Here is a 72,089-nt window from a genome sequence, read left to right as displayed (position 1 = left end):
TAGATAAATATGAACAATAAATATGTGGAACTAGATGATCTTAAGGTCCTTTCCAACCCTAACTATTCTATGATTCTATGATTCTATGTATATCTATTTTTTCTCAAAAGAACTGGATCAAAATCTCATGGAAACAGCTGATTCAAATAAGCAGTCTGTTAACTATTCCCAAGCTATTACTTTTTAGCAAATCAGCAAAGGGACCTTAATATCATTCACTTCATTTTTGTCTTAAAACTCTGTCTAAAACTAAATTGGCTCATTAGTTTGAATTCTTCATTCACACATTGCTGGGAACATTCCTGCAGTGTTAGAGAGTCCTGAAGAGCTGGAGGCTCATAGGAAAGGTTTGTGCACAGCAGGCCTGCAGAGACAGATCCCGGATGTGAAACAGGGGTGAAAATCCACTAACTAAACACTGATCTGTGTTAAAACTAGAAAAGAATAGGCCAGAGCTCTCACACCTTTTTGTAAGTCTGAGGCACTTGAACCAAATGCAGAATGTAGATTTATTCTTTTAGATCTTGTTAAATTTCAGTACTTTCAGCTTGCAGAGATGATAGATTGCTTATCATGCAGTTTGTTGAACTATTTACAACAAGAAATATTAAACATTCTCATCTAAACGGGAAGTAGAAGGAAGTAATATTGTAAAGGGGAGCGTGAACTTAAAATTGAGAGGATTTCAGTAAGGTCATTGTGCAAGTACTCTGAACAATGGGATTATTGGGGAGGGGCTGGAGCAAAGCTAACATATCTAAATTCTTCATTCTTCTTCATTCTGGATTTTTGTTCAATGTGTTACATATATTCTAAAATACTTGGATTTATTCCATAATGATATGCAGTGAAATATGCGTTTCTTGAGCTAATTTTCCAGACGAAATGTATTTTTTTCTCACTAGTTAAACATACTTTAATGATTTTTCTCTTTTTTATTTATTTATTTGTTTTAAGTAGGACTAATATTGCTCAAGGACACTCATATATTCCACTTACCTATAATTATGCTATTCCCTCCAGGCCTCAGCAAGTTATTCATCCAGTTTTAGACTAGACTCAATGTAATTATGCTATGATGTGTTACAGGGGAGGAGACTGTTCACATGGGGGCCATTTCAAATGGAACTTGCCGTACAAGGGCTGTATTCTCCCCAAAGGTAGAAGAGAAAGTGTAGAATTCGTCCAAGCTGAAAAATTTCTGTGTCGTGAACTTGTCCAAGAAAGTGGTCAAATTCTACCCCACTGAACAGAACATGTCCTGACAAAGCTCAAAAATCCATGAGGCTTGATATCACATTTGAAAGTATAGTTTAGCTTTCATAAGAAACTTACATTGTTTGACAGATAAATAATTTCTGCCTTCTCTGATATATTGTAATAAAGCAAACATAGGGAACTTAGGATGTTTAGACAAGAAGGTACAGTTGTGATCTATTTTGAATTTCTTCATAGCACACAAAAAAAAGAGTTTCTGAAACATTTGTCCTTGAATTCTGTTACGGTTTTGACTGCAGTTTCATGGGGTACTGTCATTTCAGACATTTCCTGAAGGAAAGGCAAATTTGTCTTAAAATCAGAACCACAACTGGAAAAAAAGTTTGATAGAAAGGATGTTGCAATGGTGGGTACTACAAAGGAAATGTGAGGTTTTGGTCAGAAGCAGCAGCACCATGAATGGGGAGCTAAGAGGGGCTAATAAATGACAGCTAGTGAGAATATGTGCAATAACCCTAAATGCAGATAAACTTCTTCCTAGCCTGAGCTAAGAAATGGAAAGAAGCAGTAAAAAGCCTGCCTAAAGCAATTGTTATAAACTGATTTTTCTTCAATGTTTTGGCATATATCAGAATACAAATCCTTGGTGGAAAAAAAACAGTTTTAAGTGAAGGTTGATGTGAACGTGCCTGTTGAGTGTCCGGGTTGTTAGCTGCTGCACACAAGCAGTTTTGGATTTTCACACTTCCTGGTTTGCTACGTCATCATTCTGGGCAGGATCCAAAGGTCATGGAAATCAGCAGAAACATCTCATTGGTAGAAGGTAGATGGCTGAGCTTGTGGAACATAATCCATTGTCCAAAATTCCTCTTCATCTCAGTATCACCTCCTATTTCCTCTCCTTCAGACCCTCATACGTGACCTAGCACAACGTGACATCAGTCACATGGGAAAAAGTTCCTTTGTTTTAGCAAAATGCATATTAGATTTTAGCTGGCAGTTCTTGTACTCAGGTAAACAGTAAAGCCAGAAAATACTGTAATTTGAACCCAGAGGATATTAACCCTTGGATTTACATTCCCTGTTAAATTGGCTTTCTTTCAAATACCTTGTACTTGTTAAGTCAACAGGTTCCTACTTACGTCAAGAGCAATATCTAGTGTTGCAGGGAATTAAAATTCTTTGGGCTAATTAAAGACTTCTTTCACCCAATGTAGAGAGCTGCCATGGGTTAATAATTAAAAGCAGTGGTAAATAGATTCTCCTAAAGTGTCTGTCTCCTAGCAAATATTGCAAGAATTCATCATGGCTTAGCATGCTCATGACATGCCCCTCTCAGATTCTCTCTCATTCTCACTTCTTTATGCCAATCATATTTACAAAAGGAGTCTTTGCTTTTTTCCTTAACGTACATTTTGCTTGCCTTGTGCTGTTCAAACCAACTCAACTGATTCAGGAGAAGTGAACCAGAAACATGTAATTTAAATATTTTGGCTATCAGACTTTAGTGTAATGTGAAACCCATCGTATCTCATTCATCTGGTTTTCTGTACGGTCAAGTATAAAGCAGCAGTCACTCACAAGAAGCAAATAATCCTGTTATAAGAGGCACAATACCTGGGATGAAGGACCGTCTGAATCTCTTATTAAGATTCTTCATAAGAATTTCAACATTTAAAGGGTTTTGTTTCATAGATGTTGAACATATGTGTTTCTAAAAATTGAAAAGAATTTGTGTGAGTTCAAGAATTAGGTAACATGTTTAAATGCCTTCCCATTAAGCTGCTCGCTTGTGTTAGATTCCTTTCTGTCCTGGTAGAATTGCACTTTTAAGATCAAAATATCAGACAGAAGCCAATCTGTTCTCTTCCCCTGTTGTGGTGGAAGATGATGTGTGTATCTGAAGGACCTGGGGGCAGAGCATCCCCTGCCTGGTTCTGCTGACCTCCCTGCTCTGCAGGACGCAACAGGACAGACGACAACAGCTGGAGGGAGAAGAGAGGCACTATTAAAGCTGGCATGCTGGGGACACTGCTTTGGCAGTGGGAAGTGCTTGGTTCAGTGTTATGCCTATTTGCTACCCACCAAAGAATCACAGGTGAAATTCATGATGAACACTAGGCATCTTAAGGTGCCTGTGTAAATGAAACGCACTGTGTGCAATCTAGCACTTGTGTGCACTGCTTTTCTTAGTTCACTTAGGTTTGGGTTTTGATATTTTACAACAGGTGGTGCTTGAAGTTCCTTTGGAGCTTATGCCTTGTGTAACTGAAACAAGTTGTCCTTCCTCAACAGTGCTTGTATGAGAATGTGACATAGGTTGAATATTCTTGTCACTTTTCTTAGGAGAAAACCTCTCACTTCAAAATGTGTTTTGGACTGGTTGCTTACTAAAACACACAGGAAAAGCAAACACCTTTAGAAACAGTGGTTATTCTGGTATCGTTGTCCTCACTTTGCAGTTACACAGAGTTCAGAGGTGTCACGTCCCTTGAGTTCCTTAGAGGTGCTTTGACTATTTGATTCAAGACTTCCCGGTGCATGTCTGTATCATTGCATACAAGGGAAGTTCCAAAAATATCAGTACTGATATACAAATATTTTATATCTGGTCTAGGAAGTTCTGCTTTCTTTATATCCTCATACAAGTAGTAGTAAGTACATCCAAATTAGTTGACACTAGAACTAGAAACTGACACTGGAAATTCCCTTTGTGTGGGGGAAGGAGTCTGCAGACATAAGGAAGCTGCAAGTATTTTCCCTCCTTCATCAGATCCTGAAGAGTTACCGTCCTCTACTTTTAGGTATTGTTTAAACACACTGGCACAAAATGTCTTGTTTAGGTTTTCCCTTACTATGAATTCGTTGTGGTCTGAAGGTAATGGTGCATTTCAATCTAAAATCAAGGTGACAAACAAATGGACCACTGCTCAGAGTCTACACATATAAAGAAAATGTTACACTGCTTAATATACAGGCAAAAAAAAACCATTAGCATTCAGCAACATGCCTTGAAACCCTGCTCCTGTTGTGTAGTGACCATGAAACTGACTATTCTAAAACAGCGCTGCCTGATGGTCTGATCACTCTGATCACTGAAGGATAACCCAGGAAGGATTTCGATTACATGGCTTCAGGAAACAGTTTGTAAGACTAGCTTGCCAGAAACCGTTTCCCACCACTCCCCCTGGCCAAAAATGCTCACCACCCGTGTCTCCTATTATTCTATCTGTAGAAGCAAAATACTCAGATTTATTTCATATACTTAATATGGATGATAGTAATGGAAATGTTCTAACAGAGTAAAAGCGTCCTTGCTTTTGAACTACATCCAGTGGTATTTTATTGTACAGCCAATTCTGAAAAAGCCCAGCTGTGTCACTTTATAGATGTTTTGAATGATGTCATCATGTTATGTCTTCACAAAAAGTAAACAGTGACATTCTTAGAGCTTCATCATCTCTCTTCTGATCAGCACTTCTGAGACTCAAAAAATATATTCAAATATTATGTGCTAAAAGGAACATGTGCCTTCACAATGCAGGACCAGAAACTGATGTTCAGGTTGATTCCAAAGGAAATAGTTCAAGTAGAAGCAAATGCACTGGGGAATGAGAAAGGTCCAAGCAGAAAGCTATACTGGATATACCAGTATGGTAATGATGTGACAGCATCAAACTGCTATCATGCTAGAACAGGTAGTAGCTATATAGGGCTCATCTATGTACCATGTTTATTCATTTTTTCACACTTCACTTTATTAATGTGCAAATATATTTTGAACATATATTAATGTTTCTTTAAGATTTTGAAAGATGTGAGCTTATGTGTGTACAACTATGGCAATCACAGTAATAGTGCAGAAGTATGATACCATATTCAATTTGATGAATACATTTTCTATTTCTAAAATTGATATTTCAGTGAAGTGAAGTATTTAAGGTATTATCAAAAGAGGACACCTTTTTGCCGTGTTACCATTTTACATCTCTACAGCAATGGAATTAGTATTAGTTCTGTGGCCAGTGTGTAAGGATGACAAAACCCCAGCTCTCACATTCATAAAAATTGAAACCAAGAGGAGACAGAGAACTGCAGAATCATGTCAGGGATTCCACACTGAGACTGTTCATCTTTGTCACTCTCTGAGCAACCAACATTTCAGGGATCCACTTCTCTGGGCAATCTGTTCCAGTGCCTCACCAGTTCCATAGCAAGGTATTTCTTCCTTATAACAAATCTAAATCTACCCTTTTTAAGTATAAAGCCATTCCCCCTTGTCCTGTCACTACTTGCCCTTGTAAAACGTCCCTCTCCAGCTTTCTTGTAGGCACCTATAGGTACTGGAAGCTGCTCTAAGATCTTTCCAGAGCCTTCTCTTCTCCAGGCTGAACAATCCCAACTCTCTCAGCCTGTTCTGATAGGAGAGGTGCTCCAGCCCTCTGGTCATCTTCATGGCCTCCTCTGGACTTTCTCCAGTAGCTCCATGGACTTCTTATGCTGGGGACACCAGAACTGAATGCAGTACTCCAGGTGTTGTCTTACAAGAGCAGAGGGGAAGAATCACCTCCCTTGACCTGCTGGCCACACTTCTTTTTATGCAGCTCCTGCTAGTATAGTATCTAAGGTTAATCATGAAAATAAAATAAAATAAAATAAAAATTACACGGTGCTTATCATTGGTTTTTCTAAAGCCATGACATGTAAAAGGATGACCAGAAATGTCATACTGCTGTGGTTCAGGCTGAAGCTGACACACTTGTTCTGCTTTTTCATTTCTGTAATCTAACTGTAGACTTTGACTTACATGGGCTTCAACCTCTTTTTAATAAAAAAGAAAAAAATCTTCTATAGTCAGATCAATTCCTGGGAACTAGTTCAGGCCCCTCCAACTTGCAGGCAAATTCGTATTCCACCTGGCTTGTCTGAGTAAGGACTCAGACAAGCATTGAGGATACCTGTGAAGCACTGCTTCAAACTGTATGGTGGATGGGGAACTGGCTGCCAGGCTGCACCCAAAGGGCAGTGGTAAACAGTTCCTTTTCCAGCTGGTGACCTGGCACTAGTGGGCTCCCCAGGATCAATATTGGGCCCGACACTGTTTAATATCTTCCTAAATGATGTGGAGGATGGGATCAAGTTTACCTTGACAAAGTTTGCCAAACTGAGTGGGGAAGTGGAAAAGTATGCTTTGAAAAGTAAGGTTTTTCCAAGGGCACCTGACTGGGAAAATGATAAGGGGACTTCGGATATTTTGACTGGGAAATTGAGGTTTGTATAATCAGTTCCTTGTCTTTGAAATGAGGTAATATGACTGTCAAAACTTCAAGATGCTATGTCAACATGTGGCTTGAATGCTTAAGTCCTTGTGGTTTTATAGGCTTATCTACGTGCATTAAAGGATAGTATATACAAGACCAACGCCACACAAAATGACAACTTCAAGATGTATCTAGACAGTTGGCCCTAACTTGTAGTCTCTGCAGTTCAACCCATTGGATGCACTGACCCACTTTCCCTCGCATAGCAATTTTTGTTAAAATATTTGCATTTACTATTTGTGCCAGATGAACTTACTGCAACCAAATGTGTTTCATGGTAAACTAAGTGGTTTTGTTTAACTGCCCCCCTATTCAGTAGACCCAGAACAATCTTATTCCCTGATTTCTGGATTGTATCCAGAAGAATGTAATCTATAGAAATTAGGACACATCAGTTCAGTGGGTTTTAAGTGAAATTTAATGTGAGAAAAATAACAATCCTTTCTCTTCTACCCTCCCTAAAAACCCAGCAAGGAGGAAACAAATGAACTGTTCATTGAAATACGGTCCAGAAAATTCAATAGATGTGCAGCTGTGTTACATGAAACAGTGAAGTAAGCACTTTCTCCAATTAGGACCTAATCATGCAAAGCCCCAGTTCCCTACTGAGAATCCCAGGACTTCTTAAGTTAACCAACACTTAGTGAGGATGACAGACTTCTGTGGTCAAAGGAAAAGAGTTCTGGGTTGAATTTCCCAGTCTGAATCTTAGTCATGTTCCCAAATCAAATTTTCCAGCCCAGTTCCTCAACTCCAGATTCGACAAGAGTTACACAAATATGCCCAGACTAGAGATTTCTAAGTGACCTTGTTATGGAAATGATCTGTCTACAAACCTGCAGTGTACTTAGATTTGATTATTACATTGCTAATGAATGTGCTCATTCTTCACAGACTTATTGAAGATGCAGTTACAAACTATGTTTGCTTCCAAATGGTTTACTTTGACTCATCTCAGTTTGTCAAGTGAGATTTGTCACACTGCTCATAGTGCATGGGTTGTGCTTCCTGACTTAACAGTGAAGCTTTTGAATGACACAGTGATCAAATTATATTGAGTTTTGTGTTCAAAGATGATACACAAGTGTAATTATGTGTAGGATCTGATAAGAACTTTGTTGAACTCAAAGATAATGATGAGAGATACTCTTTCGTGTTCTCTGCTTCACAGACCATTTCACATAAAGTCGCATTTTATTAGTTTTATTCTTCAGATATGTATGCTTGTTTGCATGTGAATTCAGGTAATCTTTTACAAAATGAACAGCAATTAAATAGTCACTGGGTACTTACTGATTTGCATTGAGTAAAAGGAGGAATCAAGCAGCTGTTTAGAAATGCTAATTAAAATTTAAAACAATGCCTTTTGCCAAATTTATAACATTGAAGTGGAAATTACCATTTTAACTCTAAACATGTAATTTCTTACTTATGACAAAAAATCTGCAGGGTCACTAATCTTCAAATTCTCTGTCTTCTTGTTAAGCCTACTGACAAAGCAACATGGAAATTTCTTTATTCCCACTCTTCATATTCTTCAATGAAATGAGTAACAGAGAGTGAGCCCTTGATCTTGTGTGGTTTGATGTTACACCTCTATTCTTAGCAGTTCATCCTCACTTTCTTCTCCTAGAAGCTTATTTTAGTTGTTCATGGACAAAGTCTGTGATCCTTACAAGATATACAAACTCAAAAATTGCTAGAATGTTTATATTTACCCAATGGTCCTGTTGGCTATTGTAGTATTCTTCCATTTTTATTCTTCAAAACACATTTTTCTTCTCTGTATTCTGACCCCAGACATTTAACATTATGCCAGTTAGATTTACATGTCTTCATAGGTTTTTTTTGTTTGTTTGTTTTCTTTTGTGGCTACATAAGTGGAGTTGGCAGATGAGCATGAATCAGTTAGATAGGGAACTTCCCCCTGCCCAGTTGCTACATCAGCGTCTACAAGCTCATGAGTAAGGTGCTCCTCTAATGTTAGCTGGTCACATGTACTTTCTCAATTGGCAAGAATGACAAACACCATAGGAAGTGATCTATCCTATCCTAAAATAGGCAATATGCTTCAGTCACCTGAAACAAACGGTAGACAATGTTAAGTCATGTGTCATACCTTCCTCTGTAATGGGGAGGATCAATTTCTGATCCTTATTTCAGAACTTATTCCAAGATTGAGACACCTTTCAGCTGCTACTACTGAGGCCACACTTTGAGAGGAGGAGGACAAGCTGGGTACAATTGTTTAACCAAGAGATTGCTTTATGTGCTAAGTGGGAGGAGACCTAGAAGAGCTAGCCAAAGAAATGATTAAGTGAGAGACCTTATGCACCTCGAACACCAGAGAGGCACCTAGCTGCTGAATATAGTCAACACTGAGATGTTTATGGACATACATAGAAGTCAACCTTTAGTTAGGGTGTGGGTTTCACTTAGACATCTACACTGTCTATAGTTAGAATAACTATTGAATCTCTTTTTGTGGTTAATGGGAAGAAAGAGGCACCTCCCACTTGCCTGCTCAACTTGGTGTAAGAAAGTCTTTCTGCATCCATTCCCACAGACACCATTATTTTCCTATAGCCTTTCTGTGCCTCCAGGAACAATCAGATATTGAAATACCAGGATGAAAGGTAGCAAAAAGATTCCACAATATTCTTTGCAGACAGAATCAGCTATTCCCTAAAACTCTGGGGAATATATTAGCTCTGGACCAGCATAGGACTGAACCAGGCCTGGTCTTCATGCATGTAATGATGAGAGGCAAACCTCTTTGCTTGCTCACTTTGCTCCAAAATGTCTTCATCTGACCTTCAACAAATTGCAAATATTGCTTTAGTCCTTTTTTCTTTTAGGAAGTCCCTTGCATCTCAAAAATGGCAACATGAAGATGTTTGAGTCATAGAACCATAAAATCATGTATGTTGGAAAAGATCTTTAAGATCATCAAGTCCAGCCATTAACCTAGCACTGCTAAGTCCACCACTAAATCCTATCCCTAAATGCCACATCTACACAACTTTTAAATACCTCCAGGGACTGTGACCACTGCTTCCATGGTCAGCCTGTTCCAGTGCGTGACAACCCTTTTGGTGAAGAATTTTTCCTAATATCCAGTCTAAACATGCCCTGGCACAACTTGAGGCCATTTCCTTTTGTCCTTGTTACTTGGGAGACATCATCAGCCACTTCGCTACGATCTCCTTTCAGGTAGCTGTAGAGGGCAATGAGGTCTCCCCGAGCTTCCTTTTCTCCAGGCAAAACAACCCCAGTTCCCTCAGTTGTTCCTCATAAGACTTGTTCTTCAGATCCTTCATCAGCTTTTTTTGCCCTTCTCTGGACCAGCTCCAGCACATCAATATTTTTCTTGTAATGAGGGGCTTTCAAGCCACTCTTCCCCAAACCTCTAGCTTGGGTAATTTAGTAGCTTACTGATCTGATGTTTTTGATCTCATCCCCGTTCACTAGAAACTGCTATTAGATGCCATTTCACCAACCTTCCTCCAGCTCACATTAGTCTCTTCCTTTTTTCAGCTCACTATTAATCCTTTCTCTTACACGCTTCCTAGGAGCTCTTAGGAATTTCCACATTGGCCACAGGCTCCTTAACAAATATGCATTCTCCTCATGTTTCCCATTCTCTGTATCATGCCTATTCTGATAGCCTAATTATTGACATTGCTAATAAGCAATGGAGTAAATAGAAAGGTAGAAGGTGTGGTGATTTAGTATGCCTTCAACTGCAATGTTCTGTTGCGGTTAGAACATGTCATCATGGAAATGAAAATTAACAGTAGTAGTCACATTGTTAAATTGAGCTAGCACCTGAATTTTTACAGTTTTGATTTCTTTCTAATAATGGAGGAAAGCACAACTGAAATTCTTAAATTATGCATTTTATTTCAATCATTTTTCTTTGACATGAAATTTTGAAAACTTTTGCATTACTTGATAGTTTCTATGCTGCAGGGGTTATAAAGCATGTGAAAGAATCCATGTACCTTCATATGTTGCAGACAGTTTAAGTTTCAATACGGTACATTGAAGGTCACTCTTAACAGAGTTTATGATTCAAACAGTAGACAGATCATGTATGTTTATTTAAAGTCTCAGATAAGAAGAAAAAAATTTACATCCTTTTTCTTGTGTCTGATTTGAAAACAGATGAATTTGAAAACTTTCAGTGGTTGCTGGAAGCCATAGAATGAACTATATAAAGATCAGAGAAGCACAGGTTAATTTGCTTTCCTTCTTTAAAATCTTTATCAGATACAAATGGAACATTATTTAGAATTGAAGAGGTATTCTGCAGACTTCTCCTGGCTTTAGGATTCTGGGTTCAGGGGAAAGTCCAAGGCAGAAGAAGGAAATCACTTCTCTCATAAAGCATGCTTAGGTAGAGATTACTTTTTTCTTCCTCACCGCTGATATGAATTAATCAGAAAGTCCTGTTTCTGCTGAAATTACAAAATTTGTTCTTGTTTCCCAAAATGAATATGGTACAGTATTTATGTTCCCATTTCTGAAGAACACAGCACTTCTCACAAACTCCTGACAAGATTGAATGTTAGGTTAGTTTTACCTGAGGACCTGGATTGGTCATTCCTAGATGATATAAAATGAATAAAATTATGAGCATATTTGTCCAAACACTAAAGGCATTTGCCAGTTAAAGGCCTATTGTATATTGCTTTGCCTTGTACTGTCCAAGCACCTGCGGCTGGCTGTCATGGACCTTGAATCTCATCTAGTAAGGTGCTATCATATGTTTCTTAAAGTCAGGAGTAGCTTTGCTGGAGATTTTCAATGGGGCCAGGATTTCAACACAAGGTGGATGTAATTCCTCATAAGATCTACTAAGAAAGAAGAAAAAGATTTCTTGACTACACATTTCCTGTTGACGATGCACAGCAGCCAGGAAGGGTGGACAGTATCTCTCATGCTAATGTTAAATAAAGTGTGTTCTGTTTGCAGCTTGAGGTGCTATGCAGAGGATCTATGGTGTTGAGGATTTTGAGAAGAAACTGCATTCATTGAATTAGTCATTTTTGTCTATTAAAGGTTATTTTCTTTCTGTGGTGGGTTTTATTATTCTGGTCACTTCCACTTGTTTTATTTCAGCTCCAGTGGGACTGCATGAAATTTACAGCGCCATAAAGAAAGGAAGAATCAGGACAGCTTTTAAAAGGAAGATCCATATTTTTGAAAATCCTGCATGCTTATTTAGCTTTGCAAACTAAAGCATTTTCAGGGAAAACAGTAAGGCTGTTGTGAGGAAATATTTTTTTTCTGTGTATGAACATTTCCAGAACTGAAGTCTCAGGAAGAACACTCCTCTACTTGGGAGTGCATCTATAAAGTGGTATGCAACAGGAGATATTTGCTGGGTTTGGTGCCCTTTATAGTTTCCTCAAACTTCATGTTTTCTTTCGGAGTTAAACACTTGGGTTCAGAAACATTAGCTTTGTATTTGTGTTCCCTCCACCCCTTAACTCATATTTGAATTTCTGCATTAAACCAGATGATGCTGTTGGCAGGGAGCCCTGTTGGGTAATGTAAAATGTGCTTCAAAACACTGAGTACAGAACTGCAAATTGTAGCTTATATCTTTCAGTGTCATTCATTCATGCACATCCTCAAGGGAAAGTGGTGGCACAGGTATTTTGTGTTTTGGTATGTGAGTGCTTCAGATGTGCTTGGATTTTGAACAGGGAAGTCAGAGTAGTCAAACTCTTGCACAGCAAAGAAGTGCAAGTTAACATCTTTAAAGAACCATGCAGTTAATGAATAAGAGAGACAGAAGTTTCCAAAGCTGAAGTAAGAGTGTGTCACAGAGAAGTGGAACATGCCTACAGTCAGAAAGAAATATGAAGCAATAGCTAGGGAATTTTTGTTTTGATAGGGGGTGTCTTTTTGAATAAAATGTGATCAAGGTTTGTTCTAACCAGGCTCAAGAACCAGAGTTCCCCCTTTTTCACACTACAAATAAGAAGATTTCTTTTTCACTCCCATCACAGTGTATGTCAACTTCAAATGCAGGTACAAACACATGAGCCAGTTGTCTCCATGACCATCAAAAGCCCTCATAAGCTCTGAAGGTATATATAAAAACAAGCTTTCCTTTATGCAGTATGCTCACTATACTCTTGAATCAGTGGAATAATACACCAAGTTATCTGCAGTATATGCTTAGGAAGTACTGAATGGAAAAATCAGTAAGTTTACAGAGCAAGGACAAAAGTATGCCCTCCCCTTAAATCATAGAATCATAGAATCGTAGAATCATAGAATCGTAGAATCATAGAATCGTAGAATCGTAGAATCATAGGATCACAGAATGGTTTGGGTTGGAAAGGACCTAAAGATCATCAAGTTCCAACCCCCCTGCCATGGGCAGGGACACCTCACACTAAACCATGCCACCTAAGGCTCCGTCCAACCTGGTCTTGAACGCTGCCAGGGATGGAGCATTCACAACCTCCCTGGGCAACCCATTCCAGTGCCTCACCACCTTCACAGGAAAGAATTTCCTCCTTATAGCTACCCTAACCTTCACCTGTTTAAGTTTAAACTCATTACCCCTTGTCCTATCACTACAGGCCCTGATGCAGAGTCCCTCCCCAGCATCCCTGCAGGGCCCCTTCAAATACTGGAAGGCTGCTATGAGGTCTCCATGCAGCTTCCCTCCTCCAGGCTGAACAGCCCCAACTTTCTCAGCCTGTCTTCATACAGGAGGTGCTCCAGTCCCCTGATCATCCTTGTGGCCCTTCTCTGGACTTGTTCCAACAGTTCCATGTCCTTCTTATGTTGAGGACACCAGAACTGCACACAATACTCCAAGTGAGGTCTCACAAGAGCAGAGTAGAGGGGCAGGATCACCTCCTTCGACCTGCTGGTCATGCTCCTTTTGATGCAGCCCAGGATACGGTTGGCTTTCTGGGCTGCAAGCACACACTGCAGCCGGCTCATGTTCATTTTCTCATCAACCAACACCCCCAAGTCCTTCTCCACAGGGCTGCTCTGAATCTCTTCTCTGCCCAACCTGTAGCTGTGCCTGGGATTGCTCCAACCCAGGTGTAGGACCTTGCACTTGGCACGGTTAAACTTCATGAGGCTGGCATCAGCCCACTTCACAAGTGTGTCAGGGTCCCTCTGGATGGCATTCCTTCCCTCCAGCGTATCAAGCAAACCACACAGCTTGGTGTCATTGGCAAACTTGCTGAGGGTGCACTCAATCCCACTGTCCATGTCACTGACAAGGATGTTGAGCAGGATTAGTCCCAACACTGACCCCTGAGGGACACCTGAGGTAACACTTGTTACCCCTCTCCAGTTGGACATTGAGCCATTGACCACAAATCTTTGTGTGTGGCCATCCAGCCAGTTCTTTATCCACTGAGTGGTTCATCCATCAAATGTATGTCTCTCCAGTTCAGAGACAAGGATGTTGTGCGGGACAGCGTTGAATGCTTAGCACAAGTCCGGGTAGATGGATGTCAGCTGCTTTGTCCAGCAAAAGAAGTTTTTCTGTCTTATAAGTGAAGTCACTCCATATGTGACAATCACACAGTGCTCTCTTCATTTTCTCTGAGTTATACGACTTTGTACTATGCAAGAATAACAAAAGAGCCATTATACATCCCCAGTGGTGTTCAAGGCTGGGTTGGACAGAGCCTTAAGTGACATGGTTTAGTGTGAGGTGTCCCTGACCAAGGCAGGGGGTTGGAACTAGATGATCTTAAGGTCCTTTCCAACCCTAACTTTTCTGTGATTCTATGATTAGAAACCACAGGGTATGATGAACTTCAAAACAAGGGAAATACATGAATAATGGGTTTATTATGCAGTATTTTTTTTTATTACATAAGCATGTAACAACATGCTTCAAATTACTTTAAATTATATGGGGGAGCACGGCTCTGCAATCCTAGCATTTAAGTAAGTCTGATGTCTCAGGGTGAAAACTCTGACCCCTTGAAGCATTCTCTCAGAAGAGAAAATCAAGAACAAAAAGTACTTTTTTCAATAAGCAAAAGAAGAGTATCTTGCTGAACATATTTAGTGGTAGATAAGTCCTTTTTTCACACTGAAACTAGGAAACATTCTTATTTATAGACAGCTGACCTAATACTGCAAAAGATTTTCACTGATGATGTGATGAAATAAGCTTGTTGTCAATTTTATAAATCATGAATATTAAAAACCCCAACCCTTCTCTGTGCATAGTCACAAACCAAAATATCAGGGAAAGATGTAATCCTGTTGTGCAAGTCTAAATCTTTTGAAAACTTTAATTTGATTAAAAAAATTTGGCATGAAAATAATTGGAAAATAATAGCATCTGGATGGCCCAGATATAATATGTAATGATAAAATTCTCAAAATTACACGGAAAATCCCAACAAGAAAAATTACATAACAAGAAGAGATAGCCTCTACTCTCCTAATTAATTTTTAATTAGAAAATTACCATTGCTGATAGAACATCAGTGCATATCTCTTTCTAGATTTATTACAATGCAGTTAGCTCACAAGTGTCTTGGAATATTTACAAGTCCATGCAAAAATATTTAACTACAAGAATTACTTGATATACAAGATATAAACTGTTAACTTACAAGTCCACAAATAAAATTGTTTTCTACTGTTACAATGGTGTCAGTTAGAAGCTCTATTTTAATAATTTATAACACACATTTTCTGTATAATTATTTAGTTATTTTTGTGGTTTAAAATGTTTTTACTCAATAGCCTAGAATATGTGCAAAAATCAAAGCAATCAGTTCCTTAGTGAGTATGATCCCAGAAGTAATTTTATTTCCTCCTCTCCTTTCTTTATCCACAAGGCCAAAATCTGATTAAATGTCCTGTTTTCCTTGTATGAGAGGGTTCTGATCCAGTGGAGAAATGGTGGCACGATTTTCCATTTGCCTAGGTAAATACTAGGTGTATTGCTGAAAAAATCAGACTCTTAATCCAGGATTTTGATGACATGGACAATTCATCTGTTAAAATGGCACCTGCATTTCTTATCTTGGGAAAAGTAACCTGCCTTCATCTGAGTCATTCTTTTGTGAACACTGTTGCAAAGAGCTACTGTGTTTTCTCAAGCTTTGTGGCTTGAACAAGCCTCTTAAATTTATTACAACTATTTCCTTGTGTGTACATGCTGACTTTCAGGATTGCTCGGTAATGTCTGCTATATTCAATAACAGCAATAAATATTAAATTTTATTAACAAGTTTGGCGAATCTTGCTTGCACTTTTTAGCTTAAAGTGCTAGATGATGAAAAAAGTTTTGTTTTTCACTGATGCAGTAGAAAATAAAGGGATGTGTATGCAGGACTCTCATTTGGATGTGCAAAACTGGAGGCTATATGTAGTAGCCCCACACAGGGACAGATTTGTGCTAGTTTTGGATCCTAGTCTTTTTGCCACTTGGCTTTGCTCTGAAGTAGACAGAAAGGAAGATCCATTCAAAAGAAGTAGGACAGAAGACTAAAAACATTCAATCTATTGCAGATATCTGAAATGAAATATATTTGTCTTTTGCACAGGTTCCACAGGGGAACTTATGGGGGGAGGGATAACAGCTTTATGGCCCACTTACACCTTGGTCTCAGGCTCTTCTGGGTGTTAGAATGGCTTTTTCTGTCATATAAGTAAATGGAATAGAAGCAGAGCAGCTCTTGCTTAAATTGCTTTGGGTGCAAGTGTTTTACACTTTTGCAGTTTCTCTATAAGGCGGATCCATTAGGCAGCCTATCAATAGTCATCTAAAGAGTCCTGCCTGGAACAGTTTCTGGTCAAGAAAATTTGTAATTGTCATATAAAGGCACAAAGGAAGGAATAAAAGTTACATATGTTTAAATATATATTTTTTTTTATTTTAGTGCAAACAACTGTGATAACATGATGACATCAAAAAGCAGACTTCATGAATATCTGTACTTTAAACTATGCTTCCCCACTGTTTTAATGAGTGATATGCAAATCTTTTATCACTGTTTTCAACCAAATAATTGTGTAGTTACTGTGTCAGGCCTCATTTGTAAGACCATGTTTCAAACTAAAACAGAAAAGTGGCGATTAGCTTCTGCTCTGTCATCACATTTTCCTTGATGAAAACAGATTGTGTTGATGAAAGGTCAGACTGAAGATGCTGTAGACTGAACTCCAATAATTAGGCACTGGGAGGGTGTGAATATTTGCTGCTCTGCTCATCTGTCTTGCATAGGACCACTTAAACCACAAAAGTAGTTTTTTTTTCATAGAGCTGCTCTTTCTGGAATAATTTTGCTGGTTCTATCAGGAAAGGGTCTGACTAGTCATAGCTTCTGTAACGATTTCCCCTATATCACACTGTTCTCTGGAAATGCAGGTCTTTAGGAAGTGGTCTGAAAGGGGTTCTCATTGAATTTCATTAGAAATATATTCTGGGTCCAGGAGTTTCTAAGGTGAGACTGAAGCTCAGATGCTAACACTGATCATAGAATCACAGAATCATAGAATCAACTAGTGATTCTATCACTTCCCTGAGCAGCCTGTTCCAATACCTGATTATGCTCTCATTGAAGAGATTTTTCCTAATATCCAATCTAAATTTTCCCTGGTGCAGCTTGAGGCCATTACCTCCTGTCCTATCACTTGTTACTTGGGAGAAGAGATTGACCCCACTTCACTACAACCTCCTTGCAGGTAGTTGTAGAGAGTGATAAGGTCCTCCCTGAGCCTCGTTTTCTCCAGGTCAAACAACCCCAGTTCCTTCAAGTGCTCCTCAGCAGACTTGTTCTCCAGACCCTTCACCAGCTTTGTTGCCCTTCTCTGGACCTGCTCCAGCACCTTGAAGTCTTCCTTGTAGTGAGGAGCCCAGAACTGAACACCGGATTTAAGGTCACCAGTGCTGAGTACAGAGGAATGATCAATGCACTACTCCTGTTGGCCAACATATATCTGCTAAAAGCTAGGATGCTATTGGCCTTCTTGGCTGCCTGGGAGCAAGCTAGCTCACGTATAGCTGCTGTTGATCAACAGCCCCAGGTCCTTCTCTGCCAAGCTGTTTTCCAGCCACATTTCCCCTAGCCTGCAGCATTGCATGGGGTTGTTGTGGCCTAAATGCAGGATCCGGCACTTTGCCTTGTTGAACCTCAAAACTTGCTGAAGCTGAGGATTTACCCTGTTCCTATAGTATGCGCTGAGCTTTGTGCTCCTGCAAATCTAGGCTGTTCCTGAAGTGCTTTATCTAAATGTAGCCTGAATGTCAATGACATGTTTCCGACAGAACAGACAAATTTATTCTCATGAATCTTTAACTTGCTGCCACGAAGGAAAATCTTGATGAAGAATTCTGGGGTTCAGACCTCATGCTTGCCACATCCTGTCTGCATTCCTGACTGCTATCTATAGGCCAAAATGTCTATTGACAAACCACATGTGTGTATTTGTTGTTGAGCCACTGGATTTCACAATCATCTCTAGACAGAGGTTCCAGAAGCTGTTCCTTCTGTTGGAGAGTATGAGATATGAGCCCCAGTGAGCTCACAGTGTAGACCGATACATCTGAACATCTGCAGAACATGTTTTGTGTTGAATGCCTGTCAATAGCTATTGCTACCTGCCACAGGAAAAACTGCCTGGCTCTTACCAATTCTCTTTCTGGTTTTCTCATGCTCTAGACAAGTTATTAATATTTTTTTTTTTAAAAAGATCTTTCTGCTCTTAGCTGTTTAATACCTTTTTTTTTTTCCTGAAAGTTGTTTACTTTATGGGAACTTCCTTAACTATTTAGAAAAATAGAATCATTTAAGTTGGAAAGGATCTTTAAGATCATTAAGTCCAACCATTAACCCAGTACTGCAAAGTCCACAACTAAACCATGTCCCTACATGCCATGTCTACCTGTCCATTAAATCCTTCCAGGGATGGTGACTCCACCACTTCTCTGAGCAGCCTGTTCCAATGCTTGACAACTCTTTTAGTGAAGAAATTCTTCCTAATATCCAACTGAAATCTCCCCTGGTGGAACTTGAGGCCACTTCCTCTTGTCCTATTGCTTGCTACTTGGGAGAAGACACTGACACCCACCTCGCTACAACTTCCTTTCTTCATTGCAGTTATGGCTATGTCCCCACTAGCATGCCTCAGAGACTGAGGTGACACCATTAGACAGTGCTGAAATCTGATTTTAGCAATACCAGAGCTGTTAACACTTACTGCCTGCAGGTAGCACAGGCTTAGTTATGAGGGCTGCACTAACTGTAGTCAGTCAGCTGACTACTGTTGACAATTGTCAACCAACTCAAATTCATTGTCAAAAAAAATCTAAAATACTGATGTCAGTGCAAATTAACATTGCCACTTGTTATTAGCATTCATAGGTTCAGGGTGGACCACTCACTTTGGTATGGTAGGTCTTACATCAAAATAGACACAGATCAGAACAGAGCAGAATGGAATGAAACAGAACAGAATGGATCAAAACAGAACACAACAGAGCAGAACAAAAAAAGAGAATATATCAGTTGGGAGGGACCTACAACAATCATCCAGTCCAACTGCCTGATGTCTTCAGGGCTGACATGAAGTTAGAGCATGTTATTAACAGCTTTGTCCAAATGCCTCTTAGACACAGGTCTGGGGCATTGGACACCTCTCTAGAAAGTCAGTTCCAGTGTTTGACTACCCTCTCGGTAAAGAAATAATTCCTAATGTCAATTGTGAACCTCCTCTGGTGCAGCTTAGAACCATTCTCATGTGTCCTGTCACTGGATCTCAGGGAGAAGAACTCAGCACCTCCCTTTCCACTTCCCTTTCTCAGGAAGTTGTAGAGAGCAATGAGGTCACTCCTCATCCTACTCTCCAAAGCAGACAAACCCAGAGTCCTTAGCCACCCCTCACAGAAGATGCCTTACAGCACTTGCACCATGTTTGTTGTTTTCCCTGGACCTCCTCTTGCTACTGACATACTTAAAAAAGCCTTTGTTGTTGTTTGACATAACACTAGCCAGTTTCAACTCTAGTTGAGCTTTAGCTTTTTATGTCTTCTCCTTGCATATGCAAACCACAGCTCTTGCTGTGAAGCCTGACCTTGCTGCGAAGCCTGACCTTGCTGCCAGAGATCATGCAATTTTTTCCTCTTGAGCATCATGAGTGGTTCACTGCTCCCAAGCTGGTCTTCTGTCCTGATTGACTGACTTAGGACACAGTGGAATTGCCTGTTCCTGTGCTTTTAGCAGGTGGTTCTAACAGACTGACCAGCACTTGTGGACCTATAAGCCCCCAAAAGCAGATTCCCAGGGGATACTGCTACCTATCTCCCTAAGCAGCTTAAAGTATGTTCTCTTGAAAACCAGGATAGCAGTGCTGCTGACCCTTTTTCTCATTATCCTGAAAAATTTAAACTCAGCTATTTATGGGCAAGAGTGCTGCCTACCATCACATCTCGCATGATGAGTCCTTCTCTACTCACAAATAAAGGGTCTAGGAGGGTATCTTTCTTATAATATAAGAAATTATCTCAACCAAACTTGTGGAATATTTCCCAGTCTTGCTTGTCACAGCAGTATGGTATCTCTATAGAGTCCGGTATTTGAGACGCAAAGCTTTCCTGTTGGAGCTATAATTACATGAAATAATTTTTCATGAGATAATTTTTCATGAGTAACCTTTTAAGACTCAAAGAGGTAATTTTTTTACTTGTGCAGTAAATATGTATGCAACTTTTTTGCAACTAATCGAAACAGGGTTTGTGAGCTGTGGCTTTTTCAGTAGAACACTGAAGAGAGTTTAAAACTAATGGAGGAAAATGATGAATTAAATGCTGAATTAAAATTGGGTTTTGAAATCATCTGATGATTTCACAGCTTCGACCTGTAGCTGATACATTCCAGTCTTTGTTAAAGCAGGTGGACAGGAAATCACATTCAGCTCCATCACAGAAATAAATCAATAAATATGCTATATTTGGAAACAGACACTGCGTTTATAGTAACTTCCTTACCTCCATGGAGTACAGACTGGCTGGATCAGGCCTTTTTGCTGTGTAGTTAAAAACGCACCATTCATCTCCAGGTCTTCATCTACTTTGCTACCAGTTCCTCTGAACTCCTTATGAATACTTTTTGGATAGTCTTTTCCCATCTTTCTTTTCCCTTCATCATAGATTAGAAAATGGAAACAATTATTATAAATGGGCCAGCTTTAATGCTGTATTTTTTGAAAATGTTTTTGGAAAGGCAAGACTTCTTCACTGCAATCAAGAAATGAGACCTAAATAGTGCCTTTGATAGAGAACTTTGAATATGCAATATTAGAAAGTGGGCAGAGGCAGCTCTTTTCAGCCTATTGGTGGTGTATGAAGAACCCCTTCCTGCCTCTTCCTGTTGTCTTTCCCTTAGGAAAGCATGCAAGCCTTACAGTTGCTCACTCCCAGTAGCCCTGCTATGGCTACCTAACTACTCCTCACCCATGGAATTGGTTTTAGGCAATCTCATTTGGACTGTGCAGTCTACATAATATAGTCTGCATGGATGCAGTTAGACATTCTCACACCTTAAGAAAAATGGACTACATAGGACAGAAAAGGAAATGTTTGAAAGTTCCAGTTAAATGTGCAAAATAGAAAATCTATAGGGAGCCGTAAGGGACTGCATGATCTAAAAAGAAAGCTATAGACACTGCAAGTAAGAAACATAATTAGATTTATGATAACGGCAATTTTCTAGGACTGGTAGAAAAGGCTTATGAAAACCAGTTCATGGTTGGTTTTCTTTAAGAGTAGTATCCCACTGTCAATAAAATAGACAATCAGACTAAAAGCTTTGATACTATGTTTAATGCTGGTCTTTAAGGAAATTTGGATGATCTCCATAGCAACTTTGCTAAGTACTAACTACAGTAGCACAGACATTTGGTTTACTTCTTCCATATTTATTTTATTATCCATGCCTATGCCAGAAAATACACATGCTCTGTATTCACCAAATAAAATAAATTTAATACCTCTTATGAAGATTTTATAGCTTTTCTGAATGTGGTTTCTCTAGAATGAATAAATGTGTTTGCTCAGCAGTTTGAACAGCTGTAACAATATTGCACACACTATGCATCCTTATTTCATTTGCTTAGCAAGTGTGAGCAGATTTTAAATAGGTGGGTCAGAATTTTCCAGAAATCTTTTCTCGGAAAAAGTCATGGACTTTTTTTTTTTTTTCTGAGTAACTGCCTCTTTCTTCAATTTTTAGTTACCATTCTCTGCTTTCATTAGGAAAAACAAAGAAAGCAAATGAAAATAATTTGGGCATGTCAGAATAAAAGCCATATGTTACAAAAGAGAGATAAATAATCAAAATCATGTAGGAAGGCAAAGATTTAAAAATGTTTCATTGTGTTTTCACTGATTCTCTTATGAATTTACCAATTTTAAGATATTTTTATTCTTTATTTTCTTAATTACTGTAAGTATTTAAAATTGCACTTCTACTTAGAAAAAGCTAGAAAATTGTAAGGATTATTAATTCTATTTTAAATGGAGGTTTGATTAGACTGGCTTCTGGGCTGTGCTTATTTCTCCCCAGCAACCTCCTGGAGAGAGAACGAGTAGTAGTGAGGTTGGAAAAGGTGCTTGCAGTAGGAAGAGATCTATTACACATATCTAACAGTTTCTCTGCTGATTAAGAGCTTAGGACTTAGGATACCTCTTCTTCTGGTGTGGTTTGGTATTTACAGAAGATTTTCAGTGGAACAGTTTATTTCAGGACTATTTTCTGCCTTGTACTACTTGGAATATGTGATAAGTATTTTGTGGCTCTTCTAAACATTGAGACTTCTGAAATTGGAGGAGCCAAGAATTGATGAACCATGCCTGTGCTTTGTGTTTAAGCATGGTGTGAGAGTGTATCTCATTCTGCTTATGAAATCTGCAGGCTTGGGGAGGTTGGAGAGATGCAGAACAATCTGGCTTTAGCTCTGTTCAAGAGGTACTGTCTGAATTAATATTCAGAGGGTGGAGTAAATCACAGGTAAAGACTGAGTATAATGGGAGCCTTGCTTGAAATATTCATATATACCACATACACTGTAGATATCTACATTTTGTCAGACCATTGCAATGCTTTTAATTTGTCTGCAAACCTCCTCCATGGTTGAATCCGAATATGTGATACGTGGAACATACTTAAAAGATGGATGTTGCAGGACTTTCATCTAGCTGGCAGAAAGCAGGTTTAATCTATAGACAATCTATTGAGAAGAGGCCATAGGAATTTTGCACTGAATTCACAGCAACAAGTGCTGCTGCCTTGGTCATAGTAAACCCATAACAGCTTTGATAAAAGCTGTGTGGGGTGGGAAGAGGAACAAAACAGAATTAAAGAACTAGAGATTTGTGAAGTGTAGTATGTTGGCTGGATTCTCCTCAAAGTTATATACAATTACACATGTGTGTACATATATATGCATGTGCTCTTGCGTGTGTCTAAAAAGATTCTGTGCTATATTACTGGGCCAGATCTCCAAGATAATCTTGGGTCTGCTCATCCTACCACTAGAACAATGTGTTTCACATCTGTTTTGAAGGATCAGTAGCAATCTCCAAAGGATATCCTGCTTTATAATTTTTCCCTTTTTATTTGGTGTTGTGGCTTCCTATAAACCACTGCTATGTTGCCTCTTGTGAAATGGTCGCAGCGGCTGCAACCCTCATTGAAATTCTTGTCAAAGTCATCTAAATTCTCTTGTCACACTGCCAGGCATCAAACTAAATAGGAGCTTGTCCTGGGTTCCGCAGTAGCAGTCATGTTTTTCCTTTGTGTTAACTGGTACAGTGCTGTGTTTTGACTTCCAGTTTGAGAACAGTGTTGGTGAAGCCGATGTTCTCGGTTGTTGCTAAGTGATGTTTACCCTGACCAAGGACTCTGTGAGGCTCATGCTCTGCCAGGGAGGAGGGGAGGCTGTGAGGAAGCAGAGACGGGGCGCCTGACCCGGGCTAGCCGGGGAGGTATTCCATACCACAGCACGTCATGCCCGGGGTGAGGGGTAACTGGGAGTGACCCGGAAGGACAGGGGTTTCCGGGTGGAGCTCGTTTCTCTTGGCCGGTGGTATCGTATTCTCTTCCCTTGTTATTTTCCCTTATCATTGTTGTAGCTGATAGTAGCGGTGGTGATTTGCTGCTGGACTGTTTTTGTCTCAACCCGTAGGAGTTGCACTCTCTCGACTCCTCCCCGTTCCTCCGGGAGCGGGGAAGGGGAGAGCCCCGGTGCGGGGAGGCAGGGGGGGAAGACGGACACGGACCTCGATTGTTGTCAGCTCGGCACCACTCACTGGGAGTGAGTGAACAAGCTACCTGACTGGGTTTAAACCACGACAGTTCTTTTTGGCGCCCAACGTGGGGCACGAAGGGTTGAGATAAGAACAGATCTGACTGGATTGATAGTCACTCGTCACAATGCTGATTTATTGGCTCTCAAGGTTGTTCCTCTTGATCTCACAGTTTCAGTATATGATATCTTACGTCCATCCGGTACTTGCTGTATTAGTGTTTTTCAAGTATGGGGCTTGGGCTAAGGTTTTTATCCCATTGTACTTTATGGTAATGACTTGTAATACAATAGAATCATTGATCATGAAATTGATCTGGCTTATGTTCCCAGTGTGGTCACCACCTTTATACTTTGGGAGGTATATGATGGAGGTGCTTAGTAATTACACAACGAACTCGAATAGGAAATCCCAGTCGTCCAGGCATTCTAGAAGTCATCATGGACTGGCCAGAGGGCAAAGATTTCGGAATGTCACCAGAGGAGGAGGTGATGCGCGCTGAAGAGGCCCCACCATATAATAAACTGTCAGAAAGTGAAAAGCAGTATGCCTTGTTTACTGATGGCTCTTGCCGTATTGTGGGAAAGCATCGGAGATGGAAGGCAGCTGTATGGAGTCCTGGACGACAAGTTGCAGAAACTGCTGACGGAGAGGGTGAATCGAGTCAGTTTGCCGAGGTGAAAGCCATCCAGCTGGCCCTGGACATTGCTGAACGAGAAAAGTGGCCAGTACTTTATCTCTATACTGACTCATGGATGGTGGCAAATGCCCTGTGGGGGTGGTTGAAGCAATGGAAGCAGAGCAACTGGCAACGCAGAGGTAAACCCATCTGGGCTGCTGCACTGTGGAAAGATATTGCTGCCAGGGTGCAGAACCTGGTGGTGAAGGTACGTCATGTAGATGCCCATGTACCCAAGAGTCGGGCCACTGAGGAACACCAGAACAACCAACAAGTGGATAAAGCGGCTAAGATTGAAGTGGCTCAGATGGACTTAGATTGGCAACGTAAAGGTGAATTATTTTTGGCCCGGTGGGCCCATGACACTTCAGGCCATCAGGGCAGAGATGCAACATATAGATGGGCCCGTGACCGAGGGGTGGACTTAACAATGGACACTATTGCCCAGGTTATTCATGAGTGTGAAACATGTGCTGCAATTAAACAAGCCAAGCGGTTAAAGCCTCTTTGGTATGGAGGACGATGGTTGAAGTATAAATATGGGGAGGCCTGGCAGATTGACTATATCACACTGCCACCAACCCGCCAAGGCAAGCGCCATGTGCTTACCATGGTGGAAGCAACCACCGGGTGGCTGGAAACATACGCCGTGCCCCATGCCACTGCCCGGAACACCATCCTGGGCCTTGAGAAACAAATTTTGTGGCGACACGGCACCCCAGAGAGAATTGAGTCAGACAATGGGACTCATTTCCGGAATAACCTTATAGATATTTGGGCCAAAGAGCATGGCATTGAGTGGGTATATCACATCCCCTACCATGCACCAGCCTCTGGGAAAATCGAACGGTACAATGGACTGTTAAAAACTACACTGAGAGCGATGGGTGGGGGAACTTTCAAGCATTGGGATACACACTTACCAAAGGCCACCTGGTTGGTCAACACCAGAGGATCTGCCAACAGGGCTGGCCCAGCCCAGTCAGAACTGTTACATATTGTAGAGGGGGACAAAGTTCCCGTGGTGCATATGAAGAATTTGCTGGGAAAGACAGTCTGGGTAATTCCTGCTTCAGGTAAAGGCAAACCCACTCGTGGGATTGCTTTTGCTCAGGGACCTGGATATACTTGGTGGGTAATGCGGGAAGATGGGGAAGTCCGATGTATACCTCAAGGGGATTTGATTTTAGGGGAAAACAGCCAGTGAACTCAATTGTATGCTGTTGCCTGCTGTGTAATGCTTTTATAGCCCATCAACTAGATGTCTCCAGGTCACCAGCGACTGGCCCTGACTTCCCTCCAGCCATCATCCCAACAGAGAATGAACTTTGAACATCATGGACCGAATGGACTCGGCAGCATTATAGGGATTGGTCCATGCACTAAGAAAATGATTTTTCCTCTTGGTCTGTATGTATATGGATGTATATATGTGGGAGAGCGATGGTGTATTGAAAAATGTGGGATCTGAGCACGACGTGAATGGTATGGAATAAGGGGTGGATAATGTCCTGGGTTCCGCAGTAGCAGTCATGTTTTTCCTTTGTGTTAACTGGTACAGTGCTGTGTTTTGACTTCCAGTTTGAGAACAGTGTTGGTGAAGCCGATGTTCTCGGTTGTTGCTAAGTGATGTTTACCCTGACCAAGGACTCTGTGAGGCTCATGCTCTGCCAGGGAGGAGGGGAGGCTGTGAGGAAGCAGAGACGGGGCGCCTGACCCGGGCTAGCCGGGGAGGTATTCCATACCACAGCACGTCATGCCCGGGGTGAGGGGTAACTGGGAGTGACCCGGAAGGACAGGGGTTTCCGGGTGGAGCTCGTTTCTCTTGGCCGGTGGTATCGTATTCTCTTCCCTTGTTATTTTCCCTTATCATTGTTGTAGCTGATAGTAGCGGTGGTGATTTGTTGCTGGACTGTTTTTGTCTCAACCCGTAGGAGTTGCACTCTCTCGATCCTCCTCCCCGTTCCTCCGGGAGCGGGGAAGGGGAGAGCCCCGGTGCGGGGAGGCAGGGGGGGGAGACGGACACGGACCTCGATTGTTGTCAGCTCGGCACCACTCACTGGGAGTGAGTGAACAAGCTACCTGACTGGGTTTAAACCACGACAGAGCTAACTAAATGGATGTAAAAGGAAGGAGACTAGGTGAGATGAGCAGAAAGCATTTTGCACTGTGGGCCTCACGGTAAGCTGCTGCACTGTCATCTGTGAGCCTGTTGTCTGATGGAGTTTGAGAGAGATGGATGGTTGCTCAGGCTAAGGCTGCTATTAGTAAATTTTGTGGTACTGAAAAATTCCCAGGCACTAGATCTCAGTCCTTTGCACAAATTGCTGGAGTGGCTCTTGGATGGTTTCATTTCAGGTCAGCCCTCTGAATGGCTCCAGGCACAATTCAAGGACATGTCATGGGTCAGGGACAATTCTCAATAACCATGTTTGATGTAGCAAGACTATATTGGACTTTAAGTTTATTCAATAGCGTGGGCATGAGCTGTTTCATGCCTGTTGCCCTCCATGTCAGGGAATGGTCCCAATTGTATTTTATTTCCAGCTACAGATCTAGCCATAGGATTTAGGCTCCATCTGAAAAGCTGTCTTATGTACTTCAACCTAGTATCTTCGTCATATCAGTCTTATGATTTATCTTTGATCTAGTTATACTGGCTATATCTACAGCTGGAGATCAGTCCCCACCACTGATTAATGCGTTAGTCCAGCTACAATCATGTTACCTTTGGTCTTCCAGGCATTTTTGCAGGCGGTAGCTCCTCTTTGAGTCTCAGAATGAGAGTTTGAGTGGTAATAAAAATCTTAAAAAAAAAATAATTCTTTGTGCCACGGGTTTAGGAAATGACTCACAGGCCACAGAGGATATGGCAACCAATTTATGAAATCTGGGGCATTTCTCAGTTTCTGATGAAAAATGAAAATCACACAAATTAAATTTCACGTTTGGAAGTTTTCTTTGTTTTTTAAAGTTTTTTGCTGACTGATTATTTTTGGCAAAGTGCTATTAAGGCACAAGTCCAGTGAAATCCTGCATGACTCCCCTCATGACTACCAGCTCATGGTAGGCTGTGGTGAAGTTTGGTTGCAATATGTGGGATTTCAATGGACTTGCTCCAAAACGGTACAAACATGCTGACCACTTTAAGTCTGGAAAGCCCAGGAGAAACAGTGATTGTCAGAGCTTCAAGCAGAATGCTGATTGATTGATTGATATCTGAAAGAACTTTCATTTCTTTTGCAGAATAAATTCTCAGTCTCCTTGGTCCCTACTTTCACAGCAGCTGGAGTGGCAGGCCAGCAAAGAGAGAGAAGTTGTCCTAGCTCAGCAGAATTAATTTTGGGATTTCTACTGTATACTTGGGCTGAAATGGATCCAATCATTAGCAATCATTAGCTACCCTCTTTTAAGTAAAAATTTGATTGATGATCTAAGAGAAAGAATGTGCATCCATTCTCACCCCCCATAGCCACTGAAGAGTCTGCTTGAGAGATAATCTTTGGTACTTTTGCAATATTTTACAGGGTTTTAAGGTTGGACCTCTAAGAATCAGGTTTGTTTTCCTTATTAGCTCCCCCAAAAAAGGTAATGAAAACTTGGGTATGCTATCAGAGCACCCTGAAGGGGAAAGGATTGGATAAGATCCAGGTAGATGACAGACAACCTATCAGATGGGAAGAAAATCTGATGATATAAACAGAAAAGATGGTCAGGCATGTCAAGTTTATCCATGTGAGTGTGCCAAGCCATCAACATGCAAAGAGCAAGCACTGACCATTGCTGAACTAATAAAATAAATAGAGCTGTTCTGTAAAATTACATTTCAAAAGAGGGCAGGTACATGCAGATTGCTTCTTGAGGGAAGTCTTCGAACTGTACTGACTCCAGAATCATGTCCAACTCCTAGTTTGTCCAGGACAAAGCTGTGCCAGGGACCAAGTTAATAATTTATAGTATAGATCATTACTTCTCTGATGCGGCTACTGAGGACATGGAGCCAGTAAGTCCCCCAGACATTTCAGGATTTTTCTCCTCAACACTACAAGCTGATAAATGTTCCAGTGTTGATCTCGCAAATTTCTTCAGGATGGGCTTAGCATTAAACCAGCAATCACCTATTTTAGGGTCATATAGCCTCCTGTCAAACAACAGCAAGACTGCTACCCAGTGGCTCCTTAGTAAAGCACAACGATAAGCAACGTGTTTCTATATGTATTCTGATCCTTAGTGCAGTAAAACTGTGGATTGTGCTATTTTATTAAATTATTGTCACAGATAATATGGATCAAATTTTGTTCTCCCACTTCCTGTTACAAAATGATAGGCCAGAAATAACTTTTCCAGGATTTATTGAGTTAGTCCAGTTTTGAAAATGTAATATTAGATCCTTTTCTTTATACTTGTTTCAATGAGTTTGCTTGGGATCAAGTTTTATCAGTCTGTTCATGTAGCATTCACTTTGCAAACTGACCTCAAATTTATCCCATAATGTGGGGTTTCACATTTCACACTCCCACATTTTAAACTGACATCCCACATGGTTTCTCCCCAAGGTAGCTCAGCAATAGGCTGATTTCTGGATGTAAATTTCAAGGACTGTTTCACAGGAAGTCCTTAAAACACTGAAATTTATAATCCGCGTTTGTGGGGACTAGCGGGACCTTTTCATAGTCTGACATCTAGTGGCAGCGTTCTGTAATAGCAACGACATAAAAGAGACAGCCAGAGAAGGTCAGAAATGTCACACCATGGGAAAATTTTAGCCATTAACATGTAATCAGATAACTTAATTTTGTGATAGACAACCTGTAATTTAAACTTTGTAATCTTCTTAATGTAAGGCAATGCACTGAGTGGTGCAGTAACAAGCTTGTGCTTCTCAAAGAGGTGAAGAAATGTGCATTTGAACTTACTTCATGCTTTTTGATAATGCAGTCTTCTCTTAATTCTAAGTACTTTCTTTCAAAATCATAGACACTCATTGCAAAGTCTCCACTGACTTTATAAGGGAGATAAAAGATTTGAAATACAAGTAGGAGGCAATACTGATATAAATTAAAATAAGCTAATAGTCCTTTTTAAATCACCCATGTGATGCCTTCTCATTTCCAAAGACAGAAACCCCACAACTCATCACCTCATGTACACATGTGCATTCATGTATTCTTTTCTTGTCTGGGCTCTCTTGGAAAGAGCTGGTAGTTTGCTATGTCAGGAACATCACACCATGGTCTCTGAGTCACTCTCATAGTGTTGTAGTCCACATCATTGGTCACCTGAACACATTGGAATGCCTGTATGTCTCTAAGATTCCTTGTCATGCCGCTGCTGCCATCTCCACAGCCTGCCGCCTTCCTTTTCGCATATAATACTTGTCAAAGTTCTCCTAAAAATCCAGAAAAATTCAAGCAAATATTCCTCATTGACATGTCAATGTTTTGATTTAGGTAAATGGAGTATCGCCCACGGTTTGTATAGTGTAAAATGTTGATTTAAAAAAAAGTGTTGCTGAACACAGTAAAGTCTGGCAATGAAAACTGGGCAGTTACCAGCATAAAAAAAGCATAGCATATTTATTTTGAAATTAGATCTTATGCTGAATTGAGGTTTGATTCAGAATGAAAGGAAATTGTAATTCTGGAGTTTTCTACGGTATCAAACACTTAGGTTTTGACAAGTTTAGTGTATTTGCATGAATTTTCTCTAAGGCAAATAGAAATTTGGCAAAGAAGTCTAAACAATAACTTCACTGTAGTCTATAGACAGATTTCTATTTCAAATACATAGAGATGGAGAGATGGAAGGGAATTGATGGGTATTTGTGGAGTTACAGAAGAAAAAGGCAAGGGCATAGTAAAGAGGTTACATGGAAGTAGCATGTGATATATTTGAGAATAGCTGGACCACAACACTAGAACATTCATGATGATAGGCAGTCCTTTTGATGTCTTTCTTCAGATGTTTAGGTCTGATCTAAAGACTGAGGTAAGGTACCCCCAGGAATGACTCACCTTATCCTAAGACAGGCATTCTGTGAAAAGCATCTTCATCTAGGATGGTCAAATGAATCATCACCTGAAAGAACCTATGTCTTTCAGTCATCTTCAAACGAAGCATTATGTCTGCCAGATGTGTTCAGGTATCTTGGATACCCTGTAGTCAACGTCACTAAATGCTTATGTTGAGGCAACAGAATCAGTTGACCCATACTCAAGTTAGATGAATCTGCTGTGCATGTAGCTAAGGTTTCTCTTACAGGGAGAACTTGTGCAGTTATGATCTTTGAAAAGGAGGTTGGTGGCATGAGGCCCTTTGCACTGAAACACTTCTCACATTTTACTGAAGGAGCTTCGGAGTGTGGCAAGTTACTATGGGGGTGCATTATGACCCCACCTCCTCTGGGCCACTCTACAATTTCAGCAATTCGCATTAGGTTTTGTCCTTTGGGTAATGAGCTGGTGGTTAAATGTCCCTTGACTGTACTAGGATGCATGGCTAAGGTGGGAACAGCACTGACTGTACCAGGAAATTCTGTTGCTTGGCCAAGGTGGGAAGTAAGAGTGGGAATAATCAGTCACCATTGACAGCCTTGGAACATTCTGCACCTTGGTTGTAGCTTGTGTGGAACAGTATCACTGTCACTAGAACCTTGAAAATTGAAGTAATTACTAACCTGATTTGCGGCCAGGGTGGAAATGTACTGATGACTAAAGGCAATCATCCTGCAACAGCGGTCCTAAGTGAGGGCCTTTTGTAAATACCTATATTTAGATATGTATGCTTGTCCTGCTGCAACACACCTTCAGCCCCTCATCTGCAGTAATCCTCAATTCCCTTCTTTGTCATCTTCCTGCTTTCCCAGAAATGTGGGTTAGGTTTGCAGTGGAAAACAACAACAAAAATAATCTAAACCAATTGGGAAAGTGCTGTTAATCACTGTGACACTCAAATCTTGAGAAAGAGAAGGGATTGGTTATGAATTGGGGTGGATGTACACTCTGTAAAGTTCCCCTATCCATGTCCCTGGAAGGGATAAGGATATCAGCCATCCACTGATCATAACAGAGATCTGCTTTGTGTGCTTGCCAGGTCAAAAATGCTGAGGTTTAATTTTTCAGCTTTACATGGTGATTTTGGGGAGGGAAAGGGCTCTGTTTTGCAGTCTTTGAGTTGTGTGAATAAGAATAGCTGTTGCATGACATGAGCCGGGGGCTCTCTGTGCCAGACCGCAGAGAAGGGAACACTTCTGCCTGGTGGTGATGGGGAAGCCCAGCTGCCCCAAGGCAGAGGCAAGGGCCTGAAGCTATGTTACAAGCAGCCCTTTTGGTGCTTTACAAGAGGCTTTTTCTTTAAACGTGAAACTCCAACATTCAGTTTTTAAACACACACAAATAACTCGGTAATACATATAACACAGTAATAACACATATAATGCAGTAATAACTTCTAGATACAGGTCTGATAACCTAGGATGAAGGAACGGCCACGAGAATGTGGAACCTACATAGGGATTTCCAAGAAAGTTTCTTACACAGAGTTCCATAAGCAGCTTCTCTTTCCTCTGGTTCTGTTCCCTTCTGTGTAAAACTGAGCAATCTCTTGATTTTCCAGCAGGGTTATAAGAGAGGATTCAGCTACTGCTCCCACACTTGGTTAATGACACAGTGGTTGTTCTTCTGGACAGAGAATAACCTTGCAAAGCACAGCCCTGAAAAGAAGCTATGGGATTTCAGATAGCCACAGGCAACCTATGTGGGGTAGTTACACCACCTGACTGTGCATTCAGACATCAGGTCTCCTGATTTCTCCTCCCAGTGCACTTACCTGCTCAGAATCGATGTGTTAAACTAAATGCTTACTCCTGTCAGATGCTTTAGGATCATGTTGCAACAAAGCTGACTTTGATTTTGTAAGTTCTAAGTAAATAAAAAGTGCAAGAGAATGAAGGCTTATACACTATTATCAATTCAGGTGATCGTGGTAACTGCCAGCAAACATAAACACAGTTTTGTCAGAGAAATTTACCCTGATGGGTATTTATCTATTTGCTTTGAATACCACAAACACATTCCAGCATGATCCAAGGCATGTACAATTACATTTTTACAACTGCTGCTCAGAGAAACATTACCTGAGGGCTAAATCCATCTCTTTTACAACTCCCTGCTGTTAGCTACACAGGCAAAGCTTTCAGTAGGAGACTTGGGACTGACTTCTGGTGCTAAAACACTTTCCTTTGGCCACAGGGTTTGTGGATAATTCTCTGGTCTCAGTTCCAATCTCTCTCCATTAGGCGTGTGGACAGCTCTGGCAGAGCCCCCCAGATAGCTTCCTCCAACAGGAATTTGGTTTTTTTTTGTACACAAACTAAACCCGTGTATGGCAAGTGAGGACGATGAGGCTGACTTCAAAACCACGCTGCTCTGACCCAAAATGCTAATGTACAATCAGCCTTTCTAGGCATGCTTATCCTAGTATTAAAATTTACAGTTCCCTTGTCCCTTGCCCCAAACAGATGCGCTGAGAGAGAAAACCCTTATTCCTGCCTGTTGTCAGTATGTTCTTTAAGCTCAGAATCCTTCTTCCATGAATGTTTTGTTTCACACTTGCCATAAGGGTGGGGTCATGATGGTCAAATTCTCCCTAAATTGCAGGGGCTTATATTTTCCTGATGCTTAAACATCTTTGAAGTCTCAAATCCGGTCAGTAGGACACCCAGATACAAGGATATAGGTGGAAATTAGGTAATTAGAATTTGACCTTCACAGTCTAACCAAATTCTTACAGAAATATCATGTGTGAAAAAATATACCACAGCACATTCAGAAATCAATGAACGACCTCTCTATTTCCTTTGGTACAATTTGCATTTTATTTAGGCTTCTGCTTTCCCACTGATTCCCAAAATTAAGACCTCCAATAACCTGCACCTGAGGCAGAAGCAGAAAGATTTTCAAGGTGGCAGGTTAAGCTCTGGGGATGAGAGCTGAGGAGACCGCAAGGGGAAGGAAGATAGTGGAGTCCATTCTTGTTTCATGTGCAGATCATTTTGAATGTAACAGTATGAATGCTCCTTTCTACAGCCAAGTGCGTGAGGAATGGCTGATGTCTGAATGCTTTGTCTGAACTCTGTTATGGCAGTACACTTCTATGGTCACAATAAGCACAGATGTCTTCATTAGGACTTTGAGTCAAAGATTTCAAAAGTAGTATTACTTAAACATGTTTGAATTTTGGCATGAGCTTGAAGGCTTTGCTGAATCAGCAGCTTTGTCTCTAATTAAAGCCTGTCTTTTAGCTCATAATGTACACAGGCTGTGCTGTGATCCTGGAAATGAAGAAAGAGTTTATTACTCTTAGAAATGAAAAACACATCTTTAATAATAGCCATTCTACTTCCATATTTTATGCTCGTTAAAACACATGTCCAGGTGATGTTTATGTACATCTCTGTAAACATACACTTTTTAACTTGTAGAATTTTGCTCCAGAACATACCTGTAGGAGTTTGGTTTTCTCCTGAGAAGCCTTCCTTGCTTCCTTACACAATGCCTATTTCTTTTGCTCTTAAAGCCTGTTTTGTTCACAATAATCCTGTTTGCAGTAGTGTGAAGTGATAAGTACACTTTTCAGCTGCTTGGAGAAATATAATAACCTAAGCTAAATTACACCATGATTTAAAGAAAAGAGTTCATATATTTATTGTATAAATCACTTCCTCTATAATCTTGGGTGAAAATCAAAAGCAGTGCTTATAAAAGTAATGATGATAGTCTGAAACACAGCTACAGGTAAATATGCATATATATATGTATTATACACAGACACGTTTGAAAAATGTTTTCTGGTGCTTTTTGTAAACTCCATATTTTTCATCTTTATTGCAAAGTTCTTCTGTTTGATAATGACATTTATCATATGCCTGTAAGCTATTTTGCTGTCAAAACCACCGTCATGTTTAGATACTGATTTTTTATCTTAACCAGTGTAACCTTCTCAACCTGGGGTAAAGCAGATTTTACCACCTCCCATAATAGCTGCTGACAGTTAAGGGGACTCAGTCCTTCAGGACATAGTTTCTAGCACTCTTTGATAAAGTCTAATACTTAAAAGCTCATGTTGGCTTTTTCCTTGATGGCTGAAAACCTTGTGTTGCTCAGCTGTGTGGAGGCTGTATTGCCCTCGGTTCTACAAGCAGCATTTTTAATGTAAAATACACAAAAGTAATTTCTGTGCAGCTGTTGGGATTCCCTACTCCTTCAGCCCCTGCAGCCTGCAGAGCCCCAGAGAGACCGTACAGACCCACATGCACCTGTGGACAAAGTACCTCTATTGGAGCACACAAACACACACATATCTATGTTTTTTCATTTACTGGAAGGTAGCAAGACACAGTGCTTGCACATCATTAAAACACATGAAGAGCATGATGCATAAGGAAAAACCCCAACAGACAACACCCACCCCTATAAGCTTATTTAATGAATGAATACAGCCAGACCATGAAAAACTCTGATTCACAGCCAGAACCACAGAACCCACGTCTCAAACCTTTAGGTCCTCTCTACAAAGTATGTGTACAGGATACACCCAGTAATGTCAGTGAGATGGCTGTCATTGAGAGTTGTCACCCTGCAAGGGGTATTTGTAGCCCCCAGAGAAGTGCTCTTCTTTGTTTTACCCAGGCACACTGTGAAGCTCATCTGCAGTCCTTGCTGGCATACTGTCTGGTACCTGCAGTGGCTACATTGCGTTTTAGTACACTGCTCTGGGTATGGTTCTGGCATGTCTGAAGGTTCAGTGCTCAAAAAAAGTTCAAACTTTATAAGCTGTTCAAAAACTGTGTTGCCTACCAACATTTAAATACCGGCCTTGCAGCTTCCTTTTCTGTTATCAGAACTTGGACAATTAGCCACAAGAGGCATGGATTTATGAGCAAGGTCAGGGAAGAGTGGTTATGTACATCCATGTAACAACAAGTTCTTTCTCCATACATAAGCTCTCACACTTTGTCTTTTTACTTCCTTTAAGATAGCAAACCCTCAGAAAGATTCAGCATCAGTTTTCTCAAGGCTTTTGGAGAATTTGTCTGCTACCCAAGAGCACAGGGTAGCTTTCATCTGAAAGCATAAAGGAAAGAGCTGGGGTTTAAGCTCTGCTCTAGCAAGTATTTTACTATAGACAGCTCCTGCTCCACTCTGGTCCATAAGGCACTCCCATGCCAGTGCTAGAAGACCAGGTTCTTGCAGGCTGAGAAACGAGCCGGACTTTTCAGGACAATCTACCAAGAATGCTGTACTTGTGTGTCTCAGCAACATATGACATCAGGATGCATAATTTCCTCATTTCCTAATCCAATCTCATCATCAGTATCTTATGATTGATTTGAAAAACAGCTGCTAAAAAACATTAATTGGCCAAGAAACAAATGAGCATTTTTTCTTTGTGATATCAAACAACTGGAAACACTGTTTTTATATATCTTTCCTGTCTTGCCTTGTCTGCCCTTCCTAACTGCTCTGGTCTACAGTAGGAGGAATATGACATTACAAAACCAAATGAAAATGTGCAGTAGAAGGCAAGAAGGATGTTTAGTGAAAACACCAATAAAACAATTTTAGCTTGATCACATGGGATCCTGTTTTTTTTGTGTATCTGTTTGTGTGTCAATCTGATCTCACAGTAACTGAAGGTCCTGGCCAACTTCAGCCAAGTCAAACTGAGACAGTGTAGTTCCTAGAGGTTTTGTGGAAAATAGCAGCTCAATAAAAGAGAAATAACCTTATTAATGGCTGGGCTGTGGGGGCCAGTTGCTAGTCAGTCCATGGGTAGCTGCACAGTGTTTACTCAGCTACTAACCTAAATGTAGTGTGAGGATATGCATTATGAGGAGCTGTAGGTGGCAGAAGAGAGTGGAGGTGGTACCAGGAACTGTCTAGAGCTGTGGGAGGATATGGTGAGATGCAAGGCACTTCCCTTTGTTAGCCAGGCTCCTGGCAGAGATGAGGGAAAAGACCACCAGTAAATACTTAGTATTTACTGGATTTCTGCTGTGTCACTCCTATTCTGGTTCTTATTCCTTCAAGACAAGAAGTGAAGGGGGAAAACTAAGTGACCAAGCTGTTATCACAAATCAAAAGTCAAGCCTTTTTGCATAGGGAATGCCTTTCCAGGCCTTCTTTGCAAAAAACAGGGAAAGCAGTGCTCATTGCTTTATTTTTGCAGGTGACCCATGAAAACGCACCCGGTGCTGGATTAAGAGAATATCAAAGCTGCCAGTCAGAGAACTTCATTGACAGCATTTCACTGGTAAAGATTAACTTTCCTTAAGACAAAGGTTTCATATAAAGTGTGAAACAAGGTTTTATATAAACTGTGAAACAAGGTTTCACCTGAGAAAAGAAGGAGCACAGAGTAGCTATGATGTTTGTTTATGTATCTGAAGACAGAGGACCTTGACTATGTATGACAAAGGACTGAATAATCCCCTTGATGACTCAGTGATTAAATTTTTCTTGCAGCTAAAACTACAATTGTATTAAACATTGAGCAAAGTGTGTGTGAAAGAGTAATCGTCTGACGGAGTATAAACACCTGGGTGTGACTTGGCAGCTTCTGAGACTGTGCTGTTAAACTCTGCTTTCTACACAGCCAACAACTGAACTGAATGCTGGATAAGAGTTTAAGGAAGCTGGAAATAAATAATAGGTAAGGAAGTGTCTTCATCCTGCCTGCCTCCAGCATGTTCTACTCTTGTCTAAAGGGGTATGGTGGTCACTTCACAGGCAGTGTCAATCCAATCAGGTGCTTTCAAACAACTTTATCCCTGGCTTGTGGTGACATACAAAACTGCTGGTGTATCTTGCCAAAAAGTATCGGAGAGGATAAAAGTAGCATGTCCTTCTCTTTCAGGTCACATAAAAACTGACAGATACCCAGCAAAGACACTATAAATTTCACCAAACTTTAGCTGTCTGAAAGTTAGCTGCTCTAAGCTAGTTGGATAGCCTTTCTCTGCAAAGAGGTGTTTTCTTCAGGGACTGAAGATATTGGTTTGCCCCATCACAGTCTTAGGAAGAGATATGTAACACTGCAGAGAACTTTTACCTCTTTTTTAGGTACAGGCATCTTCTATAACTTGTGTGAGTAGATGCAAAGACAGACAGACAGAAAGCTACAGTTAAGTCAGATGAATCTCACCCAAATGTCTGCCATTTCACTCCACTCTAAGTTTAAATTTTGATTAGTCTTGTAGATCAGTGAAACAGCATATCTGAGCCTCTATTTTGACTTTCTGGTGGGAACCAAGCCAGTGCGATTCTCATAGCAATATCAGCAATGTAGCAGTACCAAATGGTACCAAACAGCCAAATCAAATAGGTAAGGATCAGGTTGAGATCATTGCATTGTTTGCCTGGTACTGTAAAAATACATAGCAAAAAGGAACTTTTTACTCTAACATGCAACAGGTGTGTAAACCAGCCAGATATGTGAGAGCTAGGGAGCAGAAGGACAAGCCAGTTCTAATGAGATCATGTTCTCAGATACACCCTGCCATGCAGGCAGCAGGTTCTGGGCCTGTTTCCAGAATTAAATGTAAAGGAAATACTTGGAGAGGATATGGTTGTGACTTTATAGATTTTGTCTGATTTTGCAAGGAGTTTGCTTCATGCACAATGGCAATATGTAGTCAATGTCAGATATACGTGCACTTGAAACACATGCTTTGCGTTAGCGGAGCAGAGGTTGTGCTTCATGACATGGTAATTAACTATATTTCTTGAATAGGACACAACTGATTTCTGAAGGATGCCATTCATAGATTCACAAAAATGGTTACTGATGAAATACTAGTTGTTATATAGCTATAGACTGTGAGCTAATGTATTTAGGCACTGGGGCTTGAGAATGATTTTGGTGGCAACATACTGATGTGATGTGAAAAGAAGAAAGCTGAAATGGGCAAGGAAAAGCAGGAGAAGACAGAGGAAGACACAGGAGAGAGGACAGAAAAACAAGCGATTAATGAAAAAACTGGCTCCTGAAGTTGTTTGGAGATCAAAGAATAAAAATACAAACATTGTATCTTGGAAGAATATTAGCATATTAACCTGAAGTCTTTCACACTTCAGAAATATGGAACACCTTCAAACATATGAAGCAGAATACAGTTGACATCAACCTAAAACCTTTTATTGCCAAAATATTTGAAAACCCATCTGAAGTATAAAATGATATATTATGTTGGATATATTGCACTTATTCAGGAGAAAAAATGCAGTTTTATCTAGCATTTGGAGGTACCATTAGAGCTGACATGATATATTAAAATAGTAGGCACATAGGAAAACTAGTCCTGTTGCCTCTTTTGTATAGTAGTGTTTATATGAACAACCTTTGAGAAATCTAGAATGATTTTTATTCTCAATTGTTGTGTGTAAAAAAAGCTTAATGATATTAACAGTTAAACCAGCTGTTACTCTTTATTTCGCGGATAACTTTTTTAGCAGTAGGGTCGAACTCCCACTGCTTTGATCCATGGAAGAAGTAGAATAACCCTGGAAATAAAAAAGTAAGGCATCACGGCATGAATAAAAGAAACAGGTTCATTCTGACAAAGCAGGGAACACCACCCTTATACACACAGGAGAGCACCTCCTCAGTTCTTTTGCAGGACACATCAATAATGCCATTCATCCAGAATGTCCTCCAGAACTCAAGTAAGTCCTTTACAAGTACACCCATTTTACTTAAAAGCTCATTTCATTTACCTTTTTGTTGGAAAACAGCATCAACTCTCTGGCTAATTCCCGGAAAGTCATTGACTGTCTGTCTAGGATAACCCTTCTCCATGGACTGGCTGTTTTCATCAAACCTAAATCATATGAAGGGAGACATGTAATTTTAGAGTTTAGACATCAATTCTGCAAAGAATTAATCGGCTGCTGAAAAGTATCCACCATCTGTAGTTTGTTTGACTGATTTGAATGGGGTTACAGAGAGTAAAGTTATCTACTCAGGTTTTCAACAAGGAGGATACTTGTTCACTGATAAAGGCAGGCACAGATCCCGAGAAGCATTTGGAGTGAGAGAAAGTGAAGGAAGACACAAAAGTTTTGACAGCAGGGATGGGATTTACCTCCTTTAATGATAGCAGTGTGACAGACAGTGCATGGAAACTGGCTGGGTTGATTCCTGCTAAAAGGACTGCACATATTTATTGCATGAATTTTAAACTCCTCTTAGACTTTGATATGATATTGTGCGTAGTCCTTTAATATCTGACAGATTTAGATGGAGGAAAGGAAGCTGACATACTCTTAATACAATCAAGTTGTTCCTAAGTGAGCCAGGACAATTTTTATAAGATAGGTCTGAATCTGGGTGCTTTTAGGAACCCTCTCTGGAAAAACATGCAAGCAAACAAACACGCCTTTGTTTTACTTCTCCATGGATACAAGAAATACTTTTCACAGGGACATGAGACTGAGATAAGGAGTTACTAAGTAAGAAATCCATGCTGTGGTTTTCTTGCATGCCTTTGTCTTGTGACCAAGGCAGTAAAGTAGCAATTAAATATATTGTAAATACTCGTTCCAAAACTATCAAAAACAAAGGACAGGAAACGACATGCAGCACAAAATCTAGCTAACACTTTATGTCTCACTGAAGAACCCCCACAATTAGTCACAATAAAGTCTGTTTGACCCATATATGCTCCTGGTTGCCTGGAGAAGGCATTCACAGGAGTTCTTGCACTCAGAGGGAATCTATCAGCTTCCCCAAAATTTTTTTTTTTGCTTCAGTTTGACTGGTATTTGAGTATCAGGAATCACTCACCACAGTCGAAATAACGTTTAGACGAATCATGCTGCAATTCCAATGCTAACCGGTCAAAGAAAGGAAAATGAACTATCACTTCTGTCTCTCTAAACCAGATAAAGTAATCTAGGAGTTTTCAGAAATCACAGAAATTCTGCACAAGCCACCCCAGCCAGCCCTCTGCTGAAGTAGGTTTGTTTTCAGATCTTTATTTTCTAGAGATACTTTTGTCTATTGTATTTGTAAAAATTCTCTACATGCCAGAGTTTTTTTAGCTTCCAGGCATAATGCATCAAAATGGGTCCATATCCGGAATGGCTATTTCAGGACACCCTTAAGCTCTCAAAAGCCAAATCTATATTCTTCTGCTTGTGCAGGAGTCAAAGAATTCCTATGAAAAGTAAGATTGCTATAATTATGTAGTTACATATAATTACTTAAAAGTCTACTTTCTCTTTTATTACATAGACAATTTTAATTCTATTCAGACTACATTGGAGTCAATCATAAGAAAACACTTGTCAGTTCCTCTTACCTCCAGTATTTGTCACCTATGAAAAAGTATGTCTTCCCTGTATTTTTATTACAAACAGCTGCATCAATTTTCTTGACACCTTTAGGGAAGCCCAATGCGTGGATATTCTGTGGATAACCAGGCAACACCTGATATCCGCTGATAACCCAGAATTTATTGCCTATTAAAAAAAAATAAAATATTTATTTTCACCTGTGATTTTCAGAAACTAAAAGGAAAAATTCACTCCCTTAGTGTAGGTTGTAGGAAAAACAAATGAAATGTCATGAGTTTTTATTTATTTATTTGAAAAGTTAATTTTATGCACATATAGCTACCTTTTCTCCCTCCTATCCTCCCTCAAAATTAAAAGTAAGAAAAATTTGAAGAAAGTCTCATACTTCACCTTTGAAGAATAGGATCCGATCTTTCATGTTCTCATATGCAGCTTCAATACCAGGTGGCAGAGTTGGCCAGAAGGTAGAAATTAATTCACGCTCAACTTCTGAGTTATCAGGATAGACTCGCCATAAGTGCCTGATTTAAATATGAAAGAGTTTTTGAAGTAAATCATTAACCACAGACATTTCTATATGTGTATAAGAATGTGAACGACGTCATGACTTGCAAGCTGTTTCTTGTCAGTGGAGCTACCTAGGTTGATGCATCAGAAAGGAAAACACTCCCCTCAATGGGAAGTGAAGGTTTTTTTTTATTCTGGCTTCTTTCTGGAGTTGCCCTTCTTGTTGGTACTGATTGATTATAGGATCAGCTACAAGCTGCTGAAAAATTCAGGTTGTTTCTGTACCCTATAGTAAGACAGTTACAGGGTCCCATATAAGCTTGACTGTAAGCTGTTCCCTATATGATTTACTCAGATGACTTTGGGCTTGATCAGGTGACTGAAGGATAGATTAGCCCAACTATATGGTAGAACATACTACCTTCTTAGAAAATGGTTGCATCATTTAGTTATGTATTACTTGGTGTAACCATTTATACACCTGGGAATAAAGCTTTATTGTGACTGAGATGTTTTTTTTGGAAAAACTAAGCATTTTTTTTCAGGGCATCCTGTAAAAATATAACTCATATCTTCTTAAGTTTTATTTCCATGAACAGAAATCTATCCATTTGTCTTATAAGTCCCATAATCATAATCATGCAAACCACTCAGTCTTTGTAGAAACCAAGAAAAAAGAAACCTCATGGAGACCAATGGCATAGCAATATTTACCTGCCCTTTAGAAAAATGACTTCTCGTCGGAGTGTAGTTACAGCATTGAAAGACATCTGGGAGCCACAAGTCTTAGGTGGGGTAGGGATGGCTGGCCTTTTATCTGGGGCATTTGGTGGAGATCCTAAGGAGACATTATGGGAAGAATACACCAAATTTAGAGAAACATTCAGGTTTTCATATATAATTGTATTTTTGATAATATGAGAAGAGAAATACTTTTACAGCGAAACTTTGTGATAGAGATTATTTCTCTCCTGCTTACTCTATTTTCAAGGCATGAGTTTTACTCACCATAAATGGACTGTATGCCATTTATATCATCTGGAGAGAGGGGAAATTCGCTAGGGCTGATGTAGGCATAGTTGGGGAACATCAAAGCCCTCTGGTCATTAGAATGGGAGAGACCCAGGGCATGGCCAAGCTCATGAGCAGCAACAAGGAACAAGTTGAACCCTTAAAAACAGATAGAGAGATGAGATCAGTCTAAGTTTGGTCTGCAAACGGCTGATATGAGCACAGCAGAACTATTGCTCAGTGACAGTGTTCATAGAATATATTGAAATTCATGAGGGTATGGATATACGTAAACATATTTTTTGTATAGGCGAGGCTTGTGCTCTTCCCCAATAGAAGGGAGTGACTTTTGGCCCTCTTTCCTGCTGTTCTTTCTGTTAGCTACTGAATGTGTGTGTGGCATGAGTAGTGTCTGGGGGTGAATGTGGGTGCAGCTCTGAGGAATGTCCTGGCAGGGTTTTCTGGAGGAGCTAGAAAATTAGTGAGTCAAAACAAAATAAGAGCTCTCCAGGGCAAGGATAGGAAGATGCACTTTGTATTCACTTGAGGTGCTGAAGTGTCACTCTGTATATCAGCCTTCCTCCTACAAATCTGAGAAAGAAAGGTGAGATCATAAGTAGGCAAGGGAAAATATAATGTTAGCAGAACAATTTAATTTCTTATCATTAGGACTTGAAAGAGTATGGTTTCTTTATAGCTTTGTAAAATAAAATAGCTTTTTAAAATATGCTTATGCATGCTTATTCCCAGTGAAATATGTTAGCATAGTAAATAGATAAAAATGGAATTTCCTTTAACATACATCCCTCTAAGTAACACGCCTTTCTCAGTTAGGAAAGAATGATCATCTGCCCTGCAGACCAAGAGCCAACAATGTTAACAGACTTAGTGAAGATCACAAGTCTGTGGCAGAGCAGAGGACTGGTCATCGATTGCCCAAGAAAGGCTGGCTGAAGCCAAGATATCCATTTCTCAAAAAAATCAAACAAAGTTTCAATTTTTCCACACATATTTCCAGTCTTCCCCTCTCACAAGTCCTCCACATTCTCCCGAGTTCTGCAATGCCTGGCTTCTGGAGCTGTGCTGTTGAGAAACAGCAGCAAAACTGAGGTTGACCAGTTCCAGTGTGGGGAAAACACTACATATTATCAGCATGACATGTCCACTTCTCATCCTTCTCTTTTTTCCCACCACAATAAACCCAGACCTTTTCTCCTCATGCAGTGCTCTTACAGAACCTTTCTGTTTGCTAGCTCCTTGCTTTTCGTGCTGCATAACCTCAAGCCTGCTGCAGTTATCCTATGCAATTTTCCATCCCCCAAACGGGATGAGATAAGGGTCTAAAGTACAACAGGGTGTGTACCTTAAATACAATGACAGTTGTGTCATTGTGTACTGACAGGTCTGTCAGAGGCAGCATGTTCTGTTTGGCTAGCCTGGAGATTGAAGGGAACAGGCAGTTGAGCACTCTGTGTTCCCCTCTCTTCTAGCCTGGTGTAACACATCTGTAGTCAGCTCTACACACTGAATCTCAGCCCATGGGTGGCCTGAACAGCAGGTTCAGACACCCAGCTCCTGGTAGGATGCTGAAATTATTTAGAGAACTCTTTTGTGTATAAGCCTATCCTAGCTGATATTTGGACCTATTGTATTATCAGTGAAGACTCTTCATTATCACTGGTTTCTGTAATGTTTTCTAGGTAGTGGGAATCTCCTCTGAGGACTTCCACAAGGCAGGGTGTGCTTCCTCTGCAGTGTGTGGTAGTGCGCAGCTTGGTGCCAGCGTGTGTGTCAGGAGGGGACAAAGTCAAAGCTTTTACCAAGGTTGTGAAACTCTGGTGGGCATGGGTCCTAGCAGCCCCCAGGTAAGAGTGGCTCATGTCTGTAGCATTCATATTTGAAAAGGGGTGTCCTGTTGGTATCTTTACCATCATTAAATAAGAACTAAAGTAGATCAAGCTGATTTACATCACTGCAATTGTTATTTTTGCACATACCCTGGTTGGAGGATGGCCTGTAGTATCCTCAGACTGCTCTTATGGTTAATGTCGTGTTTCATCTCAGTCTATATCTTCAGTTAAATAAAATCAGAAAGGGATTTACCCATCTGCATAAGACTTCAGAAAGACCTTTTTACCTACCAGCTGAGCCCATGGTCCAATCTTCATCCTCATCAAAGTGCACATCACCACCAAAACCATTGCCAGGTGGAAACGCATGACCAAGGACACCAAGGGGGCCATCAAAATAACGAGGACAACGTCCATGAGCTAAATAAGGTGATGTTGAAACAATACAAAGTTTATGTTATGACTACTGCAAAATCTTCACATTAATTTTAACATTTTTTGTGCAGTCAGCATATTACCTTTGGTCCCAAAAGCAATCATTATATCTGCTATTCCTTCATGAATACGAGTGAAAATCAGTGGGGTGACAGTGCTCCACACTTCAAATGCCTTATGGATTGCTTTATCCACATCCTCTTTTGTCATATCTGGTGTGCGGTTAACAATTCTATGATATGAGAGTTCAAGTAATAATACTTAGTGTTTGCAGAAAAAAAATCTCTAATATTGTCATGATGATGAACAGAGATTCAGGTAATTAACTCAACCTACAGTCTAATAGCTCCCAAGATTCATCTTGGATTGAGTGAGTTCGAGGAATGTGATAACCTGACAAAATAGCTGCTCAGAAATCTGCAGCACAATACAGTTTTAGCCTTGTCTGAAGTCAGTTGACAAAAAACCCCAAACCTGATTTTCTACACTTTTGTCTCTGCTCTAAGGCCAATTCCAGAACCATACATGAAGGCTACATGATGTAACCAATGATGCAATACTTAATTATATTTTTTCATAATAGCACTTATGTACATGATATCAGATTTTCTCAAAATGGCCCTTAACCAGGAGGCCATCTCTTGAGCGTGAGGAAAGTCATGTCCTCAGGTTCCTGTGACTACTAAACTGTTGGTCTTAGCAAATTTTGAAGATAATGGGGCTTGTACAAAGTGCAGTGGGTCTTTCTGTTTGGTCACAGAATGTTTGTCAGGAATGGTAAATGACAAGCAAAATACTGTGACTGACTAGCCCGAATCTCAGAAATCCTTCTCAGGAATACGCATAGCTAAGAGCTGGGGAAAGAGAAACCTTTCTGTGTTCCCAACTGGACACAATTGATGTAGAAGTTGTATTTAACTGTAACACATGTGAATACCCACAAAACCAAAATTTTAATTCAAAAAAGCAATTATTGAAACACTACCTGTATGTCAGCTTGTTTTTTTTCCATCCTGGCAGAGTAATTCCATAGAGACCCACATCAGGAACTCCACACCTGGGTTTCTTCATCATTTCCAATGTCTCAGTGTCTGGTTTTCCAGTCACTTTCAAACCAAAAAATTGTTGCATTTTCTGAAGTTTTTCAGATGTGGATTCAGCATTTGATTTCCATCCAAGCTGATTTGGATCAGGCTCAACAGCATAGAATTTATTTAAATAGTCCTAGTGAAAAAATAAAGCAGTTGCATTTCATATTTTGATATGTTCTGAAACAAATACCTTAGGACTGGTATTGTTTGTGTGCTTTGCTGGCAAAAGCATCTGCTCGTGATTTTGGGGCAAAACAGATGTTTTCCTGAGGATCATAGCCAAACAGAAACAGACAACATTATCTCTCTTATTTATTTGACATTTATAGTTTGTACAGATTAATCCCACTTTAGTAAAGTTTGGGCAGCAAAGTTTTGTGTAATAGCATTGTCTCAGAAAGACAGCAAACTGCTGTGTATCTGGGACATGCAGCTTATATCTAAAAAGAAAGGGCACAAGAGATCTGATATGGACAATGTAGTTACCTGTACAAGCTTTGTATCTTCTTTGTTGTCTTTCTCTGAGTGTACAGAGAGAGCGTTAGAAACAGCTGCACACATTAAAAGCAAAAGTGAAAGATCCTTCATTCTTATTCTCATCTCTATCCTGGTAGGTGAGCAGTCTGCTTTCTGCTCCACGTGCATCCTCTCCTGGATCCCAGTTTATATGGTTATGGGGTGCTTTATAGAGTCAGCTGTAGAGTGACTCAGAGTTTATCATGTTCTGATTACCTCCCACATCCTATAACGCTGCGCTGGCTGACACAATAAAACTTGATTAAACCCATCCAATTTTGGAGACATCTGAAGTCAGTTAGCACTTGAATAATGCAAGCTGCTTGGTTACTATTTCAAAACCGACACTCAGTTTTAGTTATTTGAGACTGAATTTTAGTGATCCTCAGCAATTTCATGGCAGATCAAATGGACAAATGCAAAACCTTCCAAGTTGTCCAGACCCAGCTGTTTGAAATGCGGCCCACAAATGTATGGAGACTCCTCAGAATTCTCAGCCTAGAAAATAGGAACTATGCACTGAATATGAACCCCAAACAAACAAACTAACAAAAAAACCCAAAACAAATCACTTTGGGAGAATTTACTATAAGCAGAAACTTTTATTTTTAAATTGATCCATCAAGTGAGACTTGGTGTTTCAGAAAATTGATGACAACTCCAAATCACTCCCCAACTCTTACCTACAATTCTTTGAAAAGGTGTGTTCCCTTTAAGTTATACTGGTGGAATACAAGATACAGATAAACTAAAAAGATTTTGCCCTATAAATCCAGCCTAAGGAATGTGGATAATCTTATATCTCTGTCTGCATTTACCTAAAGTACTTATTTATGTATGCATCTATCTATCTATCTATCTATCTATCTATCTATCTATCTATCTATCTATCTATCTATCTATCTATATCTATCTATCTATCTATCTATCTATCTATCTATCTATCTACCTACCTACCTACCTATCTGCCATTTCATTACAAAAGGTTTCTTCAGTTTAACCACATTAGCCACAGGGGATGTGATTATTTCCTGTTTTAAGTAATTCAGAATAAAGGAAGTTTCAGGATTTACACAAGCTGTGACAAATTATGGGATTTCGCCCTGTGCTGGGCAAGCACCTTCCTCTTCCACTGGTGGCAATTGGAGCTGAAGGTGTTTGGTGCCTTAGAGGAGCTCTGACAGCATGTACCCAACTTTTACAAAACAGTTGTAAGAAATACCCTCATGTTGGACTGTGGCTTTTTCAGGAAATCCTTGCTTCTGAGTTTTTGCTTTTTTTGTTGTCACTTGCAGCCAACTTTTCTCCAGCTGGAGGTGTTAATGATGAATTTTCTACCCCAAATTTCACAATATAGCCTGGTTAGTTTAATTTATTCATTAATGGTATTAGCTACCAAGAGCAAACACCCCCCCTCCCCCCCAAAACCTCCCCAAACCAAAGTCGCCACAAGCAAACAAAAAACGAAATAACCGAACACTTCCCTTAATTTGCTTTTATCACTCTATTGTAAGGTAAGATCTGGATCCTCTTCAGTTCTGTAACTGAGATAAAAACTGTGACAATGATTTTTCTAAGATGGAGAGCTCAACTGAACTGAAAATGGGAATGACTTGTGTTTATGCAGAAATACAGACTTTCTTTTTTGAGAACCACTTCATATTTTTGAATGGATATATTTATTTGTCTCAAACTTTTTAAAGCTAGAAGTTATGATCACGGTGCTATATGCATGGTATCAATAACAAAAGACAAAACCCCATTCCATGGCTTTTGCACCAAATGTATTTTCCAATGGCATATGTTTGGAAAACATGTTTTGGCTGATATGAATTGAATTTTGAAAAAAAAATCAAGGCATTGATTTCCCAGATTGAACTGGGAAAAGTGGCTGTCTTTTTTCAACTGTGGTTGGCCATCAGATCCCCATAGCTGTCTGCTGTCTTGCAGTGGAAGGATAGAGACAATGAGAGCAGTTACATTAAGTTTAGTTGCACCTAAATTCATACATTTATTAGCTAAGCATTCTTCTATAGAAAAATGGATAAATACGTATCTCTGGAGAGCGATTCAACCAGCTATCTTAGAATAGGATGAACTGGCCTCTATAGGTGTTCTCTGTCTTCACTGAATGTAGAGAAGCTTAAGCAGCTAATTTAGACTACATTTCTAATTTCAGTTAACAGTTCATGCTACATTAGTGTTTGCTTAGAAGACATTTGAGTGTCAGATGATGGGGGCCTATATCACTCAAAATGCAATTAGGGTTTTGAAACTTGACCACCTACACAGCACAGTGGCCAGGTCCCATGGCCCATGGGGGAGAGGCCTGAACACATTTTTTTGCAAGTGATGTTTCACAAGTAGACCTATAATTGGCCCTGAGGTCTGGGAAAAGAAGAAGCTGTATATGCAGCTGCTGGTTATGGTTTCATAATGCTTGTTTTTGACAAGTTAGAGTTGGTGGATGTTGATCTACCTCGTGACTCCTTTCTTGTCCTAGAATTGGTTTATACAGACTACAGTAATGTGACCTGTGTTTTAACCCAGAAAAGTCACTGCCTCTCCTCATCACATCTCTAGTACCAACTGACATTACACTGCTGCATTGTGGTGATCCTAATACGCCACCAGCAGGGATCCAGCTTTCATAAGTGTTCACAACATGGGTGTCTGCATGTGAATTAACTGCCTAAAATTGCATTATATCAATAGAAATCTAACCAATATGGTCAAGTGGCATCTAGAGAGCATTTCATCTGACCATATGTAGGAAAAAACTTAGGATGATTTGTGCAGCTCTCAGGAGCTCACCAAATATTTTGACCAACGCTATAGACTAGGAAGAGAGCTTAAACCTGAGATCACATGAAAACACTTAGGCTGCAATTAAGCTGACTAAACAGTGATTCGTTGTGCTTTAGAGGCAGTCTAGAGTATCTGAGACAATGACACAGGCCTGGTGGCTGTGACCTAGGACTTAGAGAGGACATGTGGCTTCTAGACTGGTAGTTGGAGGCCAACTGGAAATATTCAGGGACCTTAACAGCACTAGATACTTATTCAAGCAGCTGAACTGAACCACTACTTTGTAGGCTCAATCCTACCATAGAGTCAACAAAGCTAAATCATTACTCAGCTTAGGCGAAAAACATGGTCCAGTGGCAAATAGTTCAAATAATGTGTTTGACTCTTGGCAAACCTTTAGCAAAGAATTCAGCCTGTGAGGACAGGATTCAACCACCTGAACATAGGTGCTGAGGGACAGTGCAGGCTCTATGGGACTTTGGGAAGTGCTGGTCTCCCAGAAGCTGGTCTCTCCATTTCTTACCTGCATGGGTGACTTGGATTCCCTACAGCACCCCAAATGTACTGAACATGTTTAGGAAACTGGATTCCTGCCTGGGCAAATCTGTCTTAGTTAATAACTGTATTGGCTATGACTACACACAAAACCAGTTACCAGACACTAGGAAGTGCTACAGTGCTCTGCCATAGTACAGTAATTAGCAAATAGGACCTTAAAGTTATTAAAAAGGAGTAAGAAAACAGCAGGTGACTGTGTGGACTGAGCTGGAAACAACGCTTAGATTCCAAATTACTTAAAGTGGTGATTGTGCCTGCAGGCAGGCAAGAGCTGTCAGAACTATACATGCCCTCCTCCTAATGGTGTGGGATGATGTAATACCCACGCTCACCCAGAGAAAGGAAATTTTCACTCACATAAGTATGGGGAATACTTCTCACAAAGAAATCACCTCATTTTGAACTTTCTGTCTTCCTGTTTAAGGGAAACCCACAAAATAAACTAAAAAAAAAAGTGTTCCTGGCAACTAAAAATCAGAGCTTCACAGAATACCAAAAAGCATGGACTAAAAATATGCCATTATAAGCTTAATCTTCTCTTTAACTTCTTCACCTTCCATAGTTTGTAAATTACACTTTATCTCTCTTTCCTCCAAAACATAACCATCTCCTTAACCCTTTTCTTCCATTTAGCACTATTTCTGCTCCATGAGTACTCACTACTATTTTTGTGTAGAGAGGGATTAGTGTACTCTAAGTCTGAAGAGCTGTTTTGGCATTGTCTTGAGACCTTCTGCTCTGCTCTTGCTTCATATCTGAAGAGAACATATGTCCTCAATTTTCATTTTTTTTTAATATCTAATTAGTCTAATAAGAAATAGTATCTTTCCCTGTAATACCTGTGTTATGTTTGTAGACCTTCTCTGCTATAACAGTATAATCAATTTAGATTTATATGCTTCTAAAACAATTTTTGATTTGTCATTGGTAGTTCAGTAGCACTGGCTTACACAAGAAAATATTGTTAAATAGAATTGCTACTAATGTTTTGAATTAAAGAACTGGTATCTAAATCACCTTGTGAGAACAGGATTCACATAAATTACCTTCTTCATTAAAGCTTTTGATGCACTATAATTTAATTTATTTTTTTATTATTTTATAATTTTTTAAGTTTTACAAAGAATATAATCTATTCAGGTTAATTTTCAATCATACATTTTCTTATCTTTGGATAGTATGTAGACTAATTTTTACTCCTGAATTTAATAAAAGTAAAAACTACCAAGCTTATTCTTTATGAAGAATCAAATTCAACAGACTTCTAATACAGACAGCTAAGTAATGAAGAAAACTGAACAGATATGTCTTTTTATAAGGTTACACATTCTTTCCACAAAATACAGTTAGTTCTATTACAGAAAGCTGAAACCTTCCTCTGAAGTGTTCAGAATAATATAGATGTTGTAAGAGATAGCACATTTTTGTTTGGTCTCATGACTTTTAGTGTTATCAGCTGAGCTACAAAGACTAAAGAGAAAGTCAATAACCTTTCAAACACTATTTTAATTTAGGATATTTGAAATAATGCAGTTAAGAGGGAAGTCAAGCCAAGAATTTTAATTTTTAAAGAAAAACTTTCATTCTTTAACCCACTGAAATTATGAGGAATTTACTAACTACTGGAGGAGTAAGCACTTGAAAGAGCTTTGAGCAAAGAGATTCATTTGTCTGTTATATGATGTGGCTATGTGTGATAGCAAAGAAGTTGTTTCAGTAATCACAGGGGTCCTTTCTATTCTACGTTCCCAGGCTTAAACTCAGTTCCTAAACCCCAAAACATGAGCAAAAAGGCCCAGTTCCAAAGACATTCATCCTGAGAGGAAGGCTAAGAGTAGAAGCTAGGGAAAGAGGATCAGAAAGTGGTGATTTGTAGACTGATGTTAATGAACCACAACTGGCCTAATTATCCACAGAATATTCACCAGCCCTTGTGTGAGATGATGGGCATCAGAGCCAGCTGACTGCTCCTTTCTCTGGCTTTGAGAAAAAGGTCTGACTTTTCCTTCCAGAATACATTTTCTAGTGTTTGGAAGCTAGACTTGGCTCTTAAGTATTAATAAAAATACTATGCAAATAAGACATAAATGACACAATGATATGAAAACCATAATTTATTAGGAAACTTAAATATAGCAGGTAAAATTGTGATACATTATATAAATATCTTTGGTATACAATAAATAAGGCTATGCTCCCAAACAGTTTGGGCAGAAATTCATCCTGCCCTGATTGTCCTGAAACGCTGAAAAATTTAGCAAATGAAAACATACACTGTGCATATGGAAAAACATTACAATTAACAATTAAACCAGCTGATGCTCTTCATTTGTCCAACAATCCGTTTGGAACGAGGATCAAACTGAAACTGAGTTGTTCCAAGGAAGAAGTAGACATAGCCTAGAAATAATGTTTAATACAGTTATATTCCATAGGTGACTTCTTTTTAATATTTTGGAAAAAAAATCAATCCCAAGATGAGCAGCCCATGTATGCTTGTTATTTTTAATTTCCTTCTCATTAAGACTAATAACAGGTTTTTTGAAAACAAATGATCCTACCTACAGAGGCTCAAATATTCAAGTAAACCTAGATTAAAGGTATGCTTTACTCACCACCTTTTTGGAAAACAGCATCAACTCTGCCAGTTATTCCAAAGTCGGAGACTATTTTCCTGGGATAACCATGATCCATGGATTTTTTGTTTTCATCATATCTTAACAGAGGAAACATCATTACAATTTGTGAGGAAGCAGACAGTATTTTGAAAGTCCAAAGCAAATTCATACACGTATGCAACTCTATGGTTACTAAGAAGTCTTATAAAGAATAGTTAATGCACCTTTTTGATTCTTCCTGTTATGTATTAAGGTTCTCACATTATGAGTATCCTGAGATTCGAAAAACCTGCCTTTGCTAAAAGAAGGGTCTCACAGACCTTGGGAATGCAGGCCAGGAATTCATTAATGCCTTTCTGGACTGACCAGAGGCTTGTGCATCACTTGCACATAAAATGAGTAATGGATATCCAGTTCAGTATAAAAGCAAAACATATAACTTGGGAGTATAAGACAGTAGCACAGTCCTGAAACATACATGTATTAGTGTCATCCATATAGTTAAACAAAATCAATCTCTGAAATTTGTCACGGGCTACACTTGAATTATAAATATGACCAACTGTACAATTGGAGGACAATTATAATCACATAGAGAAATTAAATTCTAACACTTTTTACTACCAATCCATTTTGTTTGAAATGTGAATAAAAAATGGACACCTTCACAACATTGCACTGAAAAGCAGCTCCACTGTTGTGGAGAAAAAAAAAAAAAAGGAATAATTTACCAGAAAAGTCACTCTATAGTTGAGCATATGTTTCATTCCATTGCAAATAATTACACTCCTGGCACAAATATATAGGGAAAAATGTCCTTTGAAAAAGTTACATTTCATAGCAAATGGTTGCAATTTTTAAACTTTCAGAGAATCCTGTTTACATTTCTGGAATATTCCTGGTTTAAACATTACTACACTCGAATTTTATAGTAATACATCAGTTCTTAGGGACAAGTGAAAATATACCTTTTAGTATATGAACATTAAAATCTTACCTCCAGTATCTGTCAGCTATAAAGAAGTATGTTTTTCCTGTGGTTTCATCACTGTAAGCAGCATTAACTCGTTTGACAGTCTTCGGGAACCCCAATTGATAGATTGGTTTAGGATAGCCAGGTGCAATGTCATATCCCCTGAGAACCCAATATTTATCCTCTGAAAAATATAAGCACATTTCATTTGGTTTTGCTAAAGAGCATTTAATTGTGTGTTAGATAAGGAGTTGAGTGTCTTAGACATCAGAATTATCCCTTTCAGTTTATTACTTTAGAAAATGGTTCTAATTCTTACATTGGAACTACATCATGAAGGTAATGGAAATGTCTTTTAGCTTTATGAGTAAAACATTAGAATCATAAGGTGTATGGATAGTATTTTTACCACTTTTTTTTTCAAATGAATATAAAGTATTTGTCTAGGTAACAACCTAGGGAGGGCTGGAGGCTGATGAGCTAGTCCACTCACATTGGTCTGGGATACTGAGTTTACTAGATTCCTATAATATTATTTGATTTTAGAGCCGTATAATATTTTGAAAACTAGACAATGTGCATTAAATTAAGCTATTAAGAAGGGCATATATCTAATAAAAATGCTTTGTAATTTTGGATACTCTAACATACTCAGAAATAGTAATATATTGTGTACTGTAATGTATCAGGTACTGTAATATGTGCATAATGAAGTTGAGACATTTAACACCTTGAAAGGAAAGGATTGACTGTTTTTTCAGTGAACATGCTTTTTTTTTTTTTGGTCAAAGTATCACAAAATACTAATAAGCATATCAGTAACAGTACTGTACAAATGCCTGTATTTGCTAACTGGATTCACCACAATTTCTTCTGCATAAAGTGACATATTTTAGAGCTTAAGAGGAACTAGAAATGAAGAGAACTAGATTCTCTGTTTCACTGATCTTCCTTTAAAAACACCTTGAATTCTGCAACTGTATAGTTTGCAAAGGAGCAGGGAGTAACCGGTTAGAAAAAGTAGAGGATTTCAGATTTCATTACCTTTAAAAAGCAAAACTTCATCCCTTTCAACGTTTTCATAAGCAGCTTGAATTCCTGATGGTAACTTTGGCCAAAACAGTGAGATAAAATTGAGCTCTGTCGCTGTCCTTGTGGGATGTTTGCGCAGCATATATCTGATTTAAACAAAATTTATGCAATTTATCCAATCATAAGTGCAAAATAATTATTAGAGCTCCTGGAGTATAACAGAGGGAGAAGGGTACCTGAGTGTGAATAACCTCTCCACTGAATGTAAAGGAAATTTACAGTGACCACACTCTTAATTTTAGCACCTTAGTTAAAATCAGGCAAAATGAATATAAGCCCTTCTATTTCTCTGTAGGACAAGCAGACAAAGAGCTGGTTTCAGTAACCACCTAACAGATGTCTTTCTATGTGACACAGCTTTCAGTTCTATCCCTGCTCTTGTATTGGGGAATAGTGGAAAGGTTAAAGTGTGGGACCCACAAACCCATTGCTAAGGGATATATGAATGTTCTTGCTTTGCTATGAGTTGAATTGCACTCAGAGACAAGTCTGTTGCAGCAGTGGCCACAGCAGCAGAAGAGCTGGAAAACAGCCTACAAGCCCTCATTTCCTTCACTGCTCTCATCAGCAAAGGCTCTTAGGATTAATGATTTGAGATCTCTTGCTTGTTTAAATATGTTTTCTAGCGACTCTTTCTACTCCATTCCCTTCTCTTTGCACTACATTCTAAAAAGACAGTTTTGCATCATGGATTACATATTTTTTTAAAACTACTGAATATTTTAATGTAATAATACATATGCTTGTTGTTGTTACCTGCCCTTGAAGAATATTATTTCTCCACGTAGGGTAGTAATAGCATCAAATGTCAAATTTGGGTCACAAGCTTGTGGAGTTCTGGGTCCTGTTGGCTGCACAGCAGCATTTGACTGTCCTATAGGAAGAATATTTTATCTTTCAGTATGAAGAAATATAAAGACAGTGTTCAGAAGGTCTATGAGCACACCAAGAGCCCTCTTTACAGGCAATGAAAAGGTATATGGTTTTCAGCTAAAATCTGTCACTAAAAGCAGACCTTTAATGTTGATAAAACCTGTTGTGTTCATCCTTTCCAAAATAAGTTTTTTGCAGGACTGGACTTCAGCTGAAGTTATCTCCCAGGAATTTTCTCTTTCGTCATTCATAGTTCAGCAACAATTAAACTTCACATTTGGTGGAATAAGAAAATTTTAAATATATTCCTATTAGTGTTTACCAGCCTCCCAGTTAGAAATATTAAATAGAAATATTTTTTTCGTACCATATATGGCTTGAATGCCATCAATGTCATCCTGAGGAAGAAGGAATTCATTAGGATCCGTGTAGGAGTAAGTTGGATACATCAGTGCTCCAGGATCATTTGAATGAGATAGACCGAGTGAATGGCCAAGCTCATGGGCAATAACAATGAATAAATTGTATCCTGTAGGATAAAAATCATATGAAACAAAGTAAATCTATTTCAGTGTTCACCACAGTTGATTAAGCCGGAAACATCTATGCATCCTCCCAAAATACAGTTGATTAAGCAGGAAACATCTATGCATCCTCCCAAAATACATTCCATGTATAAGGGAGGCTATGAGTAATGCTATCAACATCACAACTCAAAAATATTGTAGCAGAACATCTATATGAATACTTAAAAAATGTCTGGCCAAAAAAATCCAAGGACAATTTCTGCTTTCTGCTAGTTTTGCTCACTTTCTGCTTGTAATCAGACTCACGAACTAACCATCACATGAGTTAAGAGTTTACGAGGTGAAACTGTAAATTGATCCAGTTACAAAGTCCTTACCTCTTCCATCTTTTGTCCAGGCTTCCTCCTCATCAAGATGCACATCTCCACCAATACCTTCACCAGGCTGGAAAGCATGAGCCAGCTGCCCATTGGGGCCATCAAAAGGAGAGTTGTCACGGTGATCTAAAATGAAGAGAAAAAAATCCCTCAGAATCCTAAATTACTTCTATGACTGCAGACGTCAACTTAATGCGTAAAGATACCAATATTACCTCTATAAGCAAAAGAGATCATTATATCTGCTTCTTTGTCCTCAACCTTCCGGAATGTCAGTGGTGTCACATTGCTCCAGACACTGAGAGCTTTTTTGATTGCTTCATCTACATCAGCTCGTCTCATCTTTGGAGTGTAATTCAAAATCCTTCAAGGCAAACCCGACATACTATATATTGTTAGGAATACAACATTTTAGCTGAAAAAAATAATAACTTATGTAAAAATTGAAAATCTTAGATATATCTTTCATGAATGAAAATTAATAACGGCTTCATTTTAGATGCTGCCTTCTAGAATGCCTGTCTTCCAGAAATCAGTTAATCACTCTAGATGTCCAAATATGGCATGATGTATTTACTTGGGAGCTCCCAAAGTTGGAATGCTAGACTTACACCTTTTTGAACCAGAAAAAGAAAGGTTACCTGTATGTCAGATTATTTCTTTTCCATTTGGGATTCCCTGCTGTGAACACGTATTGCCCTATATCAGGTATACCACATCTAGGTTTTTTCATAATCTCCAAAGTGTCAAGATCAGGTTTCCCAGTCACTTGCAGTCCAAAGAATGCCTGCATTTCCTTGAGCTTTGCAACAAGGGGATTTTCACCCTTGTTTTTTAAATGAGGCTGGTGATCCCTTTGAAGATCGTAGAAATTCCGTAGATAATTCTGAATGAAAGATTAAAAATGATCATTGTGGCATATCAGTACTGTCTTCAGTCACACTTAAAATTGATCTTGAACTATTCCCATATAAACACGTCCTGTGTTTACCAGGAGCAAGAATAGCACTTTTTTTCCCAGGAATTTGTGTGAAGAGTCAGACACAACCTACAGCTTTCATACAGTTTTCCGAATTTCTTGTTTCACTTATAGGAAAAAATGTATTTAAAATCCAATATTTACTATTAATAATTAATTCCATATTTTTTTATGTTGCCTAGTTAGTCTAACAACAAAATTTATGAGGAAACTTATAGCTGGTCTCACTCAAGGAAATAGAGATTGGCAGTGAGACTCCACACAGCCAGGACTCCCAACAAAGCAAGTGACTACTACCAAACAGTCAGCATTTGGAAATCATGCCATTTATTTTTTGCTACTAAATATGATATCAGGAACTCAGGTCTTCCTACTAAATTTCAACGGTTTTGTCTCCAGTAAGTAGTGTTGCGTCTACGTAAGGTTTTCTCACAAATGTCCTTTTTTATAAAGTATTCCATAGAAGATCTACTCAGCAAAAGGTTGAAATACATCCCTGCTTCAAGCAGCTTTCCCCCCTTATGTTACTGAGACTAATCATGTCACAAGTTTCAAAGCACATTCTGAAACGTGAATTGCTGCTGAGTTTGACTATTTCTGCACAGCCACATACCCTTGCTGCTAGAGTTCATTCTTTGGTAGTTTTATTATTACTTTACTGACAGCATCGAAAATGAAGTAGTTCAATATACAGATTACTTCTGTGTAAATAAGTTCCACATAATTTTCATGTGTTTTCTAGACTGACAGGAAAAGCTTTGTCTCTGCAAAATGGCAGATTTTTACTTTCAAGCCATATTCTGCTACAAGAATTGCAATTGTAGTTATCTCTCAGACTACCTTATGTTTAACTTAGAAATGCACTAAAAGATACTTACCTCCACAAGCTGTAGGGTTTTACCTTCATCTTCTGCTTCTGGAGCCACAGGAAAAGCAGCAGAGACAGCCAAATATAGCAACAGGAGAAGAGAAAGGGTCTTCATCCTCGACTAAGGTTTTCTGCCACAGTTTCAGTCTTAAGCTATTGAACACACTCCTCAGCTCTGTTTATATAGCTAATTTGTAGATCAGTGACAGTCTGACTCATGTTGCATAATATCCTCTGATTAGCAAAAATGATGCGTAATAGTTTCATCATCAGGTAGTGATGCAATATGTTTAACTAATGTTATTGTCCTTATTTTGCCTGAACCTTCTGTTTGAGGCAATTTTGTAGTTTGTTTATTAAATAAAGAAATGCTTTTCAGGTAAAACATGGTGCTACATTTCACAGGGTTTTTTTATTCATTAATTTAGACTATTAATGGCACAAAGTCTTGACAAACTGGCAAAATGATAGGAAATAACACATAACAGTAAAATTACATATTATATTATAATTAATAACTTTATGCTATAGACATGATACTTTTTTTTTACTATTTAACAAAATATAGCATATCATGTCATAATATGTAATAATAAAATGTAAAAGTTAGTACAAAAAGCTGATCTTATCTAGGAATAATCAGTATCATAACTCCAGGAGGGGTGCCATCATCTAACTTATAGTTGTATCTAAAACAATCTTACAATGCTAGAAAAACTGAGTATGAAAGTTATTCAACATTTTTTTACTGATGCTAACAAAACTCAGTGATTTTCCTGCAATGCATAAACTGGGTTTCCATTTGCATGGTAAGTAAACTAATGGTTTTAATCTTGTCAGAATGGATAGCATCTCAGCTGCAATAGCATGTTGGGATCCAGTCAGAGGATGAGCTGTGGCTGGATGGACTCCAGGAATTTCTGTGAGTCTGGAGTAGGAAGACTAAAGTAACTAATTCTGTGACTCTGTTCACTGAAAGAAGAGTGAGTGGAACCATGACAAATGCTGTTACATATATGAAAGGTTTTTCCTAAAAGGGAAGCAGTCTCCAAGACTTTAGAATGATCTTAAACAACAGTGATTAAGGTTAGACATGAGGTTCGGGATTCAGCTGCCTGAGCATTAGTGCTATTTGAGATGCCGAAGAGAATCCTACCTGACCTCCAGCTGCCCTGGAAGAATGCATAGCTCCTGTGTCATGGCAGCCAGTCCCAGGTGGGTGTCTCAAGTATAGGCAAATGAGTAATGAGCTGGAATGAGTTTTAAGTGTTTCATCATGTAGATAAGTTATTTAGGTCTCTAAGCTCCCATTTTGGACAATGGATTCTACAGAGTGATTCAACTGATCATATGACTTGGACTTGAAGATGAGAAGAATTGCTCTTTATACTTCATTGACTGTATTGGATAGGCCTTTGCCAACGGTAAGAAGAGTTTAAACACATATGGAAACCTGCCGTGCAGACCCCTAAATAGAGGAGAATGTTTTTTACTGGAAGGACAGTTAAGTACCAGAGGAGATGGTCTGAAATGGCTGCATATTTGCTGGTGCTGGAAGCTGTCAAGGACATTTTTCAGAATGGTTTTTTGGTATGGTTCCTGTTGGAGGTAAAGTCTCCTTGGAAATCTTAAAAGGGAAAACATAAATGTTAGGGAGAAATGCAAATATGTACCACTATAATTTTTTTCTGATATATGAGCAAGTTTTGCTCTGAAGGAGCTCAATACAGGATGAAGAGATAGAGTGTACCCTCAGAAGGCTTGTTGATACAAAAATATGAAGAGTCACTGATACATCAGAAGGCTGTGCTAACATTCAGGGAGACCTGGGTAGGCTGGAGAGGTGAATGGACAGGAACCTAATGAAGTTCAGCAAAGGCAAGTGTAGGGTACTGCACCTAGGAAGAAATAACCTTAAGCACCACTACAGGTTAGGGGTTGACCTGCTATAAAGCAGCTCTGAAGAGAAGCATTAGGGGGTGCTGGTGGATATCAAGCTAACCATGAGTGAGCAAAATGTGCCCTTTGGCCAAGAAGGCCAATGGTACCTGAGCTACATTAGGCAAAGCATTGCCAGCAGGTCAAGGGAGGTAATCCTCCCTCTCTGCCCTGGTAGTGCCACATATGGAGTACCGTGTCCAGGTCTGGGCTTCCCTTTACAAAAGAAACCTGAAGCTCCTGGAACAAGTTCAGTGAAGGGATACTAGAATGATTAAGGGTATGGAGCATCTCTTATATGAGGAAAGGCTGAGGGAACTGTGTCTGTTCAGCCTAGAGATGAGAAGTCTCAGGGGGGATCTGATGAATGTATGTAAGTATCTGAAGGGAGGGTGTCAAGATATATGAGGAGAGCATGCCAGGTGGTAGGACAAGAGGCAAAGGGAACAAACTAAAACACAGGAAGTTCCACATGAACATGAGGAAGAACTTTATTGTGAGAGCGACTGAGCATTGGAGTACTCAGTCCCTTCGGACTTCAACCCTTCTGTGATTCTGTGATTCATTGTTGATTATTCTTAATCCATCCAGACTTTTGGATATGAACAAAAAGAATCATGTGTTGAATACTTCTCCAAAGTCTCTGTTACAGCTCACATGATCCTGAGATTTGTGAACTGTTACCTTACTTCTCTAACTCTGTCTCTGAAGTAGTGTTATTTCCCTGTAAATATTTCTCCTTTGTGTGTTTCTATAGTCTGTTTTTTATAGATCCTGATTCAATGCCTGAATTTTCTTCTTCCTATTTTTTTTTCCTAAGGAGTAGTTAACTCCTTATTTCCTCTGTCCTTTTTTCTTTAATTTTCTGAAGGTGTCATAGGCATGTTTAAACACACAGGAAGAGAAGAGATGCAGATTAATCAAATGTGTCTGGTGGTTGAGATGGGAAAGACAGGAATTCATGTGTGGTGGCTTGCACAGAGAGGTTCTGTTGCTTTGTACAGTTCTGCAAGGGATCTAGGGCCAAATTTTAATGTGACCAAGAGGATATTGAGTCAGGCAGAGCATGAGAGGGGACATCTGCTTGTTTTCCAGGAAACTTTAAATAAATTACTTTCCAAGGCAGGAACAGAAAGTGGGAGCTGTTTATGCATTTGAAGAGTCATCAAGTGAAAAAACTTAAACAGAATCAGGAAGAGGAAGCAGAAGCAGTGGCTTCTCTCCTTCTTGGGAATTTCCACAGTGTTGGGCTGCAAAGTCTTATCACATTTCACCATCTGCTTTGGCTTTCTACTGCATGTTCTTCGGCACATCTCCCTTGAATGAGGGAAGAAGAGGTTTCATTCATCTGTTCTTCCCATGGTACAGCAGCTAGAACATTGCCATCATCTCCTTTTCAAGCACTTACCTTCAGACAAAAAAAACTCAAAACCCAACAGAAGGAGACATGAATATGCCAAAATGAAACTGAGACCCTTCAAAATACATGAGAATTTTTACTAAGTGCCAACAGGTGTCTATCATTTTGCTTGTGGGACCCTAGTTTCGCTCCTGCACCTGACTGGCACAGTAGGTCCTGGCCTTTCAATTATAGCTATTTTCCAGGGCCAGGACTCTGTCCTGTGTGCAGAGGTGTGTGTTGAGGATCTCAGTGACAGCCCCTGGGATGGGACCAGAGGCTGGAGGCCCCTGTGCCTGTGGTGCTATGACTGGAGTGACCGGGGTGCATGCATGTCAACTGGGTACATATGTATGTGTGCAAGCACTGTAGTTGAATGAGCCAGTGAGCAGGGTAGGATGTTGGGAGCTGGGTACAAAAGTGGCCTTAAGCCAGGGGTGAACACTGGAGAGACCAGGGTTCTGTGGGCTGGCCATTGATGAACAGCAGCTAGGGAGGCTGTGGGAACTGGGGTCAGTGGAGAGAGATCCTTATGTGTGTGTGCCTGAGTCAACAGGGGACACCAGCATATCCCAGGGCATCTGCTGGATAGATGGGATGCCTAAGCCTAGCTGCTTGGGATCCAGAGTATCTTTGTGTGTGTGTTTACCTATGTGCACATGTGTATGTGTGTATGTGTGTGTACATGGGCCTACTTGGAATGCACCTAGGGGGGTGGTGCAGATTCATCTCTATCAGGTTACCAGATTTGGGCAACTCTTAACACATTGGCCCTGCCTGAAGTTTGCCCAAAATCTCCATGTAACCAATGGAAAGAAGGAAACTTTACCCTTACCTACCCCCAGTTGTTCTTCAGAGGCAGCTCTTGACTGGATCAAAAGCATTAATACCTCACAGAGGTTGCCAAGAATCAGTCCGCAGGTCTGGGACTCATCTGCTAAGTCACTGCTAAAACCAGACTGGGTGCCTAAAGAGGAGGGGTTGACACTGTTGTTAAGAAAGCGCCAGCATTTTCAAGGGTTTTTCTGTTGTACACACAGGCTGGTGTCTCCCTGTATTAGCAATACATAGTGGAGTGAAAAGGACTTTTAGGCAGAAGCATAAGAGGAGATATATTTCTCCAGAAGAGCTTTTCAGCCTCAGTTTTTTGCTTCAGTGATTTCCACTTTGTACGCCACTTACCTAGGGCTTGCATCTGACTCTTCAGGATATTTCCCTCTTCCCCTAGTTACATCTGATAACATTTTAAAATGTTCTAATGGCTTTCATCCTTCTCTCTTTAAGGAGAAACTCCCACCCACACCCCTGACTAAATAATGAAAAAAATAAATTCACTGGGTGAATTGTAGTGGGATTTCCCTAAATCAAAGTCTCTCACTACAGAATTACTGTAGAAAAGGGAAGTTTAATTGGTAGTTCTGTAATAAAAAAAATAAAATAAAAGCAGTGCTTCATAATTCTAAGAATTGTTTTATATTGTAATTTGTAACAATTACATTAACAATTGTTTTCTCAGCAGCAGGTGGCCCTACAAAGTACAACCATCATTCTTGCAGGAAGCACTTTTATGCCTATTCTACTCTCTTATGCATATCTTAATCTCTTCATGTGTTTCCAATCTATTTTGAAGCAGCAAAATAAAAATCTTTCTCCAAACCCAGAATGTTATTCTGAAACAAGCTATTTTCCTTGGAGGATGTCACTTTCATGCAAAGACTGAAGTGTCAAAGATATAAATTATGTTACTGTGAAGCAACATTCATCTGGTTGCCAGATATTCACATGAAGTTAGAGAATTCATTAGAAATTTTCTCTTAATGAATCAAGTACACTTTAATACTGAGATGAGGAAACCAAAGGCAACCCTCCAAGTCAGATGTCTTAAAGTTTGCAAAAGTTCATGGCTTAATGACACCAAATGTTAAACATTTCCTTTATAGAGATGCTGCTTATATTGCTCCAAGAGGATGTCAGTCACTCCATTTATGAGCCAGTTTTGCGCTGAGCACTGTTAGGAGCACAGTGGTATAGTTCAAGCCATGCTGAAGTCCGAAATCCACCGTGATAAGGCTCAGGATATCAGGTGCTGAATCAGTCCTAATTATTCTATTGTAGAAAAGCAATTCAACATGACAAGTCACAGACTGGGGCAGTACCTGAGTTACACCTCAGTGACTTGCACAGTCTCAGACATGGCATCATCAATGATTTCAGTAAGAGGAGAAGGGAAGGAGTGCCACTTTCCATGCCAAGCACCTGTTTTCTCAATGCACAGGGAAACCAAATCACATTCTTCATTAGGCAGGTGATCTGCTGCTTGGGCTGGGAGCCTGCTCCACTCTGTCCCAGGAATGACTTCCTCCATGGTAGACAGACCTTATAGAGCTAACCTTACCAGCTTTAAGTCCTTTGCTTCTAAACTTAGTGGTTGTCATACAAGCTGTCCAGATGTAAAACTTGCCCTGAAATAGGCAGCAGGAAGAGATCAGTGTCTCCACACTAATCTACAAAACAAATCTGCATATGCTCTGGCACTCTGGACCATTTGGGGCATACAAGGCTACGGACTCATGGCCCCCAGTCAGATGCACAGCATCAACTCCAACACATCTCAGACTGCTGCTGTTTGTGAACCTGCAAGGGCAGTTGTCTTGCTGACAGGCAGCAAACACAAACGAACTGATAGGAGACCAGCCAGATGGCAGTTCAGAGGCTGCCAGGGAATCATCTGGGAACAAAGTCTGCACCTTGGCAGCTTTTATTATTTTCTCTGGAATAACAGTGGCAGCTGAGAGATGCATCTTTGCAGTTCTGAGTTGCCTTCAGCACTTTTGAACCCACAAATCTGCTGCTTCTGTCACCAAGAAAATGCTTTTTTCCCTCCTGCATTTCCTTAACCCAAGCAAGCATTTCACTACAAACAATGCAAACAGTAGTGGAGTGGACTAATTTTATTTTATTTTTTTTCTGCCAGGACATATCAGCTACCTTTGTCTGTTCTGCTTAGGTGGTAACTCTCTGGTCTTCTAGTTCTGCATGTCTAAATCATTACACAATAGTTCTTTGATTCACTACCACACCAGCCCTACCTATTGCAGTAATAGATATGTAATCTGGCCAAGAATAATTTCAAAGTGCATTTGTTCCTTCCGGGCAGGGTGTGTGAAACCAAGAAAACCAATAAATGGTAAGAAAAAGAACATCCAAACCAAACTGTTTTTTCCTGGTGTAGGTAGTGCTGGGTCTTCCATGTTAGACCTCCTGGACTGTGTCTGATGGACACACTATGGAGTCCTTAGCAAACAAAGGCAAAAAGATACATTCAGATGCTGGCAAAATGTCCTCCAACATGAGATGGTGAAAACCACAAGTAAGTGGTAAAACAAGTAAGAAAGACCGTCAGAAATAAAACATTGAAGAAAAAATAATGTTTGTGATCTGAATTCTAGAGCAAAAAGAGTCACATGATAAACCTGTTCCTTGAGAAGAGACTTTTGTCTTAACCCAATTTTCCATATAAACTGTGTAGAAATTTGCTATAGCGTGGAAAAATCTGATGTGTTTAGAAGACTGAGAAAACCATAACTTAAATGCTTGGACTGAGTATAACAAAATGAACATATCAAATCAGAGTCCAGGTCTCAAACTGTATCTCAGAAGAACACAGGATATCAAATACCTCAATGCCCTATTCAGAAGCCTGTTTTCACTCAAATGATGAGGCTGACTCGTCAGTAGTAACGGAGATTTTCAAAACAAGAATTGTGAAGAAAAAAAAGACACCAACAACCAACACTAAACCAGCTAAATTATATTAAGACAGTAGTAAACCGTCAGTTAAGCTCTACTTAGCTACACGTCCAAGACTTCATATTCAACAGTTGGTATGATCTTCTGTGTTAGTGAAATAGGAAGGAGTTTCAACTAATCAGAAGTCATCACAAACAAGGAAGAACTAGTCAGATAAGTATTTGGGAGCCAGAAAACTACAAAACAATCATCATGAAAGGTCTAGAAGAAGCCAGTTTTGCTCTGAGAACTATTATCCCATCTGAAAAAGTAATACTAAGAAAAAAAAAAGTTAGAAAGATCATCACATTTAAAATAACAGAACTAACCACAATGACAGTGCTATGGAGGACACAGATACTCTAGAGGAGGGTCATCAGTGGGAATTACTGAAGAAAAACACCCAAACACAGGACTTTCTTAAGGAACTAAAAATCTATAACGTGTGAGCCAATCAATTTATGCATCTTTTTTACTTCTACTATTACAGCTGAGACATTGGATGATTAAGTGTTGCAGTTGTGAGACCACTCAAAAAAGCCATACCAGAAACATAAAGGAAAACCAGAATCAGAAATCAAGAACAGCATGAGGTGAATAATTAGGAACAAATATTAGCAGTGAAATATTTTGTACTAAATTCAATAGAAACATTCAAGTTAGAAGACTTGAACCTGCTTCACTGACCTTGGCAATATCAGACTACTAATTAGTAGGCCACTAATTTCCTTTTCTGGGGATACTGTGATTAAAACCAACAATTTTGACTCAAGTTCTGCTTGGTCAACAGTCTTGGTTGCCACCTCCATAGGAGGTTATGGCAGCAGTATTTGTCCTGCAAGACTGAGAATGCCATCAAGTGTTTTGGACCTGAACAGAGTTCAGATATAACTTTCTCAATGTCTAGATCTATCCTGGAGTTCCTCATTTAAGTAGCCCTGCTACCAGGGGTTTTAAAAATGCATCAGAAAAAAACTCCAGAAAGCATGTTGAAGTATTTCATTGCAATTGTACAATACAGTTATATGTAAAATTACAATTGCCTTATCCTGACAGGACCAGAGAAAATGGATACAAGCTGAAACACAGAGGATTCCCTTTAAACATCAGGAAGCACATTTTTACTATGAGAGTGACCAAGCACTGGCACAGGTTGCCCAGTAAGGTGATGGAGTCTTCCTGTTTGGATACCTACAAAAGTCATATCTCCAAAAGCCACCTACAGCCTTGGCAACCAACTCTAGATGACTATGCTTGAGCAGGAGGTTTGAACCAGGTGATCTCTAGAGGTCCAACCAGCCTCAACCGTTTTCTGTGGTTCTGTGATTCATGGAGAAGAGGAATCAAATAGAAGAACTATATTTTCTCTGGGTTGTTTTTTTGATTTTTTTTTTTTCTTTTTTTCAGGGAAGTTGTCTAATGAAGTGGGACAGTGGGTTCTCGGTGAGATTTTTACATGCATAAAACATACCATCTCTAAGACCTTAGATTTTGCTAGCTGTCCACCTGAATACTTACGGGCCCTGTCACATCGTTACCAAGTGAAGCCTGACTTCAGCAGCAGAGATATTATTGTCAGCAGTACTGGATTGACAGATGCTGTATGTCTGTCTCACAAATCCAAAAATCCACTCATCCCTCAACCTGCTGGTCACGCTCCTTTTGATACAGGCCAGCAAGTGGTGGGCTTTCTGGGCTGCGAGAGCAGACTGATGGCTCATGTTCAGCTTCTTGTCAACCAACACTCCCAAGTCCTTCTCCATGTTGCTGCTCTCAATCCACTTATCTCCCAGAGTTTATCCAGGTGTAAGCAGGTAGTTTTGATTATTGTTCAGAGACCTCTCTAAAGCACAAAACTATATGGATTTTCTTACAGATTTTTTCTCATTCCAATAGGAATCACTTGCATTTTCACTATAAGCTGCATTTTCACTACAAGCTGTGCTATGAGTTCAGCAGTAGCATCAGCAGGGGAAAGACCTGTATTCCATTTCCTCTCAAATTCAGCATGATTTGACCACTTAAATCAGTTCACAAGTCAGTACATTACAGAATGTTTTCTAAAATAATGAAGTCCTTTTATGTCATCCCTACTCTGCTAGGAAGTTTCCAGAAGTTCTAGAAGTTCAAAGTACCCAGTTGATTGTCAAATGTATTTTGATTATATTCTTGCAACAGCCATGCCATAATCAGAAATTTAGAAAGAAAGTCAACAGGAAAATTTGGGTATATGGACAGGAACAGAAGAGTGGTTTAACAGGCCTGTCAAACTGGCATTATGGTTTATTTTGGCCCCTATGGTAAAGTGGCACAGTGAGCCTCCCAGATGTAAGTACACAGTGAGTAAGTAAAGTGTTCAAATTCCCAGAGTGTTTTAAATTATTATTTTATTTAGCAGCCGTGGTAGACTTCCACAAGGCTCAAAGGTCCTTAACATCAGGTGTTTAAGATCTCTTGAGTATGAAAATCTTGTTTTGTTTTAAAAGCCTCATGCACATTCCACATGAAAAAAAAACCAACAAAACAACAACCAACAAAACAAACCTGTGAAAGAGTAATAATTTTTTTTTTTCATCATTTCCAGGTACTGGCATTAAGAAAATTTCTGTTCCATGGGACAAGATCCTACTGTTTGTATTCAGATCAGAGTGTAACTTGTATTCCTTCTTAGCAGCACTGCCTTTAGCTTGTATTGCTTTGGTGTTTTGAATGTGCAATTGATGATTGGCAGGAGGATTGGATGCTCTTAGGGTCCTTCCCAACCCAAGACATACTACGATTCTGTGTAATCCTATTCATAATGCAGAAGTGTGTATTTTTGAGGTAATCTCATTTGTACTTGCTGTTGTGTTAGAACATGTTCAATGACAGAATAATATTTTGCCTAAAGACAGCAGATTAATTTTGCTACATCAGGACTCTTCTATCCTCCCCAGTATTATTTGCAGACTTCAAAGCTGAAGCTGTGCTTTTGGTTTTTAGGATGATCATGTAGATGTTAGTGCCATTTACCAAATCATTGTAAGCAGCACTACTTCCTTCTGGCATTTTGTGTGCAATGTAGAGCTATCAAGCTCTAATCTGTGCTAGCTGTTCTCCTGTTACTGACTCTGTTACTTCTCGACAAGCCTAGGGAAGGACTATGTGGTCAAACTGTCCAGTGGGAGGCTGGGAAAGAATAGGGATTGAAGCTTCTTGTAGAGCATGTGTACAGACCCAGCTGTGTGTTGGGATTGTGCATGGCATTGTCCTGGTTGAAGGTGGGACTTACAGAACTGCAGTACTGCTTCATGATTTATAAAGGTTCTTGTCCACCAGGACACCTGTAACATTAGTAGTAGCTTTTGCATACTCTTTCTGGGGAGAGAAAGTACTCTTGAAAGCAAATTGTTCAGTCTGGAGAAGGCTCAGGGGGAACCTGACTGTTCTCTACAACTACCTGTAAGGAGGATGGATCCAGGAGGTGTCTGGCCTCTTTTCCCAAGTAACAAATGATAGGACAAGAGATAATGGCCTCAAGCTCTGCCAGGGGAGGTTAAGACTGGATATTATGAAAAATTTCTCACCAAAAGGGTAGTCAGGCATTGGAACAGGCTTCCCAGGGAAGTGGTGGAATTGCCATCCCTGGACGTGTTCAAAAACCATGCAGATGAGGCCCCCAGTGGCATGGTTTAGTACTGGACTTGTTAGTCCTGGGATAAAGGTTGGACTTGATGATCTTAAAGGTCTTTTCCAACCTAGTTGATTCTATGATATTCCTATGATTATGTGGATTATGTGGTCATTGCTAAGTTATAGGTAAAAGTGGATATGGACTTCCATTCTGAATCTTCTTTTCAGGTTTGTTTTTTTTTTTTTTTAATTTTATTAGGACAGATCTGTAAGGGTTTAAGGACTTAGATACAAAGATGCTTTGAGAAACCTCTACTGCTCTACTACTGCGTCCTGTTCTAAATACTTTGGGTCACAGGAGACTGCATTCTGTTGTCTTTCAGTCAAGGCTATACACGTGAAACCACAAAAATAATGGAGATTCACCTAATCCATATCCTTGAGCAATTCAAAGTGACAGAGGAATTCAGGTGTTACAAATGGAATTAAAATAAGCATTTAGTGCAATGAGAGATGCCCTTGTGTATCGCTCCTGCCTGATCTCAAGAGGCATGCATTTTTCCCAGGTCCCGCCTCCTGTCTGACAGTTTCATGTGTATCCGTGGGATGCTGGGATGTAAGACAGCCCAGGTGGCACTAGGCCAGGATGTCAAACACCTGAACTGCTCCTGGTGTTTAGACATCACATTTAGCTGTCTGCACCCTCATGCTGAGCTCCATCTTGCTCTGCCCCAGCCCTGACAGCAAGCAGGAGGCCCAGGGGAACAGGGGTGGAACAGGACAGTGAGGACCTGTGAGGTGACCACAGCCCCAGGTCAAGAGGCTGTGTCCCAGCACAGAGAGGAGTGACAGCGAGCTTCCTGCGTTGGCTGTTTTCTGGTGGCCGTGTTCCAGTGGGTAGAATTTTGGTGTTGGCCATGTCCCAGGGGAGAGAATGTTGGTGACTGTATCCTAGGTGACGGAATGTTGGTGGTGGCCATTCCGTTCCACAGGGGTTGGTAGCCCAGGTTCCAGGACGGGCGCGTAAAGGGCTGCGGGGTGACAAGGGCCAGACCCGCCTGGAGGAGAGCAGGTGGGTGAGCCAGGGCTGAGGTGAGAGGGCAGGAGGAAGGCAGGGAGGGGAGGGCCGGGCTGCTGGGCCCGGGCAGGGAGGCAGCGGCTGCCCCATGGGCGGCAGATGGTGGCTGCTCCTCCTTTCACTTCCAGAGCCAGAAGCTCACACAAGGACAGGACCGGAAGAGGGCGCACTCCTGAGCCCGGCCACACAGCCAGACACTCGCCTCCTGCTGCACGGACACAAAGTTAAGTCTTGGCGTGTGGCAGGGCCCTGCGCAGGGGTTGCGCGTGGTGAGCAGTGGCGGTTGCTCTGCAGTTCTCTTCTCTTCTGCAGCCACAGGCACGCAACGGGACAGGATCGGACCTCGGCGTGCTCCGGTCCTCAGGCACTCTTGCAGAGAGACTTGCTGCCTTCCATAGGGACACTGACACAAAGTTAAGTGATGGCGTCTGGCAGAGCCCTGGGCAGGGGCTGCCCATGGTGAGCCAGTGTGGCTGCTGTGTGGTTTGTTCTGTCTTCTGCAGATGCAGACCCTGACAGCAAATGGACCAGCCCATGGTGTGCTCCTGTCCTCAGCCACACAGACAGAGAGCCTGGATAAGCAGCTGGTTTTCATGCTGTTGAGGAGAGTGATACTGACAGTGACATGACACAGTTGAAAAGTTAACTACCTGAACTACGTAGACGCAGACAAGGACAAGACCAGACCATGGCACACTCACTGCCTTCTCTCCGCAGCCACATAGCCAGAGATTTCTGTAGCGTTCCATAAAGCCATTGACCTGAGGACAAGGGAGCACAGACACTGTCAGCCTGTACCACGTCATCTTCCCACAGGCAGCTGGAGGCTCCCCACAGCCATGGATAAGGGGAGCTCCCTGCTACTCACCCTCCCTGTGTGAAACTGGCCTGGAATAAAATTTTCTGATTCCTGAACCATTGGCTGATTCTTCTGCTTTGTGTGGTCTTTGTGTGTGGGCAAATCTGCTGGGCCCTTTCCTTATTATCCTACAATTATAGAATGTTTTAGGTTGGAAGGGACCTTCTAATCCAACACCACTGCCATGGCCAGGGGTACCTTCTACTAGACCAGGCTGCTCAAACCCCCATCCAGCCTGGCCTTGAACTCTTCCAGGGATGGGGCAGCTACAACTCCTTTGGGCAACCTGTGTCAGTGTCTCACCACCCTCACAATGAAGAGCTTTTTCCTAATATCCAAATGTACCCTCTTGCATTTTATAATTGTTCCCTTTTGTCTTATCACTGCTTGCCCTTATAAAAAGTCCCTCTCCAGATTTCTTGTAGGCCCCTTTAAGTAGTGGATGGCTGCTGTAAGTTCTCCCTGGAGCCTTTTGCAGGCTGAACAAACCCAGCTCTCTCAGCCTGTCTTCATAGGAGAGGTGCTCTGATCATCTTCATGGTCTCCTCTGGACTTGCTCCAACAGCTCCACATCCCTCTTGTGTTGGGGTCCTCAGAACTGAATAGAGTACTGCAGGTGAGAGAATCACCTCCCTCTGGACATGCTTAAATTCTGCTCAGTCGTGCAGTCTCCTTCAAATATGACCCAAATTCTCTTCCCCTAGCCACTGATCTTTGTCACCCTGGCAGTGATCCCTCAGTTTATGAGGTGGTGGAGAATCTCTCCTTTTGACATGCGGTGATGGTGGCCCTGGCACAGCTGGAGAGGAGCAGATGCAGGTCAGGGATGACTGGGGCCAGTGCTCCTCTGCTTCTGATTCATCACACTTAAGCTTAGCCTTCTATAATCAAGTGTCTAACTTAAACTGCTCAGTCTGCCTCTCCAGTCAGTAATGAAAAGGAACACTTTTTCCTTAGGCGTGCAGTTCAAGCTGGAGGGATTGCTCTTTGCAGCTCTCGTCTGTCTCTGTAATTAGCAGTAGTGTTGATCAGCCTGCTTAGTTAACGTTGAAATACCTGAAAATGGTTGAACCTAGTCCTGGCTCTAGGAACAGAAATTCTTTTCCTCATGGACTTCTGGCTTGTAGGGCTGTATATAGGGTGACGTACAACATGGAAAGTGAAAAGAAGATGGTGCTAGAAGACACAATTTTGTATCAAAAGTAAAAACTACATTATTCTCTGTTAAGCTAACAATCCTGTTAATTACATCCATATATACACATCAGTATGTTAAATACTATTCTGTCATTTGCAGAAACACAGATTATGCAGGGGCTTAGGTTTGCTGACTAATGCTGGAGTACCTACGCATTCCATGTATTAATAAAAGAAGTGTTTCTAGTGCAGTACTACATGCTTTCCAACACCATTACAGATTTCATTTTTTTTAACATGG

The 72,089-nt window shown here is 40.1% G+C and overlaps 2 protein-coding genes across 4 annotated transcripts; both read right to left on the bottom strand.

The window, feature by feature from the left end:
* Positions 1-38,712: 38,712 nt before the first annotated feature.
* LOC134161973 (matrix metalloproteinase-27-like) lies at positions 38,713-51,182 on the bottom strand. Of its 3 annotated transcripts, none has more exons than XM_062615369.1 (11): positions 50,002-51,182; positions 46,274-46,438; positions 45,682-45,920; positions 44,780-44,928; positions 44,553-44,681; positions 42,409-42,570; positions 42,115-42,238; positions 41,284-41,414; positions 40,899-41,058; positions 39,313-39,416; positions 38,713-39,099 (listed from the first exon to the last, which is right to left on the bottom strand). In XM_062615369.1, the coding sequence occupies exons 2-11, from the start codon at positions 46,430-46,432 to the stop codon at positions 38,999-39,001; spliced, it is 1,458 nt and encodes a 485-aa protein (XP_062471353.1). In that variant the 5' UTR covers positions 46,433-46,438; positions 50,002-51,182; the 3' UTR covers positions 38,713-38,998. The 3 variants fall into 3 exon arrangements, with proteins under 3 accessions (XP_062471353.1, XP_062471354.1, XP_062471352.1); XM_062615370.1 differs by having other exon boundaries at positions 46,274-46,338; positions 50,002-51,180; XM_062615368.1 differs by lacking the exon at positions 50,002-51,182 and having other exon boundaries at positions 46,274-47,198.
* A 583-nt stretch (positions 51,183-51,765) lies between these two features.
* On the bottom strand, positions 51,766-58,824 carry LOC134161974 (interstitial collagenase-like). Its single transcript, XM_062615371.1, has 10 exons — positions 57,987-58,824; positions 56,771-57,015; positions 56,345-56,493; positions 56,130-56,255; positions 55,593-55,754; positions 55,109-55,226; positions 54,305-54,438; positions 53,285-53,444; positions 52,285-52,385; positions 51,766-52,069 (listed from the first exon to the last, which is right to left on the bottom strand). The coding sequence occupies exons 1-10, from the start codon at positions 58,089-58,091 to the stop codon at positions 51,969-51,971; spliced, it is 1,401 nt and encodes a 466-aa protein (XP_062471355.1). The 5' UTR covers positions 58,092-58,824; the 3' UTR covers positions 51,766-51,968.
* Between the last annotated feature and the right edge of the window lie 13,265 nt (positions 58,825-72,089).

The sequence above is a fragment of the Pezoporus occidentalis genome, unplaced genomic scaffold, assembly GCF_034315485.1.
Source record: "Pezoporus occidentalis ecotype Australia unplaced genomic scaffold, CSIRO_AGI_Poc_V1 ctg18, whole genome shotgun sequence".
In the NCBI taxonomy this organism is placed as follows: Eukaryota; Metazoa; Chordata; class Aves; order Psittaciformes; family Psittacidae; genus Pezoporus; species Pezoporus occidentalis.
This window is presented reverse-complemented; position numbering and strand designations above follow the sequence as displayed.

Excerpts from the sequence above, each read along its gene's own strand:
- LOC134161973 (XM_062615369.1), bottom strand. The coding sequence starts at position 46,432 with ATGCACGTGGAGCAGAAAGCAGACTGCTCACCTACCAGGATAGAGATG. Across the intron at positions 44,682-44,779 it reads GATTGCTTTTGGGACCAAAG|CTCATGGACGTTGTCCTCGT; the intron begins GTAATATGCTGA and ends CACCTTATTTAG. Across the intron at positions 41,059-41,283 it reads TCGGATCCTATTCTTCAAAG|GCAATAAATTCTGGGTTATC; the intron begins GTGAAGTATGAG and ends TTTTTTTAATAG.
- LOC134161974 (XM_062615371.1), bottom strand. The coding sequence starts at position 58,091 with ATGAAGACCCTTTCTCTTCTCCTGTTGCTATATTTGGCTGTCTCTGCT. Across the intron at positions 56,494-56,770 it reads AGAAATAATCTGACATACAG|GATTTTGAATTACACTCCAA; the intron begins GTAACCTTTCTT and ends TTTGCCTTGAAG. Across the intron at positions 52,386-53,284 it reads ATAGCTGACAGATACTGGAG|ATATGATGAAAACAAAAAAT; the intron begins GTAAGATTTTAA and ends TCCTCTGTTAAG.